General features: G+C 34.5%; 5 long non-coding RNA genes across 5 annotated transcripts; 4 read left to right on the top strand and 1 right to left on the bottom strand.

The window, feature by feature from the left end:
• Window positions 1-13934: 13934 nt before the first annotated feature.
• LOC146745506 (uncharacterized) lies at window positions 13935-17603 on the top strand. Its single transcript, XR_014929500.1, has 2 exons — window positions 13935-14066; window positions 17353-17603. It is a non-coding gene; the product is annotated as an uncharacterized LOC146745506 (long non-coding RNA).
• Window positions 17604-22963: 5360 nt separating this feature from the next.
• LOC144350772 (uncharacterized) lies at window positions 22964-26385 on the top strand. The gene is made up of 2 exons (XR_013420334.2): window positions 22964-23077; window positions 26135-26385. It is a non-coding gene; the product is annotated as an uncharacterized LOC144350772 (long non-coding RNA).
• A 3003-nt stretch (window positions 26386-29388) lies between these two features.
• LOC144350773 (uncharacterized) lies at window positions 29389-44007 on the top strand. Its single transcript, XR_014929499.1, has 2 exons — window positions 29389-29459; window positions 43760-44007. It is a non-coding gene; the product is annotated as an uncharacterized LOC144350773 (long non-coding RNA).
• A 12836-nt stretch (window positions 44008-56843) lies between these two features.
• On the bottom strand, window positions 56844-57921 carry LOC146745505 (uncharacterized). The gene is made up of 4 exons (XR_014929498.1): window positions 57855-57921; window positions 57647-57757; window positions 57222-57334; window positions 56844-56975 (listed from the first exon to the last, which is right to left on the bottom strand). It is a non-coding gene; the product is annotated as an uncharacterized LOC146745505 (long non-coding RNA).
• A 10019-nt stretch (window positions 57922-67940) lies between these two features.
• On the top strand, window positions 67941-69595 carry LOC144350774 (uncharacterized). The gene is made up of 2 exons (XR_013420336.1): window positions 67941-68024; window positions 69336-69595. It is a non-coding gene; the product is annotated as an uncharacterized LOC144350774 (long non-coding RNA).
• Window positions 69596-72089: the final 2494 nt, after the last annotated feature.

Genomic DNA, 72089 nt, shown 5'->3' with positions numbered 1-72089 from the left:
CTCACACTTTGATATTTTTAAAAAGCATTGTGATTTGACGGTTGAAGAAAAACACTGTCAATTTATCTATGAGATCGAAAGTATTCTAATTTAATTTTTTTGGTGCCATTAAACACATCACACCGGCAACCAAGTTTTGAGGTAATAATCGGAGGATCCCCATGGAAGTTCCAAGAATTACGTAATTTGGTGAGAGTGTTGATTCCAGATAAAATATGCAACAACCGAAATGTTACCGGTTTTGAATAGCCCAAAGTTGTTTGACTGAAAACATTCATTTATTGTCATCGATTGTCAACCCGTGGAAAGATACATACATGGTATGCACAGGACTGATTATGGATAGTGAGTTATCTGTAAATCAATATGCCATTCCAATGTGTGAGCATTTGATGTAAAGACACATTTATCGAAAAGAAGCATTTTAGTATTTAGTGATTTACTTAGTTGCAGTATTGGGAAACCATTTCGACAAAGTCACTTGGTTAGTAGTCATGTTAAAGAAAAATCAAGATGTACTTTATTGCTTTCCATCAGTTTTGAGATCTGTTATTTGTATATTATTTAAACAAACCAATACAAATTTTGATATTATTTGTTTGCCCATCTACCTACAGCAAATAACAATACGTTGTTTGAAATACCTTTTTAGTAATAATTGAACATCTGAACCTGGAATTACTGTTTTCGGAAGCGATATATTCATGGTTTTCATCATCCATCCAGGTGAATATTCCTCCGTTAACCAAAGAGTTATATAGGTCCATTATAGTGCATTTGCATTTCAGATCGTTGAAATGATACACTTAATGTGCAGCAATAATCTTACCAAATTATTTCCTCTCATACATTTCCAAAAACTCTTCACTAGTAATATCACGAAAGTCAAATGTAACGTTGTGCCACTGGTCTCCGTTATTTTTCACCAATTGCTTCAACTTTATCAGTTCGCCTACGGCAGGGTAAATAGATATGTACGTGATATTTGGGTAATTAATCAGCAAGTTGTCTATGAATTTTTCTTCACTTTGTCCTGTAACATCATATATAATTATATCCTAGTATGACAATAACAATAACAACAAATCCGATAGATCATAATTATCGTGGCTCATAATATATTCTGAAATATGTTTAAATTAATATTGTTCAACATATATTCTTTTATTGTATATAATGTTAGTAATGGACAATAATTGGATATACAAAGTAAAGCTTACATTTCCACACCCAACAGTCATAACAGAGGCTTAAGATATCAAACGAACATCATAATGCATACTTACAATCAAAATATACAAACCTAAATATTATAAGCATTGTAATAAGGTTTACTCTATTCACATGTATCGCATGTTTTGCTACAATCGACAAAACATAGATATGTCTGAAGATGTTTTTATCAGCCCTTAGTAATCTATCAATAATTGAGCGATTATTCTATTGAACTTGCCTTGCTCTGAATATGTCTGTGGTTTCTATGTTTTACCCTTCAGCAAACAAATAATTGTTTAATTAAATTATGAACTGTATTGGGTAAAAACTTACAGTTCTAATTAAATTATTTTGAAAGATATCTCTGTTACTTAATATAATAGCAATTATAGTTTATGGACACCGAGACTGCAGTTTGTTTTTGTAGCATAACTGTGTGTAAAATGATTTGCATGTAATAACTTAAATGCAAACTAATTAAATAAGGTATCCATCCGATTATTTCCACGTTATGTACGAGAGAACAGGACTCTCACATAAGTGTTATTGTCATGGATAGGTAATTTGTTATGTTATTATGCGATATTGTGATTTTTGATTCATGGGTAAGTAAAACGAAATCATATTAGCGAATTTGACTTAGCACATAAACTTTAGCACCCCGTTGGCAGGCCAGTCACACTTCTTCTAACTACAAGAGATTACGAAATCCCAACCAAATGCTAGGAAAAAGTGAAACATTGTTCATCTATGCGAATCTGTTGGTGCAGGAGTTTTACGAGCGGATGCCCATACACAGTGCTTACAAGTACTACATCTTGCCAAGGGTGACCTGGAGGTAGTTGTGGCAAGGGTAACTGGATGCAGTTTAACTTCTTTTGTTGTTATGCGATGTAGTAGTGAAGAAACCTACTGAATATGAATGAAAACAAACATTTGGATCGAAGGTTATCGTGGTTTTGAAAATCATTATTTATGACGATATAAGAATTTCTGAAAAATGCATGTAACCCATTATATTTTCCCTGTGTTGAATGTAACCTTGTGAAAGTTTCATGTTAGCCATTTATATATCGTCCATTACAAATTGCATATCCAAGTACAGACATGATTTTAATATAATATCACTGAAAATATGATAAGGTATTGTGAACTAAAGATTAACCATATATGGCGCGCTCGATGCAGTAATGACATTGTGTTAAAATGTTTACACGTATTTTATTCATCGATCATTTTCGTTATAATTGTGTGATCTTTTCAGAAAAACAAGGCCATTTCGAATTATGGCTCACCGTATATGTCAATCCAAGGAAATCAAAAAAATCCCTTGATTATGTTAAGTTCGTCGCGTCATTCATGCACATACTAAATAGGGCACTGAGCCTAGCCAATTACAGGCATGACTTTAACAGGTGCTTGTCATAAGCTGCTTGGTTTACCATACACGCTTTCAGCATGGCATGATGTTGTTCAGCTCCTGTGTGGATACATATCTTCGTTTATCTTGAAGAATAGTAGATATCATTATAGACGGATAATGCGAGAATACGTACACATGAATGTCGACCTGCTTGCATCTGAATTAACGTGGTAAAAGGTATCAGAAATAGCAAAGAGGGTAACCCAAACGATGGATATTGTCGGTAATCTAATTGTATAATATCTCAATACAACATAATCAAATAATGGATCACAAAATTATTATATGCAATATGAAAGTCTGACTGAAAGTAAATAAATGGCAGAAGCAATAACGATGGAAGTCGGTAGTCGGGGCGTAATGAATGACAGAATTATTATATGCAGTATTTCGAACACATATATATGGAATGAATAAATGAAGGCCTTTCGGTAGTAACAATGAAAAATTCATGCATTGTGTCCGAACCATTAATGGGATTGTTAAATTCCATCAAAAAAAATTCTTTAATTTTGAATATTAATTGTACATGTATTTTTCCAGCATTACTACCAGTTTTTGTCAAGTATTTATACTGAATGATCAAGTCTGTGTACTGTTATGTAAAATGATTGCCCGCCATTATAACTATGTTTATACATTCACGTCTTATGTACGTATATTTTGTTATAAGCACACTGTTATAATATATCAAATAGTTTACCGTAATTGTTTTTACTTGACTTTGTATACCCAGTAAGCTGATGCTCCTACTTCATTTACATATATATTTATAGTTTATTTACAGTTGATGCAGAAAGAATACAAAGGTTATCTCAACTATTAAATATTGATCTTAAATTAAAATGTGACAAACCGCATCCACTTTGAATAATAATCTCAAATTATATAAATTGTAATGTTTTTGCTTTTATTCACATATCCTACAGGTATATGATGAGGCGTGTTTACCCTAACATTCATCAACGTTTGATATCATTCTACGCTAATATAAAAACACGACAAAAATTAAAACAATGTTCAAGTCAATGGCTTTCATTCACCTATTATGAGCAAGCAAGTTGACACACTATTTTGTAGATACCCACATGTTTCATATAATATAACATAATATATAATTTTGTTGGGTTGCATATCACACTGATGATTCATATGTTGCCGTCACGTATTCATATCTGACATTGGATCACTTACGGCCAGACTAACATTGAAGAGGGAGTATTAAAATCGCTAATCATTACTGACCCATACGGGTATTTCAAGGCAGCATATTATGTATTGTGTACTTTTGTACAATATAGTTCACTCATATTTGTCATACATACGCACTTCATAGTTGAAACTAGGAAAAATGGTTTATCTCATCCCATGCTATTGACTCCTTGTTGACGTTCTACAGTTACCATTATTTTTTTGTTTCTTCTGATTACTTTCTGAAAGTTTAGGTTTCCATGTGACAGACACGTGACATTTAATCCTGCCTGTCTGCCTCCTATTTAATGACGTCACTGGCTAACATGATGTGAACCGACAAAAATGTGAAAGGCTGTACGTACAATACTTCCACTCTTCCATCCTAGATAATTTCAACAATCATTTGAAACTATTGTAAACAGGTTGTGCACACCTCCAGTTTTGGCGTATGCAGGATTTAAAACAACATGATTGAATTGAACACAGAAGCTCATCTTATTGAAATAGATAGCAGTTGCATATGCCAGACATAGTTTATATCCTGGCAACGTGTCTTGATACAGGCTCCAACCATTATTCTGTTAGACTTGTATGAACTGTTCTGAGATCTGCTGCTCTCAGCGGTGCCCTCCAGAATACCAGCATTCCTCTGCAAGCAAGACTCCTTCGTTGTTGGGTTGCAGAAGCCATTGAATGTTGTCCATTAATACATTCTGGAACTGTGCTTTATCACCAATGCACACTTCCCTAAGCAAATCCCTATTTTATTGACTTTATTCAATGTATTTTTCTGTGCTTGGTTTTTTGTAATTATTTTGGTGTATGTGTATTTCATTTCCAGTACTATTGTCTAGTCTACTACAATCTAGTAGTGAAAGAACCCCTTGTCCAGTGTTAGTTGTGTGGGTGGCCCTCTAAAATGCAATCAGGAGGCCTTACACTGTGACAGTGTCTGATTACGATAAACTTTTCCAGAATTCCTAAGAGCTGTCTTTAGCAGAGATCAAAATATTGTGCGCTGTCGAGCTGCCAAAACATGTCCGTTTTATCGGTTATCTTCTTCACGATGATGACGATTTTATTTACACCTATTTTTAAATATAATTTAGCAGAGAGACGTTTGATTTAGTCAATATTGCAAGATAAAACGATTTCGAATGTCTCATTACTACTTGGTGGTGCGAAGAAATAATTTTGCATAATTTGGCTGAGAATTTGTTTTCATTTTCTGGAGTGAAAAAGCTTTACAGCCTTAAGCTTATCGTCACAGCCAAATTGTCGTTATTGCTTTGAAGCGGCAATAATTCGAAGATGATTTCGATGTTACTGTTTCAAAAACGGATGGTGTGTTGTTAACCTGATCAAAGCGCTGTTGAAATACGTATTATATTTGAAGCTAACATAACAAATAGGAGGCTTCGACTGACACGGCAAATTGACGAATTTCGTCTGTATTTGTTGCAGACGACAACAGAAATTTAGCAGCGCCAACATGTTCATCTAGATTTATCTCATTTCATTAATATTTCAAGAGAAAATGACTGTTCATTATTTGTTCATGCTGTTTTCTAAATGAAATACGCAAGTTTAAGTTCGGATAAAGAACCAGGGGGGAGGGGCTGCCAAGTTTGTTATTAATATTGTGACAGTTTGTTTTTATTATTAGAGGACGCTTGGGCACGTAATCATTCCATATTTGGAATTTGAATTTCCTAATATGGTAGGACGAAAATACTGTAACATATGACGTTACGGTGACAGATGTATACTAATATATTTTACGTTGATGCATTTTTTGATAATGCCCTTGAATATAATTAATAATTCAACAATAACTTAAATTGCTGAAAAAAAAAACATGAACATCTTTTTGATGGCGACAGGATTCTTCATATGTTGAAAATAATTTGAAATGTATGGAAACCATTTCAGAAGATTATATACACTAAACCTAGCTTCGTACTGTAGTGCAGTGTATTTTAAGGACATTAAGGACATTATATTATTAGTAAATTTTACAGTAGTACGTCCGGTAAACGCCACATAGTCGCTAGAATATCAATCTTTTAACTTGTGTGTCGCAGTATCGAGAATTATACGGAGTCCTGCAATAGTTCTAAGGTAAATATTTGTTATACTATATATTGCATATTCAGCCAAATTCACATAACGCTCGGAAAAGTTAAACAAAAGACAACCATGGAATAAAACACAGCTAAATATAGCAGTTTTTACAGTAGTATGACTGTGCCACGTATTCAGTAAATGAGCAACGACTACTCGTCGACTCTTAGTGATAATACTCTTCCTTCAATCGTATTTTTCCCGAGCTGGACGAAGAGAACAGTATATAATTATCATATATGTAAGTGTGTTGCTGATTTGTATTGTTTTAAGGGTAAAGGTGCGAGAAAGTCACTATCTGCTAGCTCTTGGAAGCTCTATCAGGGGGAGATTCTTCTCCTCTAGGGTTCTCCACACGTGTCAGGGGAGAATCTCGTCTCGTCTCTATATCTCGTCCCCTCGAGGTACGGGATCGGGAAAGTCACTTAAGCTTTACAGTCAAATAAGACACACACAATGAAATACGTTTCAACTCTCGTCTTAGTCGGTCAGTCGAGCACTCTATAAGACACAGCGCCCTGGGGATAAGTCCCCAAGACTATCGCAAGGTTGACCCAAGACTCTAGACTGCGTCAAGACTCGCCCCAAGACTCTCCAGGACTCGACTGCGTCTGTCGTGGTGTACTCGCCAAGACCAACTCAAACAACTTTATTCTTTTTCAAAACCTTAACCAATTACAAAGCAGTATAAAGACTCTAGGGCACAACCTTCACACATTCAAATAATCACACTAAGTACTGGGCACGTCATATCTTTTGATTAATCATTCACTACATTAATAACTGTCAGAAATAGTAGTCCGAATAGCGACGGTTATCTCGTAATTATTTCGAAATCACTGAGCCAAGTTCCGTCCAGAACCTCGCCTAAACGATGACAGACATAACACAGCCATTCACTCGTAATAAACTAATTAAGTCGATCAACAGATCAAACAAATTCATCATAAATCCCTTCACTCAAACTGAGCCATGCCTCCCAGCATAACACGTTCATAAATCAAAGATACCGTCCTCTACTCATCGTCATACGGGTTAAATACAATACTAATATAAAGGTATAAATCAAAAGAGTAAAACACACTGATTAAGTACAATGATTATAAAGTCATAAATATCAACGGTTATGAATCTAACGAGGGAAAGGCTACCAATAGGCCCGCTTTTCTCAAAACAGTTCGCCGAGGTAATCCTTTGCTGCACTGTCTCTGTTACTAAGGTTACAAACTCTATATCAAAAGGTCAAAAAAAAACTAAGGCGTGGCGGTGTAAACAAACAATCAGCCAATCGCTGCAGTCGACAGCATGATCACGTGATTACCAGGGATGTTTCTCTCGGTTAAAGCATTGCAAAGCGGTAACTAATAAACAATGAATAAACAAGCTATTAATCAAACTCCTGTCATCTACGCTTATAAACTTCAACTGAACTCATAAGTCGTCGAATTTAAAAAAAGTCATACGGCGTGCAAACGTAATGCAAAGACAAATCCGCTATATAACACATTACTCCTCTGGCAAAAAGACGGGGAAAAGCTAAAACGATAGACACTACTAAGTTACATATAATCCTGTCAATCATGAACAAAAGCTTGCGATATCAAACAATACGTATATAAGCGCACCACACTCTCATCTCAAAAAGACATCAAAAAACGTTACAAAGGTGCTCTCAACTCAAAAAGCGTCAGAAGTATTCCGAAAACACGTAAACAACAACTCTTAAAACGTCGATATCTCTGTACATCGACAAATCTCAAAACTCTGTAAAACTCTTTGGGGCATTACTTTCCCCATCATATTCCGTACTCATAAACTCATTAAAACACCATAAAACTTCACAAAACTCATAACACTGTGTTGCAAATACTTGTCCACTGAGGCGCGCTTAAATCATCATAAAGGACCTCGCACGTCACTAAATATCAGTTCAAAAAGAAAGATCTGGGCGCTCACGTACATACAATTCGATATCACAAAAAAAAACGATAGAAAAAGCAAGCAAAAAATACGTTACATACTGAACAATAGTGTTGTGATTCTGGAAAAGAGTTCAACGTCTTAAGTTACACAGTGTCAGTTACAGTGTCCAACGAGCGGTTCTCTAAGCAATACACAGATAGCTAAAGTTCTAATCAAAGTCTAAGCGTCTCTTCTCTTGCCGTCGCGTTATTCCGTGTCGTTCTTTTATCATCAACTTGTCTTTAATGTCCCTCAATTCTTAATTATTCAGTCCTATTCGATACTCATCCTTCCAAAGGGGCACCAAAGTCTTAATATCTTCAGCGTTGTTCATCGGTGCCATACTATTAACGGCGTTAGTCGTCAAGCGCGGTTTTCGGGTCATCTCTGCCATCGAGCTGTTAGTTTGGTTCGCAAGAAAGACACACCTTCGCCATTTCACTTTTCTTCACAGGATTTCAATGTGCATAAGACGCAACGCCCAGGGTTCTCACACCACGTATCATGGGGTAATTCTTCTCCTCTAGGGTTCTCAACACGTGTCAGGGGGGAATCTCGTCTCGTCTCTATATCTCGTCCCCTCGAGGTACGGGATTGGGAAAGTCACTTAAGCTTTACAGTCAAATAAGACACACACAATGAAATACGTTTCATCTCTTCTTAGTCGGTCAGTCGAGCACTCTATAAGACACAGCGCCCTGGGGATAAGTCCCCAAGACTATCGCAAGGTTGACCCAAGATTCTGTCTCTAGACTGCGTCAAGACTCGCCCCAAGACTCTCCAGAACTCGACTGCGTCTGTCGTGGTGTACTCGCCAAGACCAACTCAAACAACTTTATTCTTTTTCAAAACCTTAACCAATTACAAAGCAGTATTAAGCCTCTAGGGCGTAACCTTCAATCATAAAGCCAATCACACTAAGTACTGGGCACGTCATATCTTTTGATTAATCGTTCACTACATTAATAACTGTCAGAAATAGTAGTGCGAATAGCGACGGTTATCTCGTAATTAGTTCGAAATCACTGAGCCAAGTTCCGTCCAGAACCTCGCCTAAACGATGACAGACATAACACAGCCATTCACTCGTAATAAACTAATTAAGTCGATCAACAGATACGTACAAACAAATTCATCACAGCTCTCCCACGCGGCTCCTACTGCAGGACGCTGTATTTTTATAACAAAAACATTAGACTATAGGTACAGACGATGGCGAACAAAGAGTTTGAGGTTTACCCAATTGATATGAACCAAACTCGGGCATTCTCTCGCACGTACGTGCATCAATGTACCTTGTTCGGTGAAAGTCCCGACTTCCATCTTCAAGTTCCACCATTATTTTCAGCAGAAAAGTACCATATGGTACCAAATCACTTTTTTCCTCGCCTCACGACCTGTAACCTTGTCTTTGTGTTTGTCAGAGGTCTTTTTTGTAATGTTTTTATTTCTCATATGTAAAACTTTTGTACCTTTTGTTGCATTAAATACTTAAAAAATGAATATTAAAATGTCTAGCACTTTTAGTTATGAATGCTATGTAGTTTAATGTAAAACAGTTTATGCAAATGAATCTCAGTATTACCATTTCACTTGAATGGTGGGAGTATTCACAAATATATAAAAAAATATAAATATATTTGTTTAGCAATATAACATTTGGAAGCTGTATATCATAATTATGTCACATAGCCTACTTGTTATTCTGGTTCATTAATATATTTATTGTTCTTAGTTTTACTTCTATTCAGGTATCCTCAATTCATTTTTGTTCTAAAGTTTATAACTGTGTGAAATGATGTGTCGCATACACGCATACAACGCATAGGAAGAGTAAAAACTAGACATCATGCTAACTTTCCTTTTGGGCAAAATAAATCGACTAGAAAAAAAGTAAATAAGATATTGCATTTCATTTTTTATATTTTTCTTCTAGATATGGCACCTGTTCTAATGCTTGTTTTGATATGCATGGTGTGTACAACCATGGGCTTTGAAGAGATGCGAGCTCTTCCCTCTGAGAGATCACCCTATATTGATCTTGAAGATAATGGTCAAGCAAATGATAATCATGATGACCGTTCAGAAGATCTACAAATAAGATGTCCTCCTGGATCCTGGTCTTGTCAATACTATCAAGTGTTATTTGTGTTGCAACTTATGAATTATATCAGTATAATGATCAAAAACATTATATGCACATACAAAAACATAAGAATAAAATGCATTGGTGGCAATTATAGGCGAAACTCATATTTTGGTATAACGTATTCAACAGTACCGGAATGCATCTTTCCTAAAATATCCAAGATTGGCTGCTTAACATGGTAGATATACAGTTATTCAACTACGTGAATATGCGAAGTAATACATATCCATTTGTAGTAAACACAACTTGTATCATGTGCGTGTTTACTGCAGTATGAAAGAATTAAGTCCTGTGAATTCGGAATATTACGTTTGTATTTAATCGATAAATGAGTATTACATTCATTTTATGTTTAGTAAAGTAATGATCTGAATGATAGAATACGTCGTGAGTTTGTAGTGAAAATGCAATGTTAAAACAAAACACGTGCCATAACATAATCTCACGGGGACTTAGCTTTATATTTCGCAAACCATATCTTATCTTATTTGAACACTGGTCATGTTTTACTGTTTAGTTTATACATCCTGCATATTATTCCAACAATAGATATGACTTTTATAGATATATTGAATAAAATTCAATTAGGGAATTGAAATGTTAACAATGTACTATTTCATTTTGTTGTTTGACAAAAGTGTAATGAGATGTCGAGCATTATGTCAAAATTTCAAAATAACTGTAGAGGATATTTATAATTTCGATATGGCTGCCTAATTTGTGGAAGTTGTGATAAGTACTAACTGCAGGTAATTGTGAAATAATAGATGTCAGTACAATATCGTATAAATTCTTCGTTTTAAGAAACTAATGTTTCATTACGGCTGGCTGACTGACAAATCGGCATAAGGTTGGAATATTGGTTACTAAATTAGTTAATAAAAAAACTCTTATTATAGAAGTGACTTTAGGATATCAGATGTTCCTTGTATGCAGCCATATGAAATAACAAACATTCCAACATTGCAATTATACCAGTTTACATGAAGTAATGGTGAATTCACATAATCTCTGATAGACAATTATTAATATTTTAATTTTATCAATTTTACCACATCTTGAAATTTTGCTTGTTATTCATGAGGTACTCTTCACATTTTGTTAACTCTTACTGCACCGATATATTCAAATTCAACGCACTGGCGAAACAGATTCAAAAGTAAGTGTGAGATATTTTCATCACATAAACGTTAGAAGTGAAGAAGTGATAACTTCTTTAGTAATTCGTTTTCGCCATCGGTTATTAGTTTCCAAGTTCAGCTGTGCTCAGCATCTAGTCATCGTTCTGATGCAGAAAGAGTATGCAAAACTATGCATTACACTTTAAACCTTTAAACTCCATAAATACTAAATGTAATATATCTGCCTTTATTGTCATACTATAATATACATCTCATTAACTTTGTAGTACCTTTTAGTTTACCAGTATTGTATAATCAACCTTGTGTGTCAACTATCACATCTTGAATAATTAAAATATATTTTAGTGGCTTGTGACTCGGGAATCGAATACAGTTGCTTAGTCATGTGGGGGGACTTCTTCTGCTGAGCTCGGCAGGTGGTTCGTTGGGTGTGAACGTGTCTGTGATCAATAAATATAGTGTATTGTGTTTTTTTCCGTTCAGCATTTCTTCATTTATCTATATTCGAAAATGTTACGTAACGTTTTTCAAAACTCGTATGTAATTACTTCTAACATAGGGTACTTGACCGCACTTTATGGTACATTCAAAAACATAAAGGTTGCTGCGACTATCTAGCACACATCATACAAGTTAATTTTGCTAAATAGGGCGCTGTACCAGAAAATATGACGTTCTAGCTGTATTTGCAATCTCAGTCCAGCTTACTATTACACAGCAACCAAATAGTTAAGCATGTGTAGAATATTTAAATATTTGTGTAAGAATACCACGCTTCATGTTACTGATTGAGATTTGAAAGTGAAAACCGACGTCTTGTTTATATCAGATGATTTTGAAAAGACGAGCGTTTCCATATATTGGCCCTTTGTATATCAATGATAAGGTATACAGCGATACTGTCATTAACAACTTACTGATTATACCATAAGTTTTAGTTCAGTTTAGATTTCGTCCGACAACATCGTTTCATCAGTTAAATATTAAGCGAGTTTTAAACTGCTGTTAATATATAAATGTCTACATTTTTACAGAGTTTTGAAACGACTTGTTAATATTGAAAATGTCGCTATTTCGGACTTGTCGAATTAGTACATTTTTTTCCTTAATTTTTGACTTACTATATCTCAAAATCTAATTCCGCCTATATCTTTTGAGTTATAAGTAATTACACATTTCAGAAAATGATGTTTCCCCAGCAAACGGAAACATAATCTAATCGATATGTACTTGCCTTCAAGAGAAATCCTCTCCGACGATACTTTAAAAAAGAGAAATTATGCAGAGAGCTTAGCTACTGAGTCATCTCCAATCGCAGGATATTTGTTATTTTAGCTCACCATACATCACAAAAATATGCAAAAATTCCGGCAGTATTCAGGGCGATGTAGTTTCGCAATCGTTGAATATGCGTGGACGTACTTTTAACATTCGAACAGAACAAACCCCTCTTTTATCGTTTTCAGTATAGGTCTGTAACAATGTGTATTAAAAAATAAAATATGCATAATGTCGATAGTTGTAAATCTATAATGTGAACATCAATTAAATTGCTGATAATAACTACGTTCAGACAGTCTCTCAGCATGTGCCGATAGAGGTGGTAATCCTCAAGCTGCTAAAATAATTACCATAGATGAGTTCAGAAAGTAGTGAGACAGTAACTTGGTTCTCTCGGTTCGAGCTAATATCACACCCTTAATAATTCGTTTCACAAGGAATTTGTTCTAATTGAAACATTTGGACTTTTGAATATTACATTCCGTTTAAATACAACTGTCGCGGAGATCAATGTAAATGTTTTACGTAATGCTTTGTTCAAGTAATTTACGTTCTCACAACTAAAAAAGAATCTCTCAGAAAAATCCCCCCTCATGACACGCACAAGTACGAACATGTACAACAAATCGATGCGTAAGCTGTTGACAAATTACGGGGAGAATTTTAGATACAATATAACTTCAACAAATACTTGAAAATTGTGAATAATTCGCCATAAAAAGGATCGATACAAATGAAAAAAATGTTCATCGAAAGCAAAATAAGTGTAGTAACATGGTTTGTTACCACATTCCGTAGATAGACACCCAGAATGCATTATTCCCATAAACAAGCACACTAAACTCAGGACACAACTAGGATTTCCAATTTGTGTCAAGTTGATGTGCAGCTGGTATAATATTTTTAAATCTTCGTTTTGTGTAGTTAGAATGCTATTCTACAAAACATTAATTCAAGGCACTGATGACGGCAATAAAAGCCCCGGTGATTATGCGTTATGTGCAACAATTTATTACCGTTTACAATATGTTACACATGTACTATGCGCCGAAAAAAAAAACTCAATAACTAATAGGCTCTCTCAAGAAATATCACGGCAACTACATCAAAGTATGTCATCTATATAAGTGGCATACGACGGAAGAAATCCAGTGGCGCCAACATGTACATTGTCTGGTTTGTACTGATTTTAATAACCATTTAGATCAGTATTTAATATTTGTCAAGACAAAATTGACTGTTCATTATTAGATTATTCGTGATAAAGTAACGCGTCATTCCTCATTGAAATGTACATTTCACAAGCTTAATTATAACTATATAGTCTGTATACATAATAACATATTTTGAATATACATTGAAATAAATGGAAACCTTTTCACAAGATTATGCACGTCTACACATTGCTTTGCACAGTAGCGTAGTTATTTCTATTTTTAGATTAAGGGCATTTTATTATAAATACTTTTATTACAGTGGTACTTCCAGTAAACGTAACATATTCAGTAGAATATCAACGTTTTAACTTGCGTGTCGCTGTATCGAGAAGTATACGGAGTCCTACAGTATTTCTACGGTAAATAGTTGTTATATTCCATATTGCATATTTAGCCAATGTCATAAAAGCGCTCAGGAATGATAAAGACCTGGCAACAATTGTCTAGGACATATTATTGTACATGCAAATATGGTATCTATTAATTTCAATTGGTATAGAAGTGAAAATATCACGCGTTACTGAAATGTGCAGATTAAAATATCTGTGAAATGGTTGGTGTTATTTTATTCACTCGGTAACCGGCGATATTTTTACGATTGCAATGAAAACAGAACAGCTGTTTAATATAAATAAACGTAATTCATTCAGGACGAAACAAATTAAAATATTGTTCAGCAATTATGTATTTCAGATTTTCCATGAAAACATTTTCCATCTATATCCATGTAATGTACTATAGTGTATCAATGTCTGTTAGCTTCGAAAAAGCTATTTCTTGTGACTTTCGCTGTAGCTGATAGCCGTGGTGGATGTCGCTGTGTTTAAAATACACTGGAAAAAAACCCAGCAGTAACAGATAATGACGAAGAAGGAGATTTGATATTTAGCCAATAGATATATCTCCAACTTTGTCATTCTCACTAACGTAAAGCAGCAATGTACCTACTGAAATTTCAAGTATGCTTGTCACCGACAGTACATGTAACTTCATCGCCCCTCTCGCCCGGCGTAGGTCTCTACTTTCCCTTCTTTAAATTCCATTGCGATATCCATCAAAACGGTAGTATATGACACCTATTCACTATTTTTTTGATGAATGTCCAAATTTCAACACGATGTAGAGAAATCGTATTACGTCCTTATTTTATTAATGGCGGTGATCCTGAAATAAGACCGACTATATGCGTCTCTGTGTGGTGGTATGATTTTGAAAAAAAATATTCGAAAGATCATACATGTCTACACATAGCTATGCACAGTTGTTTCTGTTTTCAGATAAAGAGCATTATACTATAAATATATTTTACAGTTATTTTACATCCATTATATGCCACGTATGCTGTAAAGGGGCAACGTTTTTACTTGCGATTCACTGCATCGAAAATTATACGAAAATTAGTTCTGAAATTATAGTTCTAAGACAAATAATTGATATATATATATATATATATATATATATATATATATATATATATATATATATATATATATATATATATATATATATATATTTAGCCAGTGTCGCATAGCGCACGGAAATTCAATTGTTTATATTCACACAATACTATATTCACACTAAATTATTCTAATTTAAACATATCAATGTAACGTCTAAGTGTAATTCCTTTCGCGTGTAACACTGACTTTAGGTCATGTCGCTTGTGACCTTAGAAACCTTAGTACCACAATATAATGAATATTTTAACAATTTAACAATCCAGTCTTGTATGCATAATATGACATTAATACCTTGAATGCGTCTGTTTTCAAAACACCTTATTGCAAAATTAGATGAAAAGAAATGCTATTAAATTCCAATACGAGTTTACAATGTCAACAACGGCCATGTCACAAGTGCGTTAAATAATAATCCGCGCATAAAATCTTTAATGCCAAGAGTCATTTGGGACGGTCTTCTGAAATCAAACCTATTTTTATCGCTGAGCTGAGGTTATTCACCACCATAACGCAATATTTTCTATTTTACGATGAATAGCAGCTAATTAAACATAACTCGCTCTTATAATTGTACAAAACTACTGTATTTTCCGTCTGAAAATTTAAACATAACAGGTAATTGCAAGACAAATAGTTGTAATTCTGACTGAATTCAATACGTACCAATGAATTGCCCAGTACCATGAACGTATAAAAAATAATATATATTATAAGGCACTTAACTGACAGTGTACTATTGAAAATATAATAACGTAGAACTGCATAACCCTTGCAGTCACACAGTGAAATAAAAATAAATGCCTAAATAAAAGTAATAAAAAAAAATGGATGACATTTTATACATATAATTTGCAAACTCTGTAAAATTGGAATTTATTGCACCAATGTCGTTCATAATATTGTGTGTATGTGCGTGTGTCAATCGATGTCAACATATAGTTGCATGGCTTAGGGTTAGTACACGTTTAAGGTATGCTACACTTATATTAAATTTAATATAACTTCGCCATGAAACCATGTAGACATATCTATGTTAAAATGTATGATGTTGATTCTACTGGTCTAATTTGTGTACTATTTAACGTATCTGCTTAAAAATATAGTCATATGTTCTTTCTATAATCCACATGACATGGTGAATTGCAGGAAAAAGTGGCGTTAATATTTGCAAAAAAGTCTTTGCTATATTTTTAGGAAAAAAAATCGACCGAATATTGTTGGCGGTTAGCTTAATATTACCCCCAACGGATCGTTTTGCTCTGAAAAATGGTGTATTTTTCCTCATTTGTAGCAACTTGTCTCTTTCTTCAGTTTCATGTCGTATTCAAGATGGCGGCCCCCATATAATAAATATCCGGCGCATTTATTTTATTATTACTTGAGCGCTAGCTGGCTGTGGAGAGGAGTATTTAGAAATAGGCTATATTATATATTTATTTAGCAATATAAATTTGGGGAGCAGTATATCATAATTATGCACATAACCTACTTGTTATTCTGGTTCAACTTATGGGAAGAGTGAAAACTAGACAAGTTGTGTACTCCAATGTAGGGCAGAAATATTAAAATACGGTGAATAAATCAATTTTTGAATACAACTAATTAATAGAGAATGTACAACCCATTTTACTTACGAAGCAGTGGGTAGTCAGTGTTTCAGGTCTTGAGTATATACCTCATGCTTTAATGCATACATAATACGCCGTGCTCAATTAACGCAGGGGTACATCTATATATACACAAATAAGTAATAGTAGCTGTAAATAAGAACGTATGAAGTAAAATTTACAGAAGTTACAACCCATTTTACTCACGAAGCAATGATTAGTCAGTGTTTCAGGTCGTGAGAGTCTACCACATTCTTTAATGCATACACATTACGCCGTGCTCAATTAACGCAGGAATACTTCTATATTTAAACAAACAAGTAATAGTAACTGTAAATAACGACGTATGAAAAAAATGACTGTAGTTTTCTTAGTATTTGGTTTTGTTCAAATTAAATAATTATCTATTTATTCTTTAATATAAATTGTTCACTTTCTATGTTCATGATACAGTGGCGACCATGATGTTGGTACACAATTAAAACAAAAGCATGGGGACTTATTTTTTGAATAAAATACAACGACTAAAAAGGGATAAATTCAGCAGGATATTTCACTTTATTTATGTTTTTTTCTAGAAATGGCTCGTGTTCCTATGCTTATTTTGATATGCATGGTCGCTACAACAATGAGCTTCGGGGGGAAGCGAGTTCCTCCATCCGAGCTATCATCCGATATCCAACTTGAAGATAATGAGCGAACAAGTGAAAACCATGATGACCGTTCAGAAGATCTACATGTCCTCTTGGACACTGGTGTCGTAGTACCCGGTACAACTTGAAGGAGTAAATCATTTGAATAAACGAGCAAAGTTTGTGATAATGCAGTATACATGTAGTCATTTGTACACTTTTCTACTTATTGTATCAAGTGTTACTTGTATTAGATATTAGGAAACCGATGTTAGTATACCAAAATGAGGATTGAAATACGAATACACTCAATTGATCGAAAATATAATATTCACCTTCAATCCTAAATTATATGCACACACAAAAATAAATAAAAAGTAATAACCATACGTCCTTCATGCATAGGACTAAGTGGAAATGAATAGAATGCATTGGAGGCAATTCGTCACGACTGGGGACAACTCATATTTTTGTAAAGTGTATTCAACAGTACCGGAATGCATCTTTCCCAAACGATCCGAGATTGGCTGCTCAACATGATAAATGAACATTCATTTAACTATATGGATATGGGAAGTAATATATATCCATTTGTAGTAGACACAACATGATTGTATTGCTCGTGTGCGTGTTTACTGCCATATGAATGAATTAAATCCTGTGAATTCAGAACAATATGTAGATCAGTAAATAATATTTGTTCAGTTTTTTTGACAAAAATGTAATGGCGTGACGAGAATTATATCAAACAAAATGTAAATAGATAGGTACAATATCGTATGAAAGCTTCCATTTAAGAAACACTACTTTCAATTTGGCTGACTGCCTGTTTTTGACAAGTCGATATAAGGTATAAATATTTATTACTATTTACAAAATTAAATTAGTCATAACAAAACTCTAAATACAGAAGACATTCCAGCAATACAATAAAACTTCACATAAATTATAGGCGCATTCACATAATAGACAATGATTAAAATTTTAATTTTAGCAATTTTACCACATGCTTACATTTTGCTGTTAGCCTTGAGGTAGTGTTTACATTGTGTTGACTCTTGTTGCATATTAGTGGTTGCGTAGACTCAAGTTAGTAAAATAATAATAAGCATTCAATAATTCTGTTAAATAAAATAAATGACCACAGATTCCATTGTACTGGGGCAAGTTGACAATAAATATGTATTTTCATGATTGTTTTATTGTTGTGTGCAACTCATGCCAGTTACCACAAGAATTCACATAAAATAAATGTTTTTTTATCTCAGCAGCTGATCTCACACTTTCATACACATATTTTCTGACATTCAATAACTATTTAGGCATAGTATTTAAATACAGGATACGCCAGGGTTATATTCAGACAAATTCGGAAATTCTGTGCTGTAATCCACTACAACGACAACTAAACAAATAGTTAAATAATATGAGGCCATTACGAGGGTACCGCTAATTATTCATGGAGACAGTTCAGCGGGAGTATGTGCGTCGGTTGATGCGACCACGTCCTGTCTGAGAACATCTCTTCCTCCCAAGGATATATCATAGGAATAGCGAACTACTTCGTGTGGGGTCTTGTCAAACCATGTGGGCTGCATGTTTGTTTTCATTAATAGAGGACTTTTACGCGCGTAATATTTGGAATTCCCCAAAATATAATTTGATATAATGCAATCCCGCAAAATTATGGCACGTTGCAACTTATGGCGTTACGGCGACAGATGTAAATTATAATCAGTCATACAAAGAGACTAAATTGCAGTTCTATGAATAACGAAATTTGCAAACAAATATTCATATACAGTAAAGAATCCTTCCAAAATATATGTTCATGACTTCTTATTTTTTCAAAAGTATTGCAAAATGTATTCGCTTGATTGTTGTCTGAATGGAAACTCTGTCTTTCATTCATGGCAATTATCTACTTTTGTCTATAATAAAATATCCGTATAAGGGAATCTCCAAATCACTTATAATTAATTAGTCATTGTCTCAATGACAATACCTTCGACAACAATTGTCAGAAAGAATGCTGTCAGGTTTCAAAAAAAATTTCCAGTGCCATGTGCATCTGTTTTGCTTGTTGGATTATTTTTTATTCTCTTAGTTATTTTTAGGTAAAGTTTCTGATTTTGTACTTTATTTGTAAGTAAATTTTGCGGTGAATTGCAGCAGTAACTTATTTCTACACTCACTGAAAACACGAAAGTATAATATAAACATGCAGTATAAAACAAAACAACACTATATACACAATCAATTGAAAATCAAACTTGTATCTACAAATATATACAATATCTCACGGCACACATCAAATGTAAATTTGGTACATTTTCTTTGTAATTTATTTCATTTTTTTAACGTTATGGAACAAAGTGATTCTCTGACTAATGTTTTCGGGACATAACAAATGCAATCACCCCCTCTAATGATATATGATATAAAATGAGATTTATTTTATTAAATTGTTTTTGTAGATAAGTTGAGCTACTGTCGTTGACAAACATCAAACACGTAATTTAGACGAAATTGTGTAACCATATTATTAACATTAAAAATATTTACTTTATACTGTTCCAATTGGCCCTCGTATGTTCAGGGGGGGGGGGTTATGTATAACAAATCTGACCATTTTATTCTTGCATATTTGTACCACATATATTTGACCACATGTGCAATAGGAATTGTTGTTTTTGTAAAAAAGCACCATTTTATATTTCACAATACTACTACTATAACTTTGTTATAGTAAATCGATATTCTGTAACAACCACAAAGTGACTAAACAGATTCTAAGGTAAGTTTGAGATATTTTCATCACATCAGCGATAGAAGTGAAGAAGTGATAACTTCATTTGTAATTCGTTTTCGCCATCAGTTATTAGTTTCAAGGTTCAGCAGTGCTCAGCACCTAATCATCGTTCTACCGATGCACAAACAATATGCTGACTAATGTATTACACTCCACTTTAAACGCCATAAATACTAAATGTAATATATCTGTCTTTATTGTCATAATATAATATACATCTCATTAACTTTCCAGGACTTTTTAATTAAGTATTGTAAAATCAATCTTGTGTGCCAAATATCACATTTTGAATAATTGTTGCTTATTACTCAAACAACACTTTTAATGCGGAATGCGAAATCATTCAATCAGAATTCGACGTAACCAACCAATTCTTTTTGGTTCACTCGAGATTAAAAAATATTTTAGTGGCTAGTGACTCGGGACTGGAATACAGTTGTTTAGTCATACAGGTGTGGGGAGCTCTTCTGCTGAGCTGCGCAGGTGGTTGGTGGGGTATGAACGTGTGTATCTGATCAATGAATATAGTATATTGTGTTTTTTCCGTTCATCATTTCCTCATTTATCTATATTCGAAAACATTACATAACGAAAATACTTCCAACATAAGGTACTTGACCGTACTTTACGGTACAGTCAATAACAGAGGTTGCTGCGATTATCTAGTAAATATCATACAAGTTAATTTTGGTAAATAGGGCGCTCTACCAGAAAATATGACGTTGTAGCTGTATTTGCAATCTCAGTCCAGCTTACTATCACACGACAACCAAATAGTTAAGCATGTGTAGAATATTTGAATATTTGTGTAAGAATACCACGCTTCATGTTACTGTAAACTGATTGACATTTGAAAGTAATAACCGACGTCTTGTTTATATAAGATGATTTTGAAAATACGAGCGTTTCCATATATTGACCATTTGTATATTAATGATAAGGTATACAGCGATAATATAATTAACAAATTACTGATTATACCATAAGTTTTAGTTCTATTTAGATTTCGCCAGACAACATTGTTTCATCAGTTAAATTTTAAGCGAGTTTTAAACTACTGTTAATATCGAAAGTGTCGCTATTTTGGTTCCCTAACTATCGAATCAGTACACTTTCCTTTTTTCATTCATTTTTGACTTACTATTTCTCAAAACCTAATTGCTTCTATAACTTTTGAGTTACAAGTGATTAAACATTTTAGAAAATGCTGTTTCCCTAGCAAACAGAAACATAATCTAATCGATATTTACTTGCTTTCAAGAGAGATCCTCTCCTGACGATACTTTAACAAAAATATATGCAGAGAGCTTAGCTACTGAGTCATCTTTAACCCCTCAAACCGAATTGACTCGCAGGAAATTTGTTTATTTTAGCTCACCATGCATCACACAAATGTACGAATAATTCCGGCACTATTCAGGGCGAAGTAGTTTCGCAATCGTCAAATATGCGTAGACGTATTTTAAACATCCGAACAGAACAAAACCCTCGTTTATCGTTTTCAGTATAGATCATTAACAATGTGTATACAAAAAATAACATTTGCATAATGTCGATAGTTGTAAATCTATATTGTGAACACCAATTAAACTGCAGATAATAATCACGTGCAGACGGTCTCTCAGCACGTGCCGATAAAGGTGGTAATCCTCAAGCTGCCAAAATAACAGTAACTTGGTCCACTCGGTTCGAGCCAATATCACACCCTTAATATTTCGTTTCACAAAGAATTTGTTCTAATTGAAACATTTGGACTTTTGAATATTACATTCCGTTTAAATGCAACTGTCGTGGAGATCAATGTAAATGTTTTACGTAATGCTTTTTTCAAGTAATTTACGTTCTCAAAACTAAAAAAGAATCTCTCAGAAAAACCCCCCTCATGAAACGCACAAGTACGGACATGCACAACAAATCGATGCGTAATCTGTTGAAAAAATACGGGGAGAATTTTAGATACAATATAACTTCAACAAATACTTGAAAATTGTGAATAAGTCGCCATAAAAAGGATCGATACAAATGAAAAAAATGTTCGTCGAAAGCAAAATAAGTGTAGTAACATAGTTTGTTACCACATTCCGTAAATATACACCCAGAATGCATTATTCCCATAAACAAGCACACTAAACTCAGGACACAACTAGGATTTCCAATTTGTGTCAAGTTGATGTGCAGCTGGTATAATATTTTTAAATCTTCGTTTTGTGTAGTTAGAATGCTATTCTACAAAACATTAATTCAAGGCACTGATGACGGCAATAATGGACCCGGTGATTATGCGTTATGTTCAACAATGTATTACCGTTTACAATATGTTACACATGTACTATGCGCCGAATAAAAAAAAATTAAAAACTAATAGGCTCTCTCAAGAAATATCACGGCAACTACATCAAAGTATCTCATCTATATAAGTGGCATACGACGGAAGAAATCTAGTGGCGCCAACATGTACATTGTCTGGTTTGTACTGATTTTAATAACCATTTAGACCAGTATTTAATATTTGTCAAGACAAAATTGACTGTTCATTATTAGATTATTCGTGATAAAGTAACGCGTCATTCCTCATTGAAATGCACATTTCACGAGCTTAATTATAACTATATAGTCTGTATACATAATAACATATTTTGAATATACATTGAAATAAATGGAAACCTTTTCACAAGATTATGCACGTCTACACATTGCTTTGCACAGTTGCGTAGTTATTTCTATTTTTAGATTAAATATTATAAATACATTTATTACAGTGGTACTTCCAGTAAACGTAACGTATTCAGTAGAATATCAACGTTTTAACTTGCGTGTCGCTGTATCGAGAAGTATACGGAGTCCTGCAGTAGTTCTAAGGTAAATAGTTGTTATATTCCATATTGCATATTTAGCCAATGTCATACAAGCGCTCGGGAATGATAAAGACCTGACAACAATTGTCTAGGACATATTATTGTACATGCAAATATGGTATCTATTAATTTCAATTGGTATAGGAGTGAAAATATCACGCGTTACTGAAATGTGCAGATTAAAATATCTGTGGAATGGTTGGTGTTATTTTATTCACTCGGTAACCGGCGATATTTTTACGATTGCAATGAAAACAGAACAGCTTTTTAATATAAATAAACGTAATTCATTCAGGACGGAACAAATTAAAATATTGTTCAGCAATTATGTATTTCAGATTTTCCATGAAAACATTTTCCAACTATATCCATGTACTATAGTGTATCAATGTCTGGTAGCTTCGAAAAAGCTATTTCTTGTGGCTTTCGCTGTAGCTGATAGCCATGGTGGATGTCGCTGTGTTTAAAATACACTGGAAAACAAAACAGGAGTAAGAGATAATGACGAACAAGGAGATTTTATATTTAGCCAATGGATATATCTTCAACTTTGTCATTCTCCCTAACGTAAAGCAGCAATGTACCTACTGAAATTTCAAGTATGCGTGTCACCGACAGGACATGTAGCTTCATCGCCCCTCTCGCCCGGCGTAGGTCTCTACTTTCCCTTCTTTAAATTCCATTGCGATATCCATCAAAACGGTAGTATATGACACCTATTCACTATTGTTTTGATCAATGTCCAAATTTCAACACGATGTAGAGAAAGTGTATTACGTCCTTATTTTATTAATGGCAATGATCATGAATTAAGACCGACTATTTGCGTCTCTGTGTGGTGGTATGATTTTGAAAAAAAAAATATTCGAAAGATCACGCATGTCTACACATAGCTTTGCACAGTTGTTTCTATTTTCAGATAAAGAGCATTATACTATAAATATATTTTACAGTTATTTTACATCCATTATATGCCACGTATGCTGTAAAGGGGCAACGTTTTTACTTGCGATTCACTGCATCGAAAATTATACGAAAATTAGTTCTGAAATTATAGTTCTAAGACAAATAATTGATATATATATATATATATATATATATATATATATATTAGCCAGTGTCGCATAGCGCACGGAAATTCAATTGTTTATATTCACACAATACTATATTCACACTAAATTATTCTAATTTAAACATATCAATGTAACGTTTAAGTGTAATTCCTTTCGCGTGTAACACTGACTTTAGGTCATGTCGCTTGTGACCTTAGAAACCTTAGTACCACAATATAATGAATATTTTGACAATTTAACAATCCAGTCATGTATGCATAATATGGCATTAATACCTTGAATGCGTCTGTTTTCAAAACACCTTATTGCAAAATTAGATGAAAAGAAATGCTATTAAATTTCAATACGAGTTTACAATGTCAACAACCGCCATGTCACAAGTGCGTTAAATAATAATCCGCGCATAAAATCTTTAATGCCAAGAGTCATTTGGGACAGTCTTCTGAAATCAGACCTATTTTTATCGCTGAGCTGAGGTTATTCACCACCATAACGCAATATTTTCTATTTTACGATGAATAGCAGCTAATTAAACATAACTCGCTCTTATAATTGTACAAAACTACTGTTTTTTCCGTCTGAAAATTATAATATAACAGGTAATTGTAAGAAAAATAGTTGTAATTCTGACTGAATTCAATACGTACCAATGAATTGCCCAGTTCCATGAACGTATAAAAAATAATATATATTATAAGGCACTTAACTGACAGTGTACTATTGAAAATATAATAACGTAGAACTGCATAACGCTTGCAGTCACACAGTGAAATAAAAATAAATGCCTAAATAAAAGTAATAAACAAAAATGGATGACATTTTATACATATAATTTGCAAACTCTGTAAAATTGGAATTTATTGCACCAATGTCGTTCATAATATTGTGTGTATGTGCGTGTGTCAATCGATGTCAACATATAGTTGCATGGCTTAGGGTTAGTACACGTTTAAGGTATGCTACACTTATATTAAATTTAATATAACTTCGCCATGAAACCATGTAGACATATCTATGTTAAAATGTATGATGTTGATTCTACTGGTCTAATTTGTGTACTATTTAACGTATCTGCTTAAAAATATAGTCATATGTTCTTTCTATAATCCACATGACATGGTGAATTGCAGGAAAAAGTGGCGTTAATATTTGCAAAAAAGTCTTTGCTATATTTTTAGGAAAAAAAATCGACCGAATATTGTTGGCGGTTAGCTTAATATTACCCCCAACGGATCGTTTTGCTCTGAAAAATGGTGTATTTTTCCTCATTTGTAGCAACTTGTCTCTTTCTTCAGTTTCATGTCGTATTCAAGATGGCGGCCCCATATAATAAATATCCGGCGCATTTATTTTATTATTACTTGAGCGCTAGCTGGCTGTGGAGAGGAGTATTTAGAAATAGGCTATATTATATATTTGTTTAGCAATATAAATTTGGGAAGCAATATATCATAATTATGCACATAACCTACTTGTTATTCTGGTTCAACTTATGGAAGAGTGAAAACTAGACAAGTTGTGTATTCCAAAGTAGGGCAGAAATATTAAAATACGGTGAATAAATCAATTTTTGAATACAACTGATTAATAGAGAATGTACAACCCATTTTACTTACGAAGCAGTGGGTAGTCAGTGTTTCAGGTCGTAAGTATCTACCTCATGCTTTAATGCAGACATAATACGCCGTGCTCAATTAACGCAGGAATACTTCTATATTTAAACAAACAAGTAATAGTAACTGTAAATAACGACGTATGAAAAAAAATGACAGTAGTTTTCTTAGTATTTGGTTTTGTTCAAATTAAATAATTATCTATTTATTCTTTAATATAAATTGTTCACTTTCTATGTTCATGATACAGTGGCGACCATGATGTTGGTACACAATTAAAACAAAAGCATGGGGACTTATTTTTTGAATAAAATACAACGACTAAAAAGGGATAAATTCAGCAGGATATTTCACTTTATTTATGTTTTTTTCTAGAAATGGCACGTGTTCCTATGCTTATTTTGATATGCATGGTCGCTACATCAATGAGCTTCGGGGGGAAGCGAGTTCCTCCATCCGAGCTATCATCCGATATCCAACTTGAAGATAATGAACGAACAAGTGAAAACCATGATTACCGTTCAGAAGATCTACATGTCCTCTTGGACACTGGTGTCGTAGTACCTGGTACAACTTGAACGAGTAAATCATTTGAATAAACGAGCAAAGTTTGCGATAATACAGTATACATGTAGTCATTTGTAAATTTTTCTACTTATTGTATTAAGTGTTACTTGTATTAGATATTAGGAAACCGATGTTAGTATACCACAATGAGGATTGAAATACGAATACACTCAAATGATCGAAAATATAATATTCACCTTCAATCCTACATTATATGCACACACACAAATAAATAAAAAGTAATAACCATACGTCCTTCATGCATAGGACTAAGTGGAAATGAATAGAATGCATTGGAGGCAATTCGTCATGACTGGGGACAACTCATATTTTTGTAAAGTGTATTCAACAGTACCGGAATGCATCTTTCCCAAACAATCCGAGATTGGCTGCTCAACATGATAAATGAACATTCATTTAACTATATGGATATGGGAAGTAATATATATCCATTTGTAGTAGACACAACATGATTGTATTGCTCGTGTGCGTGTTTACTGCCATATGAATGAATTAAATCCTGTGAATTGAGAACATTATTTAGATCGGTAAATAATATTTGTTCAGTTTTTTTGACAAAAATGTAATGGCGTGACGAGAATTATATCAAAAAATGTAAATGAATAGGTACAATATCGTATGAAAGCTTCCATTTAAGAAACACTACTTTCAATTTGGCTGAGCGCCTGTTTTTGACAAGTCGATATAAGGTATCAATATTTATTAATATTTACAAAATTAAATTAGTCATAACAAAACTCTAAATACAGAAGACATTCCAGCAATACAATAAAACTTCACATAAATTATAGGCGCATTCACATAAAAGAAAATCATTAAAATTTTAATTTTAGAAATTTTACCACATGCTTACATTTTGCTGTTAGTCTTGAGATAGTGTTTGCATTGTGTTGACTCTTGTTGTATATTAGTGGTTGCGTAGACCCAAGTTAGTAAAATAATAATAAGCATTCAAGAATTCTGTTAAATAAAATAAATGACCACAGATTCCATTGTACTGGGGTAAATTGACAATAAATATGTATTTTCATGATTGTTTTATTGTTGTGTGCAACTCATGCTAGTTACCACAGAGTTCACATAAAATAAATGTTTTTTTTTATCTCAACAGCTGATCTCAAACTTTCATACACATATTTTCTGACATTCAATAACTATTTAGGCATAGTCTTTAAATACAGGATACGCCAGGGTTATATTCAGACAAATTCGGAAATTCTGTGCTGTGATCCACTACAACGACAACTAAACAAATAGTTAAATAATATGAGGCCATTACGAGGGTACCGCTAATTATTCATGGAGACAGTACAACGGGAGTATGTGCGTCGGTTGATGCGACCACGTCCTGACTGAGAACATCTCTTCCTCCCAAGGATATATCATAGGAATAGCGAACTACTTCGTGTGGGGTCTTGTCAAACCATGTGGGCTGCCATGTTTGTTTTCATTAATAGAGGACTTTTACGCGCGTAATATTTGGAATTCCCAAAAATATAATTTGATATAATGCAATCCCGCAACATTATGGCACGTTGCAACTTATGGCGTTACGGCGACAGATATAAATTATAATCAGTCATATAAAGAGACTAAATTGCAGTTCTATGAATAACGAAATTTGCAAACAAATTTTTCATATACAGTAAAGTATCCTTCCAAAATAAATGTTTATGACTTCTTATTTTTTCAAAAGTATTGCAAAATATATTCGCTTGATTGATGTCTGAATGGAAACTCTGTCTTTCATTCATGGCAATTATCTACTTTTGTCTATAGTAAAATATCCGTATAAGGGAATCTCCAAATCACTTATAATGAATTAGTCATTGTCTTATACCTTCGACAACAATTGTCAGAAAGAATGCTTTCAGGTTTCAAAAACAATTTTCCAGTGCCATGTGCATCTGTTTTGCTTGTTGGATAATTTTTTATTCTCTAAGTTATTTTAGGTAAAGTTTCTGATTTTGTACTTTATTTGTAAGTAAATTTTGCGGTGAATTGCAGCAGTAACTTATTTCTACACTCACTGAAAACACGAAAGTATAATATAAACATGCAGTATAAAACAAAACAACACTATATACACAATCAATTGAAAATCTACCTTGTATCTACAAAAATATACAAAATCTCACGGCACACATCAAATGTAAATTTGGAACATTTTCATTGTAATTTATTTCATTTTTTTAACGTTATGGAACAAAGTGATTTTCTGACTAATGTTTTAGGGACATAACAAATGCAATCGCCCCCTCTAATGATATATGATATAAAATGAGATTTATTTTATTAAATTGTTTTTGTAGATAAGTTGAGCTACTGTCGTTGACAAACATCAAAATCATAATTTAGGCGAAGTTGTGTAACCCTGTTATTCACATTAAAACTATTTACTTTATCTTGTTCCAATTGACCCTCGTATGTTCGGGGGGGGTATATTAAACAAATCTGACCATTTTATTCTTGCAGATTTGTACATATATCACATGTACAATGGACATTGTTGTTTTTGTAACAAAACACCATTTTATATTTTACAATACTAGTACTAGTTCAGCTGTGCTCAGCATCTAGTCATCGTTCTAATGATACAGAAATAATATGCAAAACTATGCATTACACTTTAAACCTTTAAACTCCACAAATACCAAATGTAATGTATCTGTCTTTATTGTCATAATATAATATAAATCTCTTCAACTTTTCAGTACTTTTAATTAAGTATTGTAAAATCAATCTTGTGTGCCAAATATCACATTTTGAATAATTGTTGCCTATTACTCAAACAACACTAATAATGCGGAATGCAAAATTATTCAATCAGAATTCGACGTAACCAACCAATTCTTTTTGGTTCACTCGAGTTTAAAAAATATTTTTGTGGCTAGTGACTCGGGACTGGAATACAGTTGTTTAGTCATACGTGTGTGGGGAGTTCTTCTGCTGAGCTGCACAGGTGGTTGGTGAGGTTTGAATATTTATCTATAATCGAAAACGTTACGTAACGAAAATACTTCCAACATAGGGTACTTGGCTGTATTTTACGGTACAGTCAATAACAGAGGTTGCTGCGATAATCTAGTAAATAGCATACATTTTGATATTGGTAAGTAGGGCGCTAAACCAGGTAATATGACGTTGTGGCTGTATTTGCGATCTCAGTCCAGCTTACTATCACACGACAACCAATAGTTAAGCATGCGTAGAATATTTGATATTTGTGTCAGAATACCACGCTTCATGTTTCTGTAAACTGGTGAAAGTGAAAACCGACGTCTTGTTTATATCAGGTGATTTTGAAAGAATGACCATATATTGATTTTTTTGTATATCACTTGTCACGAGGTGTTTGAATCATATCAGAAACTGTATTATTAAAAGAACACGCTTGTTTTTATGTAATTTTGTATTTATTAATTCATTGTTATAGTATATATTGATAAAAGCACAGAGGTAGGTTTTATAGCCCAGTAGGTAGCCGCATTTGTCACTACACGTACAGAAAGTACCTATTATTTGACCTCAAGGTCGCACTTGGACACTGCTGGACAAGTATCTATTTGATGAATGAACAGGTGTCGCGGACCAATTAGCGATTGACACCATTAGCCATGTGATGGCAGGGTATTTAAAAAACGGAGACAGCGTGGTGCTCGGTTGTTGCTGCTTGAGATCTTGACCGACATGTACGCTTTGTACGACCCTGGAAGCGGCGAGCAGTACTACCGCATACTACGGTAACCATAGTCGAACCCGCCATTGAACATCAGTCTGAAGTCTAACTGGGAAGGAAGCCTTGGCGATGTGGACGAGAAAGGAGAGTTCAAATCGCTAATTACCGTCGCTGGCTTCTTATAATTCACCTGGCGACGCTGCCGACTGACACTGTTCGACGCACGTCTGGAAACGTCAGGTACCGAACATTCCTTACACACACACTAGTTAGTCTTGGGCTTTAAGTTATATTATCTTGTTAATTTTTAGAATTGTTATTTTCCTGGCCAGTTTATTTATGTAACATTTTAGGAGCACTGATATACGTGACCTCCCCTGGTCACAGGGTCGTTACCGACTTTGCTGTGGTGTCTACAGTGCGAAATATCGTAACCCCACCTTTTGCCAATAACATAGTTGCGTTGGTGCGTGGTGAATGCCGCGTGTATTGCTGAACCTCTGCAAGGACGGGCGATACCGACGGAGAGAACTGTAGCAATTATATGTTTTGTGTACCTAATAAACCATGGTTTCACGTAATTCATGTGTAGTGTCGTATGTGTAAGATTAGGCCGGTGTGCATTATTGCTGCTTATATGTGCATATAGTCATATTGAACTCTACTGGAGCCCATCAGTTTAAATTTTACCTGTGTTACACGAATTGTGTATCGTTATATTGGTTAAGAACCCGCACACGAGGTAGTAAAAGTATTACTTACTATTTGGCATTTTTGGTTAATGTTTGACCCTGTGACCTTGTGACATTTGGTGTCAGAAGTGGGATATTGTACGACTGAATATACAGTACGCTATACTGTTAATTACTGTGGGCTACGGTATTACTATATGCATTTTAAACCGGTTACGCTTACATATATCTTGGTTACTTTAATTAATTACTCAACAGTGTATAATATCTATCACGTTCAGATTTTCCCTGTGCTAGTATTCGTTCTAAGTAAAGTCTAAACATGGCTAAAGTATATGTTAATGGCAAACATAAAAATCCGGCAGTTGCCGATTTACAAATTCAAGGGGGTCAAATTGGGTTAACTGGGGAGAAGTTAGAGGATTGGATGGCGGCCCTATATACATCGATACTTGAAAAAGAAAGAGCTGAACGAGCGGCAAAGAGAGAATATGAGAGAGCAAGACTTGAAAAAAAGGATAGAACAAGCTGCTAAAATTGAGCAATAAAAAGGTATAGCAGAAAGGGAAAAGATAGAACAAGCTGCTAAAATTGAGCAAGAAAAAGCTAAAGCTGAGAAAGAAAGGTTAGAACAGGTGGTCAAAATCGAGAGGGAAAAGGCTGCCCAGTCAGTTAAACTTGAGCAAGAAAAGGGTAAACTCGAGAGGGAAAAAGCTGCACAAGCTATAAAACTTGAGCAAGAAAGGCTAGAGCAAGTAGCTGAAATTGAACTTGCAAAATTAAAAGCTGAAAGAGAGGCTGCCACTGAATTAGCTCAGCTCGATTTTAAGACTAAACTTGAATTGCAAAATAATACAAATTCGTCTCCCTTTGCTACAAAAATTCAGTCCCCTCCCAATTTTAAAGACAGTGATGACATGGATATGTATATAAATCGGTTTGAAAATGTTTGCTCAGAATTGTGGGTGGAAGCAAGACATTTGGGGTGTGGCATTTAGTGGTCAATTACCAGGGAAGACATTGGCTGTTTGTGATGCACTGTCCGTAGATGAGACTCGTGACTGGGATGTAGTCAAGCGTGTTATGCTGAAGGCGTATGGGTTGACAGAGGAGGGATATCGTATCAAGTTTCGTCAGGCACGTCCGACAAAATTTGAGACTGCAAGGCAATTTATAGTTCGACTTGAGCACTACTTGACACAGTGGGTTAATATGGCAGGTGTTTTGAATACTGTGGAGGCACTGAAAGACTTTTTCTCGCGTGAACAGTATTATAGCACATGTAGCCCTGAAATGTTAGTGTTCTTGAGGGAACACCAGTGTCAAGACTCAAGTGAAGTTGCAAAATTTGCTGACCTCAGGAATGAGGCACGTCACAGATGTTCACGTGTCGGGCATAAGCGGAAAGACTCATGCCAAAATTGGGCAAGATGGCAAATTATTAACAGCCACTTGTGGAGTTGCGGTAGAAAATGACTCATTCTCTCGATTCTCCGACCACTGCCACATCAACGTGCATCATTATACCACATGCAACTACCACCAACACACATTCAACATGTCAACCTGTTGACACATTTGAAACATGTTCAGAGGTAATAGAACACAAACTCGATAAACAGGTTGCGGGACTAAAATTGCCCACTACTGAAGGCATGGTCAATGGACAGAAAGTGACAGTACTAAGGGATACAGGGTGTTCTGGGATAGTTATTCAAAAGAACCTGGTACGTCCCTCACAGTTCACTGGTAGACATCGTACTTGTGTACTAGCAGATGGTACATGGAAACGAGTCCCTGAAGCCGAGCTGGAGGTCCGCACTCCGTACTACACTGGAATTGTCAAAGTTGCATGCATGACCAACCCCCTCTTTGATGTGCTGATAGGTAGTTTTCTGGGAGCAATGGATGTTCACACTTCATGTGAGCGGCATTGTGGTACTTATAGTGGAGGTGAAATTCCTTGTGACGTGAATGTCACTAAATCAAAACATTCAGGTGAAATTCCCAATGACACAGATATGAGTGTCCAAACACAAAGACCCGAGGGGTCAGTCAGGTGGACAGGTGGACTGAGGATTGAGGGAGATTCCCTAACCCCTGCCCAATATGGCACCAATTATGTAGGTGCAAGTCTTGTTTTTTGACATGGTGAACACGGGTGGCAATCCTGAGGGACAGGTGGCAGAGGGTAAGCTAGCAGACTGTCACGAATGTCAAACATTAAATCATGTTTATGTTGTATGTCGTGATGGTGGCGTTTTGTGTTTGTCTTACGGCGATAGATAGGCAATGTTGTTTTTGGCGATAGATAATTGTTAAATATAGAGTGGCAAGATGTTTCTTTTAGTCAGCACTAGGGAAGCGGACTTTGATAGAACCCGATCTGAACGTTCATGTTATCAAATGTGGATGTCCGATCTTGTAGGTACCACAGTAAGCCATTGAATAATATTGCATCATGGGAGTTTGTGATCTATTCTGGAGGACGTCCGTTCGCCGTTGCTGGCAGTATACCATTTTTTACGTGTCTACTAATCACGCGTTTGCAAGTAACGTTAGAACAATACACTGTGTATTGTCATACAAATTAATGTATTGTGATCTACGGAATGTGCATCATAAAGATAATTCTATTGGCCAATTCCGGCCTACTGCAGTTAACGAGTGGGGAAACTCGCCAGTGAATGACATTCCCGATTTTGGTTCTGAACTGGATGTGCCTTCTAATTTATGTTACTGGCTACGGAGGTGTACTGCGGTGCAAGGGAATCCACCCGGACCACTCTCCTTCTACAAGTTACGAATATTGGACAGATAAACTCTGTAATTGATTGGTATCGTGCTCGACTGAGTGTGCAGCGTGTATTCTACGACTACAGTGCTTCTGACTGCGTTTTGTAATTACCGTCGTCGCCACCGTTAGCAGAGACTCGCTGGAAAATACACCGTTATCATGCAAAGACCCGTTTTCATCTAGTTTGAAGAAACTGTATGTAGGTAGGGCTGTAGGGCTGTATCCGATCGCCAGTATATTATTTGCGTCCGTTGTTTGTTATGTACGTTTGTCTCTTAGTTTTATGCATGCATGCAAGATTCTATGTTAGACAATTATTTACATTATCGATTTAGGCATTTCCCCGTAATAGTATAACGTAATCCACTACCCCTTTATAGAGGGTTTGGCATTTCTTGCCTACCCTTTTCCCGTGTGGAAATATTACAATATTATTACTGAATTATATTTCTAGTGTTATATTTTTGTGTAACAACACAACGTGTACCCCACTACCCCTTGTAACGGGTCAGGCATTTCCTGCCCATCTTTTAGGTGTGTGGAATAAAGTACGTTGTTTAAGCCTTACTCGTGTAGCGTGTACTTGTTGTTTATGTCGCATATAAATTATACAACTGTCTTAAGTTTCGAATTATTAAAGGACCCAGTTCACAGGGGTGTTATGGGTGTCATTTGTTTGGGACAATTTGAAACCTTAGCTCAACCCAACTAGCACCCTGTGACACAGACCCTCTCGACCACTATGCAAGATGGTGCCAATGACCAGTCTAGTGGGCTGGAAATACTTGAGGTTACACAAGGTGTTGAGACAAGAACACAGTCTCGGACCAAAAAGCATACGCAGAAGTTAGTGGTACCTGAATTCAAGACTCATGATCTTGACCCCTGACAATTTGCGTGAATTACAACAAAATGACTCGAGTTTAAAGCGATTATTCAGGCATGCATCTGAGAAAACACCGGTAGCGACAGGAAAATCAAATATAACTAGTTTTCATGTTAAAAAGGGTCTATTGTACCGAAAATTTCGATCACTTAATTTTGATTTTAGGCGCATTATCAGTCAGTTGGTAGTTCCTTCTACATTTCGATCTGATGTCATGAGATTAGGCCTTGACTCCATCGTGGGGGAATATTTGGGTGTACAGAAAACACAAGATAAAATATTTTCCCAATTCTACTGGCCAGCGATGCATGATGACATTAAACGGTATTGTCGGTCATGTGACTCCTGCCACTTAGTGCCATGTCCTTAATTGATATTCCATTCAAACGGGTAGGCAGGACTTGGTGGGGCCAATCCAACCAATTACTACTAGTGGGTGCCAATATATACCTACAGTGGTTGATTATGCAACCAGTTATCCTGAAGCTACACCTCTAAAAATGTTCTCTACTGAAGTAGTAGCAGAAGCACTGGTTACTATTTATAGTCGTGTTGGTAAACCTGAAAAGGCTCTCACTGACACAGGTCGTAAGTTTGTTGGTGATGTTATGCAAGAGATTAGTAGACTCCTGTCAATTAAACGGCTCATCACGACTCCATATCACCCACAAACAAATGGCCTATGTGAACGTTTTAACGGCGTTCTTAAGTCCATGCTCAAACGCATGTGTAGAGAGCGACCGAAGGACTGGGTCCGTTACATAGCACCATTATTGTTTGCATACAGCGAAGCTCCGCAAGCCAGTTTGGGGTTCTCCCCATTTGAACTGTTGTATAGGAGAACAGTAAGGGGTCCAATGACCATCATGCGGGAGCTGTGGACAAAAAAGATCACAAACACAGAAGTTAAGAGTACATATGAATACGTCATTGACCTACGAAATCGATTGGAGGAAACTTGTAAAATGGCGCAGACAGAACTGAGCAAGTCCAGTGATCGGTATTGGGTCCATTTTGATAAACGTACAAATCCCCGATCTTTCAACACAGGCGAGATGGTACTGTAGTTGCTTCCTACACCCATGATATGCTGCGGATGGAATGGCAAGGACCCTATCGTGTTAGAGAACGAATCGAGCGGAATGATTATCGTATAGAAAAGGATGGTATTGGTAAACTGTACCATGTCAATCTGTTGAAGAGTACGAGGTAAGATACTCTACTGATGATAATGCAAACACGAACATACACACTAATTCTTCAACTGTACCAAAGGACACTTCTATGTGCGTGTCTACTGGCTTGATTGAAGTCATAACTAACGACCATGGCGTAGAAGGTCCAGAGCACATTAATGGGGACTTGATATAATTAGTAAAGAAAATGCGGTAAAGAAAACGTTCAAGATGTGCATTTGGGTTCTGAACTTAGCGATTCCCAGATTAAAGAGGTACAAGGGATATTGAGAGAATATACTGCTACACTTGCAGACATACCAGGAAAGTCGAACATCGGGTGCCATGACATACAACTGACCTCAAATGACCCTATACGTTCTAAACCATACAGTACCCCTTTTGCAACACGTAACGCTGTGATTAAAGAAGTACGTGATATGATAGAACTAGGAATCATTAAACGGTCTTATTCACCTTATTGCTCACCCATTGTGCTTATTAAGAAGCCTGATGGAAGTCTTCGGTTTTGTACTGACTTCCGAAAGCTCAATAAGATCACAATATTCGATGCTGAGACAATGTCTAACCCAGAGGAATTATTTGCACAATTGGCTGATGGTAATTACCTGACCAAACTTGATCTTACTAAAGAGTTCTGGCAAATACCTTTAGCTCCTGAGGCGAAAGTCAAAACTGCATTTTTTACCCCACTTGGTTTTTTTCAATATCGTTACCTGCCATTTGGACTTGTAAATAGTCCCAGTACGTTCAATCGCACTATGCGAACGGTTCTGATGGGTACTGAAGGAGAGGTTGTTAGTTTAGTGGATGACATTTTGATATATAGCAAGACTTGGCAATCCCATCTGAAGCGATTCAAAGATGTATTGAATCGCCTCCAGAAGGCAGGCTTAACGGCTAAACCATCAAAATGCTATATTGGTTTCACTCAGCTTGAATTTCTTGGCCATGTAGTAAGGGAGGCCAATTGATTCTAGTCCCAGGAAAGGTTCGTGCATTGCAGAATGCTCCGCGACCCCTGACAGTAACTAACGCTAGGTTATTTGTGGGGCTAGTGGGTTATTATTGCAAATTTGTTCCAAACATTGCTGCCATTGCTGCACCTCTACACGAACTTACAAAGAAGGGTAAACCTAGGAAAGTCGATTGGGAGCCTTGCCATAAGCTGGTATTTGAACAGCTCAAAAATATTTTGAGTATTGCCCCTGTATTGCGACTTCCCGATTTTGAGCGAACTTTCGTTCTACAGACGGACGCCTCGGCAACGGGCCTTGGAATGGTCTTGTTTCAATATTATGATGATGTTGCATTTCCAGTGGCGTATGCTAGCCAGAAGGTGAGCCACGCAGAGTCGCATTATGCGGTGATTGAAAAGGAATGCCTGGCCATAGTTTGGGGAATAAAAAACTTTCATCCATATCTATACCTCCGTGAATTTTCGATTGAAACCGACCACAAGCCTCTAGTCTATATGAAAACCGCTGAATGTTCTAATAGTCGAATTATGCGATGGGCTATATATCTTCAATCATTCTTCTATCGAATAATTAGTATAAAGGGTAATCATAACCTAGGGGGAGATTATTTAAGCAGAAATCCTGAGGTTTTAGTACAATAGCCAATATGGTGTTGCATTTAATATAGTAAATTGTTGTTATATGTAATTTACCTGATCCGTGACTTCAATGAATTGTATTGTTGACATAACCATAATACCATATTTAATGGCATGGTTACATCATGGGGGTATGTCACGAGGTGTTTGAATCATATCAGAAACTATATTATTAAAAGAACACGCTTGTTATTATGTAATGTTATATTTATTAATTCATTGTTATAGTATAAATTGACAAAAGCCCAGAGGTAGGTTTTATAGCCCAGTAGGTAGCAGCATTTGTCACTACACGTACAGAAAGTACCTATTATTTGACATCGAAGTCGCACTTGAACACTGCTGGACGAGTATCTATGTGATGAATGAACAGGTGTCGCGGACCAATTAGCGATTGACACAATTAGCCATGTGATAGCAGGGTATTTAAAAACGGAGACAGCGTGGTGCTCGGTTGTTGCTGCTTGAGATCATGACCGACATGTACACTTTGTACGACCCTGGAAACAGCGAGCAGTACTACCGCATACTACGGTAACCATAGTCGAACCCGCCATTGAACATCAGTCTGAATTCTAACTGGGAAGGAAGCCTTGGCGCTGTGGACGAGAAGGGAGAGTTCAAGTCGCTAATTACAGTCGCTGGCTTCTTATAATTCACCTGGCGACGCTGCCGACTGACACTGTTCGACGCACGTCTGGAAACGTCAGGTACCGAACATTCCTACACACACACTAATTAGTCTTGGGTTTAAGTTATATTATCTTGTTAATTTTTAGAATTGTTATTTTCCTGGCCAGTTTATTTATGCAACATTTTAGGATATACGTGATTAGTAGGGTACGCCGTTCCTACCATGGTCACAGGATCGTTACCGACTTTGCTGTGGTGTCTACAGTGTGAAATATCGTAACCCCCGCCTCTTACCAATAACATACTAGTAGTTGCGTTGGTGCGTGGTGAGGGCCGCGTGTAGTGATGAACCTCTGTAAGGACGGGCGATACCGACGGAGAGAACTGTAGCAAGTATATGTTTTGTGTACCTAATAAACCATGGTTTCACGTAATTTATGTGTAGTGTCGTAAGGGTAAGATTGGCCGGTGTGCATTATTGCTGCTTATATGTGCATATACTCATATTGAACACTACTGGAGCCCATCAGTCTAAATTATACCTGTGTTCCACGAATTGTGTAATTTTATATTGGTTAAGAACCCGCACACGAGGTAGTAAACGTATTGCTTACTATTTAGCATTTTTGGTTAATATTTTACCCTGTGACCTCGTGACATCAATGATAACAAGTTACTAATTATACCATAAGTTTTAGTTCAGTTAGATTTCGTCTGACAACATCGTTTCATGAGTTAAATATTAAGCGAGTTTTAAACTGAAACGAATTTTGAAACGACTTGTTAATATCGAAAATGTCCCCATTTTGGACTTGTCGAATCAATACATTTGTTTCCTTAATTTTTGACTTGCTATATCTCAAATCCTAATTTCGCCTATATCTTTTGAGTTGTAAGTGATTAAATATTTTAGAAAATTCTGTTTCCCCAGCAAACAGAGCCATAATCTAATCGATATTTACTTGCTTTCAAGAGAGGTCCTCTCTTGACGATACTTTTAAAAAAAGAGAAATTATGCAGAGAGCTTAGCTACTGAGTCATCTTCAATCGAATTGACTCGCATGGAATTTGTTTATTTTAGATCACCATACATCACAAAAATGTGCGAAAAATTCCGGACGTAGTTTCGCAATCGTTGAATATGCGTGGACGTACTTTTAACATTCGAACAGAACAAAACCCTCTTTTGTCGTTTTCAGTATAGGTCTGTAACAATGTGGTCCAAAAATAAAATATGCATAATGTCGATAGTTGTAAATCTATAATGTGAACATCAATTAAATTGCTGATAATAACTACGCTCAGACGGTCTCTCAGCATGTGCCGATAGAGGTGGTAATCCTTAAGCTGCCAAAATAATTACTATAGATGAGTTCAGAAAGTAGTGAGACAGTAACTTGGTTCACTCGGTTCGAGCTAATATTACATCTTTAATATTTGGTTTCACAAAGAATTTGTTCTAATTGAAACATTTGGACTTTTGAATATTACATTCCGTTTAAATACAAGGAATATGCTGCCTCGGATATCAATGTAAACGTTTTAAGTAATGCTCTGTTCAAGTATTTTACGTTCTGAAAAGTAAATAAAAATCTGTCGTACGAACATGTACAACAAATCCTTGCGTAAGCTGCTGAAAAATTACGGGGAGATTTGTGATGCAATATAACCATAAAAGATACTTGAAGATTGTGGATAATTCGCCATGAAAAGGATCGATACAAATAAAAAATGTTCGTCGAGAGCAATATAAGTGTTGTACGATAGTACGAGGAAAACATGTATTTAAATAGACGGCCTTTGCGTTTGTTACCACATTCCGTAGATTGACAACCATAATGCATTATTCCTATAAACAAGCACAATGAAACTCAGAACACAACTAGGATTTCCAAGTTGTGTCAAGTTGATGTGCAGCTGGTATAATATTTGTAAATCTTCGTTTTGTGTAGTTGGAATGCTATTTTACAAAACATTAATTCAAGGCACTGATGACGGCAATAATAGACCCGGTGATTATGCGTTATGTGCAAAAATGTATTACAGTTTACAATATGTTACACATGTACTATGCGCCGAATAAAAAACAACTCAAAAACTAATAGGCTCTCTCAAGAAATATCACGGCAACTACATCAAAGTATGTCATCTATATAATTGCTATACGACGGAAGAAATCTAGTGGCGCCAACTTGTACATTGTCTGGTTTGTACTGATTTTAATAACCATTTAGATCAGTATTTAATATTTGTCAAGACAAAATTGACTGTTAATCATTAGATTATTCGTGATAAAGTAACGCGTCATTCCGCATTGGAATGTACATTTCACAAAATTAATCATAACAATCCCGTCTGCATACATAATAAAATATTTTGAATATACTTTGAAATAAATGGAAACCTTTTCACAAGATTATGCACGTCTACACATTACTTTGCACAGTAGCGTATTTATTTCTATTTTTAGATTAAGGGCATTATATTATAGTTCTATTACAGTGGTACTTCCAGTAAACGTAACGTATTCAGTAGAATATCAACGTTTTAACTGTATCGAGAATTATACGGGGTCCTGCAGTAGTTCTAATTTAAATAATTGTTATATTCCATATTGCATATTTAGCCAATATCACAAAGCGCTCGTACATTATAAACACCTGGCAACAAGTGTATATGAAATATGGTATCTATTAATTTCTATTGGTATAGGAGTGAAAATATCACGAGTTACTAAAGTGTTCAGATTAAAATATCGGTGAAATTGTTGGTGTTATTTTATTCACTCGGTAACAGGCGATATTTTTACGATTGCAATGAAAACAGAACAGTTGTTCAATATAAATAAACGTAATTCATTCAGGTCGGAACAAATTAAAATATTGTTCAGCAATTATGTATTTCAGATTTTACATGAAAACATTTTCCAACTATATCCATGTAATGTACTATAGTGTATCAATGTCTGATAGCTTCGAAAAAGCTATTTCTTGTGGCTTTCGCTGTAGCTGATAGCCATGGTGGATGTCGCTGTGTTTAAAATACAATGGAAAACAAAACAGGAGTAACAGATAATGGCGAACAAAGAGATTTGAATTTTAGCCAATGGATATATCTCCAACTTTGTCATTCTCCCTAACGTAAAGCAGCAATGTACCTACTGAAATTTCAAGTAAGCGGCGTAGGTCTCTACTTTCCCTTCTTTAAATTCTATATCGATTTCCTTTAAAACGGTAGCATACAACACCAATTCACTGTTCTTTTGATCAATGTCTATATTTGGATCAATTTCAACACGATGTAGAAATAGCGTATTACGTCCCTTATGTTATTAATGGCCGTGATTCTGAACGAACACAGACAATTTTCGTATGATTTTGAAAAAAAAAAATATTCTAAAGATAATACATGTCTACACATAGCTTTGCACAGTATCGCAGTTATTTCTATTTTCAGATTAAGAGCATTATACTATAAATATATTTTAGAGTTGTATGGCCATTATATGCCGCGTATGTTGTAAAAGGGCAACGTTTTTATTGTGTTTCACTGCATCGAATACAATACGAAAATTGGTTCTGAAATTATAGTTCAAAGGCAAATAATTGATATATATATATTTAGCCAGTGTCGCATAGCACACGGAAATTCAATTTTTTATATTCACATAATACCATATTAACACTAAATTGTTCTAATTTAAACATATCAATGTAAAAATGCTAATTTATTTTTGAATGTTAATAACGTCTAAGTGTAATTCCTTTCGCGTGTAACACTGACTTCAGGTCATGTCGCTTGTGACCTTAGAAACTTTAGTACCGTAATATAATGAATATTTTGACAATTTAACTATCCATTCATGTATACATAAACAATATTTAATACCTTGAATGCATCGGTTTTCAAAACACCTTACTGCCAAATTAGATGAAAAAGAAATGCTATTAAATACCAAAACGTGTTTACAATGTCAACAACGGCCATGTCACAAGTGCGTTAAATAATAATCCGCGCATAAAATCTTTAATGCCTAGAGTCATTTGGGACGGTCTTCTGAAATCAAACGTATTTTTATCGCTGAGCTGAGGTTATTAACCACCATAACGCAATATTTTCTATTTTACGATGAATAGCCGATAATTAAACGTAACTCGCTCTTATAATTGTACAAAACTACTGTTTTTTTTCATCTGAAAATTAAAATATAACAGGTAATTGTAAGACAAATAGTTGTAATTCTGACTGAATTCAATACGTACCAATGAATCGCCCAGTATCATGAACGTATGAAAAAAAATAATATATATTATAAGGCAATTAACTGACAGTGTACTATTGACAATATAATAACGTAGAACAGCATAACGTTTGCAGTCGCACAATAATTTAACAGTGAAATACAGATAAATGCCTAAATAAAAGCAATAAACAAAAATGGATGACATTTTATACATATAATTTGCGAACTCTGTGAAATTGGAATTTATTGCTCCAATGTAGTTCATAATATTATGTGTATGTGCGTGTGTCAATCGATGTCAACATACAGTTGCATGGCTTAGGGTTAGTAAAGGTGTAAGGTATGCTACACTTATATTAAATTTAACATGTGTCATAGAACCATGTAGACATATCTATGTTAAGTTACAACGTGTATGATGTTGATTCTACTGTTTTATTTTGTGTACTATATAACGTAACTACTTAAAAATATAGTCACATGTTCCTTCTATAATCCACCTGACATGGTGAATTGCAGGAAGAAGTAGCATTAATATTTGCAAACTACTCCTTGCTATATTTTGAGGTAAAATCGACCGAATATTGTTGGCGGTTAGCTTATATTATCACAACGGTTCGTTTTGCTCTGAAAATGGTATATTTTTCATCATTTGTCACAACTTGTCTCTTTCTTTAGTTTCATGTCGTATTCAAGATGGCGGCCCCATATAGTAAATATCCGGCGCATTTATTTTATTATCACTTGAGCGCCAGCTGGCTGTGGAGAAGAGTATTTAGAAATAGGCTTATATATATTTGTTTAGCAATATAAATTTGGGGAGCAGTATATCACAATTATGCACATAACCCAACTTGTTATTCTGGTTCAACATGTATATATATATATATATTCTTGTTTGTACTTCTATTTAGGTATTCTCAAAGCACCTTTTGTTTTAAAGCTTATAACTGTATGACATAATGTGTCGTATGCACACATACAACTTATGTGAAGAGTAAAAAAAGACATGTTGTGTATTCCAAAGAAGGGCAGAAATATTACAATACGTTGACTAAATCAATTTTTGAATACAACTGATTAATAGAGAATGTACAACCCATTTTACTTACGAAGCAGTGGGATAGTCAGTGTTTCAGGTCGTGAGAGTCTACCTCATGCTTTAATTCATACATAATACACCATGTTCAATTAACGCAGATGTACTTCTCTATATGAACAAAAAAGTAATAGTAACTGTAAATAAAGACGTATGAAGTATAGTTTACAGAAGTTACAACCCATTTTACTTACGAAGCAATGAGTAGTCAGCGTTTCAGGTCCTGAGAGTCTACCACATTCTTTAATGCAAACACAATACGCCGTGCTCAATTAACGCATGAGTACTTCTATATTTAAACAAACAAGTAATAGTAACTGTAAATAACGACGTATGAAAACAAAACGACTGTAGTTTTCTTAGTATTTGGTTTTGTTCAAATTAAATAATTATCTATTTTTTTAATATAAATTTGTTTACTTTCTATGTTCATGATACAGTGACGACCATGATGTTGATACACAATTACCACAAAAGTATGAAAACTTTCTTTTTGAATAAAATACAACGAATAAAAAAGAGTAAATTCACCAGAAAGTTTCATTTTATTTTTATGTGTTTTCTTCTAGAAATGGCACGTGTTCCTATGCTTATTTTAATATGCATGGTCGCTACGACAATGAGCTTTGGGGGTAAGCGAGTTTCTCTATCCGAGCTATCATCCGATATCCAACTTGAAGATAATGGGCCAACAAGTGAAAACCATGATGACCGTTCAGAAGATCTACATGTCTTCTTGGACACTGGTTTCGTAGTACCTGGTACAACTTGAAGGAGTAAATCATTTGAATAAACGAGCAAAGTTTGCGATAATACAGTATAGTCTATTGTACATTTTTCTACTTATTGACGATATTTCATGGAAACCTGGCAATAGTATCAAGTGTTAATAGTGTTAGATATTAGGAATTGTGTTAGTAAACCGATGTTAGTATTGCACGTTGGGGTTTTGAATACGAATACACTCAAATGATCTAAAATATAATATTCACCTTCAATCCTACATTATACACACACAAAGAGACACATAAAAAGTAATAACCATATTTCCTTCATGTATGGGACTAAGTGGAACAGAATAAAATGCATTGGAATCAATTCCTCACGACTGGGCACAACTCATATTTTAGTATAGCGTATTCAACAGTATCGGAATGCATTTTCCTCAAACGATCCGAGATTGGCTGCTCAACATGATACATAACATTTATTTAACTACGACGATATGGGAAGTAATATATATATATATTTCCATTTGTAGTGAACACAACATGTTTTTCTTGTGTGTGTGTTTACTGCCATATGAAAGAATTAAATCCTGTGAATTTAGAACATTACGTTTAAATTTAGATCGGTAAATGAGTATTAAATTTATTTTACGTTTTGTAAAATAATGATCTGACTAGTAGAATGAGTTTGCAGTGAAACTGTAATGTTAAAACCAAACGTGTTATATAACAATTACATACATATAATTACACTGGAAAATTAGCTTTATATTTTGCAAATCTTATCTTATTTGAACCCTGGTCACGTTTATTCTGGTAATGTTGTACATTCTGATAGCTATATATTATTTTAATAGTAAATATGACGTTTATACATATATTGAATAACATTTAATTGGGGGAATTGAAATGTTAACAATTTGCTATTTCAGTCTTTTTTTTACACAAATGGGATGGCGAGCATTATATCAAAACCTCAAAATAACTGTGAAGGGTATGTACACCTGTATATCTTACTTTAAACCAAAACATAATAAGTTATAGTTTCAATATGGCTGGCCGATTTGTTGAAGTGCTACCTTCAGGGAATTGCGAGTGGATAGATGAAGATAAAATATCGTATGAATGCTTTCATTTAAGAAACACTAATTTCAATATGGCTGACTGTCTGTTCTTGACAAGTCGATATAAGGGATAAATATTTATTACTAAATTAGTCTTAACAAACTCTAAATATAGAAATTCGATGTTTTTTTGTATACAAACACGTAACATAACACACATTCTTACAATCGATAAAACTTTACAGAATATATTGGTGGATTCACATTATAGACAATGATTCCAGTTTTAATTTTAGCAATTTTACCACATGCTGACATTTTGCTTGTTATTCTCGAGGTAGTGTTTACATTGTGTTAACTCTTGTTGCACCAATATAATGAAATTCAACGCACTGGTGATTTAATGGAAATCACACGTGAAAAAAAAGCTTGTGTCAACACATTACATTGGTATATTTTAAATAGATTGCCTGAAAACATACAATTTACCATACTGTTATGTGATTCATATTTGTTTTGTTGTCCAGTGAGTTCCATGATGAGTAATTTTGTTATTATAAAGTCTGGTTGTCATTAGTATAGTTCAAGTAAATTTATCAGGGCCGATACACATTCCTTTGAAATCACACTTCTGAACTAGGAAAGACGATTTTACACCTAACTCTGTGATTTGTTCAACGTCAATCATACAATTTTTTTTCTATCTGCAACTAAGTATGACTTTCTGTCTGCATTAATTTTAACATGCACAATTGCCATGTTTTTAAAAATGAAACTGACTTGATTGAAAGCTGATATAGTAGATGCTATTTTGACGAACACAAAAAGTGTTGATCCGTTATTCACTGTCCTATAATCAGTTGTACACTTTTGTTAAATTTCTGAAATTAGTTAAACTGTTTTTTCAAATTCTGATAAATGAAGTCGTTTTACAATATATTGCTTCATATTCATAGTGGAGTGATTAGAATGCCATTGTTAGTTTGCGCAAATAGATAGCAAGTTAACAAACGCGTTCGGTGAAAAATGATCGCAACACAGTGTGTTGTATGGTTGACTTAAAGGCCTCAGTGCATGACGCAGTTTTAGATAAGATCTAAATGAATATAAACACATTATGGTATGTTAGTATTATTATGTCGAATGCAAAAAAATCAACAAACATCCTTGTGTAAGTAATTGTAATAGCCTATAAATACATACTTAGTCAGTGACCAATTCTCACACCCACAATACAACAAAAAAACAAATTCATTCAATTTGATATGGTGGACGCTATGGTATAATCGTAAAAATATTAGAGTAAGCACATCCGGCTCAATATATTTAAAGTCTTATATTTTATTCTGAGACATAATCAAGTGGCTTCCAGACATCTACTGACACGAGATCATTGATGTAACATTGCCTTCATATTTGAGAGTAGTAATACAGAACATCTGGAAGGCAGTTGTTTTCCCAAAGTGGTCGTCGTACATCTTCTTCATGTTAGCATGATAGTTTTTAATGATATTGATATGAGTTGTGGGATCCTCGAGTACATCATCAAGTAGCTCTCAATTGAAAACATTACAAGATTGAAAGTGCAACAGAATCAGTAACGAGCTGGTACCTTTTATTAGCAACAGTGCCAACACATCTGCTGCTAGCCGTACAAGAATATATATAAGTATATATGATAGTCAGAAACGGATATAACATAATAACCATACAACTGCTTTAACATTTATTTATGTATATTGGTAGTTGCGTACACTCAAGTTAGTAAAATAATATTATGCCATCAATGATTCTGTTAAATAAAATAAATGAGACACATAGTTAATTAGTTATCTCATTTTTATGACCACAGATTCGAAGTTGACAATAAATATGTACTTTCATGATTGTTTTATTGTTGTGTGCAACTCATGCCAGTTATCACCAGAGTTCATATACAATAAATGTTTTTTTTATCTCAGCAGCTAATCTCAAACTTTCATACACATATTTTCTGTCATTTAATAATTATTTAGACATATTCTTCAAATACCGGGTACGTCAGGATGATATTCAGAACAATTCGGAAATTTTGTTCTGTAATCACCCACAACAACAACTAAACAAATAGTTAAATAATATGAGGTTATTGCGAGGGTCAGCAAAGTATGCATGGAGGCAGTACAACGGGAGTATGTGCTTCGGTTGGTGCGATCACGTCCTGTCTGAGTACATCTACTCTGTGTGGGGTCCTGTCAAACCATGTGAGCTGCCATGTATGTTTTCATTAATAGAGGACACTTACGCGCGTAATGTTTGAAATTCCCCAAAAAAAATATAATTTGGTATAATGCAATCCCGCAAATTATGGCAGGTTATGGCGTTACGGCGACAGATGTAAAATAATAATCAGTCATACAAAGAGACTAAATCGTCTTTACATATTCATGGCAAATACCTACTTTTGTCTATAATAAAATATCTGTATAAGGGAATCCCCAAATCACTCATAATGAATTAGTCATTGTCTCAATGACAATACCTTCGACAACAATTGTCAAAAAGAATACTGTCAGGTTTCAGAAACAATTTTCCAGTTATTTTGAGGTAAAGTTAAATCTTAAGTTTCTGATTTTGTACTTTATTAGTAAGTAAATTTTGCCGCGAATTGCAACAGTAACTTATTTCTACACTCACTGAAAACACGAAAATATAATATAAACATGCAATATAAAATAAAACATGTATAACACTATATACACGATCAATTGAAAATCTAACTTGTATCTACAAATATATATAAAATCTCACGGCACACATCAAATGCAAATTTGGAAATAACCCATGTTTGAACAGTCATTTTCATTGTAATTTATTTCATTTTTTAACGTTATTGAACAAAGTGATTCTCTGACTAATGTTTTAGGGACATAAAAAATGCAGTCGCACCCTCTAATGATATATGATATAAACTGAGATTTATTTTAGATAAGTTGAGTTATGGTAGATAAGTTGAGCTAATGTCGTTGACAAACATCAAAAACATAATTTAGACGAAGTTGTGTAACCCTGTTATTCACATTAAAAATAGTGATAACTTCTTTTGTAATTTGTTTCCGCCATCATGTATTAGTTTCCTAGTTCATCATATATTTATATTGCAATTAAGACCCTTACAGACTTTATGATTAATGGGAACCAAAAGTACCATTACACGAAATGTCAGGCGAGGTCACTATATAAATGAACTGAACCTCACAATAAAGAATACGTAAAATGTAGAAAATAAATCCCCCAAATAAGTCATGGAAAATTTCAGATAATTCCCGACTTTCTGGTGATTCACAGCTCAAACTTGTCAGTTTCACCATCACATCACGTGGTCAGTCCAACAGACATTCCGAACGATTTCTCAGTCATAAATATATTACAACGAAGTGCGCACGATAACTTGAGCATAAGATACAAGTGAATATGGAAAACAATTAATTGAAAAATACTTAATTTCTATGGCCTTATTAGCTGAACAAGAAAATCAAAATCTAATATTGTATTATTCTGTATCGTAGTGGTAACACTTACCCTTACATTTCCCATCAATCAATATGTGACTGTCTGTCATCCTCATTTTCATCCATTAAAGTTACATTATTGTTAACAACATAGTGCGATACTTAACCTCATAGTATTTTATAAATATTGCACTTGCATTCAGATTGAGAATAGGTATGGTAATTTATTAATAGTTGATTTTAAATTCTACGGATGGCCAGTCTTATATAAGAGAAAATGTCATAGTGCAGACACGATCTTGATATCTGAAGATAAGCAGAAATAACGGCAAAGACAACGAATGTGAGTACACTTAAATACCTATATATACAATTAAATGGTAAATTTATTTCTTAATGTTTTTTTTTTATTTTACTGTTTCACACTTTTCATATTCTTCTTTACATGACATGATTTTGTGCAAAAACAAACGCATTATATTTCTGTAAATATAATATCCAATATTGATGGTAAACCACATATATAAAGCGGCGGGTGAGCTACTCCAGCAGACTTGAAATGTGAGTATATTTTTAGCATATAACAGTTATTGTATTGTAAATACCTCTAATAAATACATGGGTGTGTTGCCATTTTCTGATAACTGTAAATTTCATAATAGTTTTTGTAGACAAACATGAACACAAATTTTGCAGTTTAACATTGTAAAATTTGAAGTGTATAATACTTCTAGATGTCAATAATTACATTTTAATTTTGTATCACTTGTCCATTATGTCATAATGTAATATTATTATATAGTAAGACATGTAAACAATGTAAAAATACCAAAATACGACTGTTATAATATATGGTTACTCTATATAATCAATTATTTGATGTCTACTCCCTTACTAATACCAAATGACTCATAGAAATTACCAATGTTAATTTTGAATAACGTCTGTCTTCTACATTACAACTCAATTCTATAAGAGCGTTTGATTAGTTAATTACGGAAGCATTTGCTAATTATAAAGTCTGATAAAACTTATAGCATTGTTTGATCCGAATCAACTACGTTGGGATTTGTTAGAAAATCTTTTCATATTTTTGTCGAGTTTGTTTACAATAAATCTTGTGTGAATTATACAACCGTGTATAAAAATGAACTATATGTACACATTCGTTATAGATTTAACGCAAGGATACTCGTGGCAAATTATTGTAGTTCATAAGATACAAACATTGTATTTGAACAGCAGTGAGAAAAACTACCACAATATATTAGAAACTAATCTGTCTGAATGACATTAATACTAACTGGGCAGGATCGTTGCCAAATAAATAGGCACTCACGTTGATCAAAATATTGCATGAATATATTTAATTAACATTTGGCTTCGCCTCTATGTAATTGGAAGTGGTCATTCGTTATATTCCGATGTGCGAACAGGTAACAGTTATTGCCTCATGGGAATTGACTATAGAAGAGCTTTAGCAGCCAATAAGTTGCTTCTAATATTGAATATTGCGTTCCAGCATTTATCACCAACATAACAATTCCCCAAATGCAATACATTCCAATTCGGTTATGTATTGAGACCCAATGTCTCCCAGTTTTCGGCAGGGAACAGGAACCCACCATCTCGAGATTTAGATTTCAACCTATAAAAAATAGTACACCCTACAGCATTGATTGATGGATACTCATTTGCATCTATGTACAACAAGCTTAGTCAATATATGCACCTGACTCATCAAACTTTTGACCAACCACTCATTCTAAATATTGTTGAGTGAGGGCACTATTTACTAATGAGAGTAATCCTTTAAAAAAATAAACAGATCTAATATTACAAGCAGTGAATAACAAGTGATGCTTTAATTAATGAAGGTATACAGTTCACTCACCAGTAAACATACTATGGCATGACTTATAACTTGTTCCTATGGATCTTGTAGCCTAGGCGCAGTGAAATACTTGTGCGATATATGATTTCTCAGGCAGTGATTCAGCTCTAATTCTGAAATCAAATTAAATTATTAAAAGTAATTCATTTTAATATTACAAGCAATGAATATCTAGTTATGCTTTAATTAATGAAGGTGTACAATTCACTCACCTGTAAACATACTATGGCATGACTTATAACTTGTAGCCATAGGGGGAGGGGGTCAGTCTAGCCACAGTTGAAATCATTTAAAATATGATTTCTCAGGTAGTGATTCACCTCTAATTCTGATATTAAATTAATATAATAAAATTAATTCATTAATATTACAATCAGTGAATACCTAGTTATGCTTTAATTAATGAAGGTATACAATTCACTCACATGTAAACATACTATGGCATGACTTATAACTTGTAGCCATAGGGGGGTCAGTCTAGCCACAGTTGAAATCTTTTAAAATATGATTTCTCAGGTAGTGTTTCAGCTCTAGCTCTGAAATTAAATTAAATTATTAAAATTAATTCATAAATATTACAAGCAGTGAATATCAAGTGATGCTTTAATTAATGATGGTATACAGTTCACTCACCTGAAAACATACTGGGGCATGCCTCATAACTTGTTCCTATAGATCTTGTAGCCTAGGCGCAGTGAAATACTTGTGCGATATATGATTTCTTAGGTAGTGATTCAGCTCTAATTCTGAAATTAAATTAAATTATTAAAATTAATTCATTTTAACATTACAAGCTGTGAATATCTAGTTATGCTTTAATTTATGAAGGTATACAATTCACTCACCTGTAAACATACTATGGCATGACTTATAAATTGTAGCCATAGGGGGGGGGGGTCAGTCTAGCCACAGTTGAAATCTTTTAAAACATGATTTCTCAGGTAGTGATTCACCTCTAATTCTGATATTAAATTAATATATTAAAATTAATTCATTAATATTACAATCAGTGAGTACCTATTTATGCTTTACTTAATGAAGGTATACAATTCACTCACCTGTAAACATACTATGGCATGACTTATAACTTGTAGCCATAGCGGGGTCAGTCTAGCCACAGTTGAAATCTTTTAAAATATGATTTTTCAGGTAGTGTTTCAGCTCTAGTTCTGAAATTAAATTAAATTATTAAAATTAATTCATAAATATTACAAGCAGTGAATATCACGTGATGCTTTAATTAATGATGGTATACAGTTCACTCACCTGAAAACATACTGGGGCATGCCACATAACTTGTTGCTATAGATCTTGTAGCCTTGGCGCAGTGAAATACTATATATGATTTCTCAGGTAGTGATTCAGCTCTAATTCTGAAATTAAATTAAATTATTGAAGGGTATGTACACCTGTATATCTTACTTTAAACCAAAACATAATAAGTTATAGTTTCAATATGGCTGGCCGATTTGTTGAAGTGCTACCTTCAGGGAATTGCGAGTGGATAGATGAAGATAAAATATCGTATGAATGCTTTCATTTAAGAAACACTAATTTCAATATGGCTGACTGTCTGTTCTTGACAAGTCGATATAAGGGATAAATATTTATTACTAAATTAGTCTTAACAAACTCTAAATATAGAAATTCGATGTTTTTTTGTATACAAACACGTAACATAACACACATTCTTACAATCGATAAAACTTTACAGAATATATTGGTGGATTCACATTATAGACAATGATTCCAGTTTTAATTTTAGCAATTTTACCACATGCTGACATTTTGCTTGTTATTCTCGAGGTAGTGTTTACATTGTGTTAACTCTTGTTGCACCAATATAATGAAATTCAACGCACTGGTGATTTAATGGAAATCACACGTGAAAAAAAAGCTTGTGTCAACACATTACATTGGTATATTTTAAATAGATTGCCTGAAAACATACAATTTACCATACTGTTATGTGATTCATATTTGTTTTGTTGTCCAGTGAGTTCCATGATGAGTAATTTTGTTATTATAAAGTCTGGTTGTCATTAGTATAGTTCAAGTAAATTTATCAGGGCCGATACACATTCCTTTGAAATCACACTTCTGAACTAGGAAAGACGATTTTACACCTAACTCTGTGATTTGTTCAACGTCAATCATACAATTTTTTTTCTATCTGCAACTAAGTATGACTTTCTGTCTGCATTAATTTTAACATGCACAATTGCCATGTTTTTAAAAATGAAACTGACTTGATTGAAAGCTGATATAGTAGATGCTATTTTGACGAACACAAAAAGTGTTGATCCGTTATTCACTGTCCTATAATCAGTTGTACACTTTTGTTAAATTTCTGAAATTAGTTAAACTGTTTTTTCAAATTCTGATAAATGAAGTCGTTTTACAATATATTGCTTCATATTCATAGTGGAGTGATTAGAATGCCATTGTTAGTTTGCGCAAATAGATAGCAAGTTAACAAACGCGTTCGGTGAAAAATGATCGCAACACAGTGTGTTGTATGGTTGACTTAAAGGCCTCAGTGCATGACGCAGTTTTAGATAAGATCTAAATGAATATAAACACATTATGGTATGTTAGTATTATTATGTCGAATGCAAAAAAATCAACAAACATCCTTGTGTAAGTAATTGTAATAGCCTATAAATACATACTTAGTCAGTGACCAATTCTCACACCCACAATACAACAAAAAAACAAATTCATTCAATTTGATATGGTGGACGCTATGGTATAATCGTAAAAATATTAGAGTAAGCACATCCGGCTCAATATATTTAAAGTCTTATATTTTATTCTGAGACATAATCAAGTGGCTTCCAGACATCTACTGACACGAGATCATTGATGTAACATTGCCTTCATATTTGAGAGTAGTAATACAGAACATCTGGAAGGCAGTTGTTTTCCCAAAGTGGTCGTCGTACATCTTCTTCATGTTAGCATGATAGTTTTTAATGATATTGATATGAGTTGTGGGATCCTCGAGTACATCATCAAGTAGCTCTCAATTGAAAACATTACAAGATTGAAAGTGCAACAGAATCAGTAACGAGCTGGTACCTTTTATTAGCAACAGTGCCAACACATCTGCTGCTAGCCGTACAAGAATATATATAAGTATATATGATAGTCAGAAACGGATATAACATAATAACCATACAACTGCTTTAACATTTATTTATGTATATTGGTAGTTGCGTACACTCAAGTTAGTAAAATAATATTATGCCATCAATGATTCTGTTAAATAAAATAAATGAGACACATAGTTAATTAGTTATCTCATTTTTATGACCACAGATTCGAAGTTGACAATAAATATGTACTTTCATGATTGTTTTATTGTTGTGTGCAACTCATGCCAGTTATCACCAGAGTTCATATACAATAAATGTTTTTTTTATCTCAGCAGCTAATCTCAAACTTTCATACACATATTTTCTGTCATTTAATAATTATTTAGACATATTCTTCAAATACCGGGTACGTCAGGATGATATTCAGAACAATTCGGAAATTTTGTTCTGTAATCACCCACAACAACAACTAAACAAATAGTTAAATAATATGAGGTTATTGCGAGGGTCAGCAAAGTATGCATGGAGGCAGTACAACGGGAGTATGTGCTTCGGTTGGTGCGATCACGTCCTGTCTGAGTACATCTACTCTGTGTGGGGTCCTGTCAAACCATGTGAGCTGCCATGTATGTTTTCATTAATAGAGGACACTTACGCGCGTAATGTTTGAAATTCCCCAAAAAAAATATAATTTGGTATAATGCAATCCCGCAAATTATGGCAGGTTATGGCGTTACGGCGACAGATGTAAAATAATAATCAGTCATACAAAGAGACTAAATCGTCTTTACATATTCATGGCAAATACCTACTTTTGTCTATAATAAAATATCTGTATAAGGGAATCCCCAAATCACTCATAATGAATTAGTCATTGTCTCAATGACAATACCTTCGACAACAATTGTCAAAAAGAATACTGTCAGGTTTCAGAAACAATTTTCCAGTTATTTTGAGGTAAAGTTAAATCTTAAGTTTCTGATTTTGTACTTTATTAGTAAGTAAATTTTGCCGCGAATTGCAACAGTAACTTATTTCTACACTCACTGAAAACACGAAAATATAATATAAACATGCAATATAAAATAAAACATGTATAACACTATATACACGATCAATTGAAAATCTAACTTGTATCTACAAATATATATAAAATCTCACGGCACACATCAAATGCAAATTTGGAAATAACCCATGTTTGAACAGTCATTTTCATTGTAATTTATTTCATTTTTTAACGTTATTGAACAAAGTGATTCTCTGACTAATGTTTTAGGGACATAAAAAATGCAGTCGCACCCTCTAATGATATATGATATAAACTGAGATTTATTTTAGATAAGTTGAGTTATGGTAGATAAGTTGAGCTAATGTCGTTGACAAACATCAAAAACATAATTTAGACGAAGTTGTGTAACCCTGTTATTCACATTAAAAATAGTGATAACTTCTTTTGTAATTTGTTTCCGCCATCATGTATTAGTTTCCTAGTTCATCATATATTTATATTGCAATTAAGACCCTTACAGACTTTATGATTAATGGGAACCAAAAGTACCATTACACGAAATGTCAGGCGAGGTCACTATATAAATGAACTGAACCTCACAATAAAGAATACGTAAAATGTAGAAAATAAATCCCCCAAATAAGTCATGGAAAATTTCAGATAATTCCCGACTTTCTGGTGATTCACAGCTCAAACTTGTCAGTTTCACCATCACATCACGTGGTCAGTCCAACAGACATTCCGAACGATTTCTCAGTCATAAATATATTACAACGAAGTGCGCACGATAACTTGAGCATAAGATACAAGTGAATATGGAAAACAATTAATTGAAAAATACTTAATTTCTATGGCCTTATTAGCTGAACAAGAAAATCAAAATCTAATATTGTATTATTCTGTATCGTAGTGGTAACACTTACCCTTACATTTCCCATCAATCAATATGTGACTGTCTGTCATCCTCATTTTCATCCATTAAAGTTACATTATTGTTAACAACATAGTGCGATACTTAACCTCATAGTATTTTATAAATATTGCACTTGCATTCAGATTGAGAATAGGTATGGTAATTTATTAATAGTTGATTTTAAATTCTACGGATGGCCAGTCTTATATAAGAGAAAATGTCATAGTGCAGACACGATCTTGATATCTGAAGATAAGCAGAAATAACGGCAAAGACAACGAATGTGAGTACACTTAAATACCTATATATACAATTAAATGGTAAATTTATTTCTTAATGTTTTTTTTTTATTTTACTGTTTCACACTTTTCATATTCTTCTTTACATGACATGATTTTGTGCAAAAACAAACGCATTATATTTCTGTAAATATAATATCCAATATTGATGGTAAACCACATATATAAAGCGGCGGGTGAGCTACTCCAGCAGACTTGAAATGTGAGTATATTTTTAGCATATAACAGTTATTGTATTGTAAATACCTCTAATAAATACATGGGTGTGTTGCCATTTTCTGATAACTGTAAATTTCATAATAGTTTTTGTAGACAAACATGAACACAAATTTTGCAGTTTAACATTGTAAAATTTGAAGTGTATAATACTTCTAGATGTCAATAATTACATTTTAATTTTGTATCACTTGTCCATTATGTCATAATGTAATATTATTATATAGTAAGACATGTAAACAATGTAAAAATACCAAAATACGACTGTTATAATATATGGTTACTCTATATAATCAATTATTTGATGTCTACTCCCTTACTAATACCAAATGACTCATAGAAATTACCAATGTTAATTTTGAATAACGTCTGTCTTCTACATTACAACTCAATTCTATAAGAGCGTTTGATTAGTTAATTACGGAAGCATTTGCTAATTATAAAGTCTGATAAAAATTATAGCATTGTTTGATCCGAATCAACTACGTTGGGATTTGTTAGAAAATCTTTTCATATTTTTGTCGAGTTTGTTTACAATAAATCTTGTGTGAATTATACAACCGTGTATAAAAATGAACTATATGTACACATTCGTTATAGATTTAACGCAAGGATACTCGTGGCAAATTATTGTAGTTCATAAGATACAAACATTGTATTTGAACAGCAGTGAGAAAAACTACCACAATATATTAGAAACTAATCTGTCTGAATGACATTAATACTAACTGGGCAGGATCGTTGCCAAATAAATAGGCACTCACGTTGATCAAAATATTGCATGAATATATTTAATTAACATTTGGCTTCGCCTCTATGTAATTGGAAGTGGTCATTCGTTATATTCCGATGTGCGAACAGGTAACAGTTATTGCCTCATGGGAATTGACTATAGAAGAGCTTTAGCAGCCAATAAGTTGCTTCTAATATTGAATATTGCGTTCCAGCATTTATCACCAACATAACAATTCCCCAAATGCAATACATTCCAATTCGGTTATGTATTGAGACCCAATGTCTCCCAGTTTTCGGCAGGGAACAGGAACCCACCATCTCGAGATTTAGATTTCAACCTATAAAAAATAGTACACCCTACAGCATTGATTGATGGATACTCATTTGCATCTATGTACAACAAGCTTAGTCAATATATGCACCTGACTCATCAAACTTTTGACCAACCACTCATTCTAAATATTGTTGAGTGAGGGCACTATTTACTAATGAGAGTAATCCTTTAAAAAAATAAACAGATCTAATATTACAAGCAGTGAATAACAAGTGATGCTTTAATTAATGAAGGTATACAGTTCACTCACCAGTAAACATACTATGGCATGACTTATAACTTGTTCCTATGGATCTTGTAGCCTAGGCGCAGTGAAATACTTGTGCGATATATGATTTCTCAGGCAGTGATTCAGCTCTAATTCTGAAATCAAATTAAATTATTAAAAGTAATTCATTTTAATATTACAAGCAATGAATATCTAGTTATGCTTTAATTAATGAAGGTGTACAATTCACTCACCTGTAAACATACTATGGCATGACTTATAACTTGTAGCCATAGGGGGAGGGGGTCAGTCTAGCCACAGTTGAAATCATTTAAAATATGATTTCTCAGGTAGTGATTCACCTCTAATTCTGATATTAAATTAATATAATAAAATTAATTCATTAATATTACAATCAGTGAATACCTAGTTATGCTTTAATTAATGAAGGTATACAATTCACTCACATGTAAACATACTATGGCATGACTTATAACTTGTAGCCATAGGGGGGTCAGTCTAGCCACAGTTGAAATCTTTTAAAATATGATTTCTCAGGTAGTGTTTCAGCTCTAGCTCTGAAATTAAATTAAATTATTAAAATTAATTCATAAATATTACAAGCAGTGAATATCAAGTGATGCTTTAATTAATGATGGTATACAGTTCACTCACCTGAAAACATACTGGGGCATGCCTCATAACTTGTTCCTATAGATCTTGTAGCCTAGGCGCAGTGAAATACTTGTGCGATATATGATTTCTTAGGTAGTGATTCAGCTCTAATTCTGAAATTAAATTAAATTATTAAAATTAATTCATTTTAACATTACAAGCTGTGAATATCTAGTTATGCTTTAATTTATGAAGGTATACAATTCACTCACCTGTAAACATACTATGGCATGACTTATAAATTGTAGCCATAGGGGGGGGGGGGGTCAGTCTAGCCACAGTTGAAATCTTTTAAAACATGATTTCTCAGGTAGTGATTCACCTCTAATTCTGATATTAAATTAATATATTAAAATTAATTCATTAATATTACAATCAGTGAGTACCTATTTATGCTTTACTTAATGAAGGTATACAATTCACTCACCTGTAAACATACTATGGCATGACTTATAACTTGTAGCCATAGCGGGGTCAGTCTAGCCACAGTTGAAATCTTTTAAAATATGATTTTTCAGGTAGTGTTTCAGCTCTAGTTCTGAAATTAAATTAAATTATTAAAATTAATTCATAAATATTACAAGCAGTGAATATCACGTGATGCTTTAATTAATGATGGTATACAGTTCACTCACCTGAAAACATACTGGGGCATGCCACATAACTTGTTGCTATAGATCTTGTAGCCTTGGCGCAGTGAAATACTATATATGATTTCTCAGGTAGTGATTCAGCTCTAATTCTGAAATTAAATTAAATTATTAAAATTAATTCATTAAATCTGTTCTATTTTTATAGAAGAACCTTCCAAATAAAAGAAATTCTAAAATTTAAAAACATAGGAGGTAGTCACTAAACCATGTACTTTCACACTCAAGCAAGAGAATAGACATGCTGGTGAACTAGCCTTGCACTGTGAGTGTTTTATTGTTTACACTCTCTAAAATACCAGTTTTTTTCACAAATAAAAAAAGAGCTGCAGACCTCACTTCTTTATAATTTTGAGTGGGCCAGCCAAGTTTCTATATACAAAAATACACATAATATTTCTATTTAATTTATTTTATTTTATAATATAATATTGTCACTGAATTCTTTAAATAAATTTAACATTTACAAATTAATGTGTTGGATATTATATAATCTTAATATTTTACAATAAATATCCTTATATTTGAATCTGTTTCAAGACAATTGAAAAAAAATATTTTAGAAGCATAACAATACAACGACTAGATTTGATGTCACAGTTTGCTCCCAATTCATACTGGAATATTACTTCTACTGTCCAGTCGTTATTGATTTATTATTTACCCGCTGATCAAAAAGGATCTATCTATCTATCTATCTGTGCATGTCTGCCACGCGTTGCGAGTGCTCCTCAAAAAACATGGTTTTTTGCCTCAAATTGTTAGTAAGTTACTACTATTTTTGTACTATCTTTTTTGTTAATACTTACTACATACGTACGCTTATTTATTTTGATTTTACGGTATAAGTCTACCGTGTTTTAGTTTGATTTTGTTTTTCACTTTCAGTTCGCTCGTCGTGGGGCCTTTCCAAGATGGCGGCCTCCACGGCGAGTACACGTGTTAACCATTTTGCAGGGCTAACACGTAAACATGGTCTGAAATGCGAATCAATTGATGGGATACCAATTGAAGCATACGTTAAAAATATTTCTGCTATTCTCAAACCTGTAAATATTATTGCCGCTTCCCGAGTGAGCGGAAGTGTTATTGTTTTTCTCGACTCTGTGAACGCTGTGGAAACTGTTTGTACAACTGGTCTGTCAGTGGGAGACTGCTTTACCCATGTGCAACCCCTTGTAAACCTGCCACTAAAGTAATTCTCTCAGGTGTACCCCCATATATACCAAATCATATTATTCAAACTGAACTGTCAAAGTATGGCCGCGTTGTTAGCAATTTGCGCTTAATTCCACTCGGGTGCAAACAACCCGAGCTGAAACACGTCAAATCCTTTCGCCATCGGTGTCATTAATGTCACTCATGAGGAGCGGCAACATCGTATCTATTTATCAACTGATGATATTGTTTGTCACAGGTGTCTAAAAAAGGGACATATTATGAGAAACTGCCCAGTAAGTCAACAGCAAACTTCAAACGACCCAGTTCGCGATCATTCTCTTCCAAATAGTAAAACCCGCCCCGACCCTGAACCAAGACCTATTGATCAGTCTACTATTGCTACTCTTGATAAAACTGATGAAGCAAACGACATTAATGAAAATGGTGATAATGATAACAATAGTCAAACGATGGAAGTTGACGACACGCCCGAAAATGTAGAGTATAACAAAAGTCACGGAAACAATACAATAAATGATAAAAGTGACGATAACGTAATAGGTGTCAATGTGTTAAATAGCAATGATGATGATAGTAAAGCGCGTGACAAAAACAATGTGACTAACAATGACTTGAATGATAAAGGTGACGATAACGTAATAGGTGTCAATGTGTTAAATAACAATGATGATGATAGCAAAGCGCGTGACAAAAACGATGTGACTGACTATGATTTAAATGATAATAACGAAATAAATGAAAATGAAAACACACACGACACTAGAGTGAGTAAATCTGTTGTAAATAGCTCAATGTTAACTGGTGCGAAACACTAAATGCAAATGATGAGGAGGTAGTAGAAACCCCCCCCCCCCTTTACCCCCCCCCCTTACCCCCCCCCTTTTTACCAAGTGAGTCGAATGACCCGCTTGACCCAACAAAGACTCCTATCCCTGTGGGTTTGTCTGAGGACAGGGATGATACTGAGTCGATTGTGTCAGATTGTTCTGAAATCTCAACGCTATCTGCCGAGGCCATGGAGCTTACTGTTTCGAGTGAGAAAGCAAAACTACTCTCTCGTGATGCCCTCAGTCCTTTTTTAGTTGAGTCATTCAACTCAAGAAAAATAATTGAAGTAGCTACACGATTTTGCCCCGATCTCAGGTTGTTGGCACGCTCACTGGATGAGGTACGAAAATCCCCAGACATATCAAGTAACGAAAAAATGCGAATACAACGGGTCACCATGAAATTAATTAAACACATTAGAAAAATCAATGATCCTCTTTTTGTGGTTGAAAATCTCGAAACATTAAAAGAGGAAATTTTGATGAAAAAGCGTGGTATACAACCACAAGCAGATACCGATGTCACTAATACAAAATAGATCTGTGATCTTTTCACTGCATTACAGTTTTAATTTATTGTTTATCATGCTTACTATAATTTTCTCTCAACGTATCATTTGTTTATTACTTTTCACATCAATAATGAGTTTTTCTGCTGTTACATGAAATGTGCGCGGTTGTCGCGATTCAATGAAGCGATACCAACTTTTTGAGTTCCTTAAACTTAACCATTCCAGTGATTTCTACTTTCTCCAGGAAACTCACACTGTTTGAGCCGATGAAGCTCAATGGCAAATTGTATGGCCCTCATCTATTTTATTTTCCCATGGCAACTCACAGTCTGCTGGTGTGGCTATTTTGGTAAATACAAATACAAATAAAAACATCAAGGTTTTGAAGGTGGCTGATGTTGTACCGGGTCGTCTGCTACACATACATCTGGAGGTACACGGTTTGCCAGTTCATCTGGTTAATGTCTATGCGCCCACCGTTGGGGTGGACCGGCTTAATTTATATAAAACTCTCAAGAAAACGCTCAATGACCTTAATCAAGATACAATTATCATTGGCGGTGATTTTAATTGCACCCTTAACCCCGACTTAGACAGAGCTGAAAACCCTGAACCACATGTACAGTCAACTATGTTATTATCTAACATAATTGCGCGTTTTAAACTTATTGACTCTTGGCGCCATTTTAATTCTAACTTGCGAAACTATACATGGGTCAGAAATGACAGCAAGTCTCGCATCGACACCTTTTACATCTCTAAAGGTTTCTCATCTAAAATCAAACGTATCTCTATCGAAACTCAATGTAACCTCTCTGATCATGCACCTGTTAAATTATGCATACAATTGAAAGTTGTCACAAACAGAAACCCAATATGGCACTTCAATACCAGTTTACTCCATGACGAAGAGTACTGCCATATTTTTAATGACTTCTGGTTGCTATGGTGTAGAGAAAGTGATCGCTTTGACTCCGTCCAAATGTGGTGGGATATGGGCAAACTTAAAATAAAGGAACTAACGAAACAATATAGCGCGAAACTCAGCAACAACTACAAGCGCATTAAACAAAGTATTTGTGAGGACATACACACCCTTGAACAAATCGTTCAACCCACTGATGCACTCACAACGCAATTAAACGAAAAAAGGCATTATTGCAAACTGTAATGCACAACGAATCAAAAGGAGCTGCTATAAGATCGCGGGCATGAAATGCTTAATGAAACTAATGCGCCTACCTCTTTTTTCTCAGCTATCGAAAAACAGAGGGGGAGTAAAAAGGTCATGACCCAGTTACAACGCCCAAATGCCACTACGACTCAGTCACTGGCTGAAATGCGAACTCTCACAAAAAACTTTTACTCTAACTTGTTCTCACCTGACCCCGTATCAACTGAATGTCAAGTCCGTCTACACAAGGGACTTCCCCAACTTGACGAAACGCTTAAAAACATGTGTGACGCCCCTCTGTCTTTTGATGAATTGACTTGCGCTGTTAAACTATTATCTAAAGGTACGTCTCCTGGCATTGACGGTCTGCCTGGTGAATTTTTCCGTCATTTTTGGTCCTTGTTGGGCCCCGATCTTTACGTCTCAGTTGAGGACGGCCAACTCCCATTGTCGTGTCGACGCGCCGTCATCACTTTACTCCCCAAAAAGGATGACAACAGTTTGTTGAAAAATTACTGTGATATCAACCAATTGCCACTTGGGATCGTTGCCCTAGACCAGTAAAAGGCATTGATCGCATCAACCATGACTACCTTTTCAAAACCCTAGAAGCGTTCGGCTATGGGGATCAATTGTGTAAGTACATTCAACTAATCTACTCTAGTACGCAAAGTCTTGTTCGTGTTAATAACACTATAACCAGTCCAGTCTTGTTCCAACGTGGTATTCGTCAGGGTTGTTCCTTGTCTGGTCAGCTATATACACTGGCTATTGAACCACTTCTACACAAAGTAAGAACTGAAAGTCAAATACATGGGGTGTATACTCACAAACCTGTTAATCTGTCTGCTTATGCAGACGACATTAGTTTCTTTTTAACCCAAAACAATGACTTTATCAAGCTTGAACATTGGTTGCGTGTGTACGAGTCTGCGAGTAACTCTAGAATAAACTATGGCAAATCAAAGGGACTGTGGGTAGGCAAGTGGAAAGATAGGACTGACAATCCTTTAAATATAGCGTGGAACAATAAAGGTTTAAAAATTCTTGGTACCTACCTCGGCAATAGCGCCACTTTTGTCAGTCAAAACTGGGACGGTGTTGTTGGAAACGTTGAGGCCAAGCTGGATTGGTGGTCACGCTATGCGCCGGCAATGACCTATAGAGGGCGCACTATTGTAATTAATCAACTCATTGCGTCCAAACTTCTCCACTCTTGCATGTGCACTAGTCCACCCAAACATATTGTTAATAGTTTACAGAAACTACTTTTTGAACTTTTTCTGGCAGGGACGGCACTGGATCCCGGCTGAAACAGTTTATCTACCAGCTACTGATGGCGGCCATGGCCTGATACATTTGCCTAGTCGTATTGCGTCTTTTCGCATTCATTATATTCAACATTACCTTTACTCCAATGTCAGTCATCCTTGTTTTGCTTTTACTGATCACTTTTTAAAAGAATTCAACCATTTAAACTATGATAAACAGCTATTTGTTGTCGACGTTCCGGCACCCAGTGTTCACTTACCACAGTTTTATTCTGAGTTGCTGACGGTCTGGTCTTCCCTTTTAACAATCAGGAAAGACGACCGACTGCACTGCACGAGATAGCTCAAGAGCCGTTATTTTTTAATCCTTTAATTATTCACCCAATTCAAAACACACCTTTGAATCTTTTACACTTTTGTGAGGCTGGCCTCACAAAGGTCGGTGACCTTTTTAATAATGGTACATGGTTAGGCGTTGACGCCATTCATAATAAAATAAATGTGTATTCGAGGCGGCTAGCGGGGATGGCACTCGATGTGATACACCGGGCCATACCTGTGGAGTGGCAACGAATTATACTCAATCAAAAAGTGACCGATGAGTCAACTGAAATTAAATATCACATCGAACTTTCCTATAGAGACGACGATAATGATATCCTTCTGAATACTCCGCTCTACAAATTCGAGAGGGGAGAAATTTACAAATTCCTGATTAAGTCGCAGTATTTTTCCAACCGTAACTCACAGTTTAAAACTATATGGCACGACTTACTTTCTCTCTCTCCCAACTAAACCCGTCTTTAGAGATTGTTATATGACCCCACCCACAGAGAAAGACGGTGACCTTAATTGGCGCATGCTCCACGGCGCCTACGCAACTGGCGGGTTTCTTTTAAAAACCAAAGCCCAGACCACTGATACTTGTCCCTTCTGTGACGAAAGGGACGACCTTGCCCACATTTTTATTGAATGCTCGAGACTCGCCCCACTTTTCAACTTGCTGAAATTAATTACCAATAAACTTATAAATATTGACACTATACCACATTCTTGGTACGTACTAGGCCCACCAAGCAAAAGAACCGCTACACATCGTTTGCTCTGTCATATAATTGCAACTATGAAAGTGTCAACTCACGTAACACGATATAAAAGGTTAAACGATCGGGTACAAATAAATGTGTTACAGTGTTTTAAATCCAAAATTAGGTATCGGGTAACTAACGAATACAACTATCACCTGCTCACAAAGTCTCTAGATGTATTTGAAACACAGTGGTGCATTAATGACGCCATTGCAATCCTGGATGACAACTCACTAATAATCCCCGATATCTTAGACAATGGCTGAACAATATCCTTTTTAGTTGTACAAACCCGCCTTTTCGATTGCTTTTTATTAGATTTATTGTACTTTTAAGTATTTTTAGAATTGTAATTATTTGAGTGTAAAACCATTTGTTATTGTTATCGTTCAATGTCGTACATGTCTCTAACTCACGTCTCGTCACTTGTTTATCTGTTTGTAACCTCCGCTAATCATTTGTGATCGTTTAATCGTTTTTATTTTGAACCGAGAAATGTGTCAAACGAATGACTGTTATCCCGATGGCACAGGGCAGGGGGGTTCGATTCCCCCATTGTCCGTGCCACTTGGTGTTGGCCTGCCCACGGGGTTTCTCGGTTTTATTTCTCACTGTCCAGTCGTTATTGATTTATTATTTACCCGTAGAATCAAAAAGGATCTATCTATCTATCTATCCCGCCTATTTAGCTATCTATCCCGCCTATGTGAATGATGTAAACCACCTCACATGTATTTGTATTTAAACTACACGTGTATTTTGTAACCCTCTTCCCTTGTATGCAGATGTGGTTTGTAAACTAATATTGATATAGATATTTGAAACCATTAGAAGATCGTACACAACAATATTTATATAATATAGACTTTGAATAGTTGTAGATTTATCCAAACAAACACCAATATACTTAAATGTATATGGAGATTGTAAACTGTTTCACTTGTATTACTATGGACATTATAAATTGCGGACAACAGGACAACAAATTTATATGACGAAATCCGCGTCAGAATTACCAATTACTACAGATGCAGTATAATAACATAATAACATAATAACAGTTATCGACATTTGAAGTTAACTCCCCAATATATGTACTTTTATGCTATTATTTCCGTGCATGCTATTAAAGATATGATCATGAAATATGCTAGTGTACAAGTAATTCTAAAATAATTACAGTAAATTTGATTCAGAACAATAAATAGCAAATGATTTTGGATTTGATTTCAGGTAACTTTGTCTGTTTATGTATATAATACACTGAAAAACCACTGTCATACTGACCAAATGTTAATTTGAATTACATGGATTTCATTCTCAATGGACAGAGCAACTGCTGTTTTGAAATCTAATGAGTCTTTTATACATATATTATAACACACACTTGGATTATAAAATATGTACAATAATAAGCCAGTATCATTACCACATATGTAGGTGTTGTATACATTACACGTAAATGTTAAAGAACCGTCTGAATAGCATGACATTACAAAACTAGCATTTTTTCAATTAAGACACAGAACAACAAATTTATCGAATAATTTACATCGAGAAGCCAAATGTTACTAGTCCTAAATCTGAATGTAAATAATGAATACAAGTACTTGCATACAGGCAGGCATGAAAACAACAATGGTACGGGAATATTGTGCAGACAAGTACTCTCACAGTGAAAAAATAATTAATTAAGACCAACAGAATTCAAAATAAAGTACCCATTACCAGAACATCCATTAACAATAGACAATTGAATTTCAGCCTTAAGTCACAATGACTGTCATCATTCATTGTGAACATATATTTTTCCCCGGAATAACATGCAAAGACATTTTTTAAATAAATAAGTCAAAACATCATGAGATTAGAAAAATCAATACAAATGCTAACAAACAATTGGTTCTGGAGAGTTCGATTTCTATAAATTTATGTGCATGCAACATCAACGTTGAATAATTGAACTGCAACATATTGTAATACTAACAATACTAACCAAACTAGTTATTACCTTTTAGTCTTTTTAGCGGTGTGCCATAAGTGGGACTCGTGACTGTTCACATTATACATATTGTTTCTTCGGCTAAAAAATACAAAAAAAGTAATCAGTGATTGTTATTTGTTGTGAGTTCAGTATTGACAGTCAATGCTTTGCATGTCTAGTATAGTAGAATAAGAGTAACCTCATTAGGTTTGAATTTATATTTTAGTCATTTTCTAAAACCAACATTTACTGTAGTAAGTGGGACAATAATGTTTTACCTCGTGACACCTCTACTGAGCGATACAAGCGAAAAAATAATAAAAAAATATTAATATGTTTTTTCGCTTATGCTCAATGAAAATATATTTATGCTTCTACTCTTACTGTGACGTTGTACAATATAATACAATTGTCGATATTCGTGTCCATCCATGTTATGAAATGGGTTGTGTTCTTAGCAACAAGTTACAACTAAAACAGCTAAATTTCTTTGAGGTTGACGACTCATGATTTTATATATAACGATCTTGGTATTACAAATGGTTCATATTAAGTCTACACAGATCAAAAACTAATATTCCATTATCTATTTTAAAATACCGTATTGTTATACACAGCCAATGTATTATTCTTCTGGAAAATAGTATCTTTCATTGCAATGACGACAATGTAAATATGTCATTCATATTTGATGAAATTGAATTTATTCACAAAAATGCCCAACCGATGTCAGTCCTGGGCGCCTAAACCTAGTTTACGTATGTCAGAAGTCCAATTGTCGCGCATCTCCATGCATCTCCATTGAATATTTGACACTAATTCAAGCTTCTGCAAAATCATTTTACCAATGGAATCATACGCTCATAGCACCTATGAATACGTCATTATTCCATCCATATATTAATAGAAAATTAAAACAATAACCCAAAGGCATATTAGTGAAGTTTACTAGCTGGTAAATGATTTTGTTTTGAATTATATTATTATAAGTGAATCCTCTAAATTCTTAAAAATATAGAATTTCAAATGATTTTTTTCTTATATTTCCCGAGGAATGTCCACGGACACCCCTGTGGCGAAAATGGTTTGGTTCATATCAGCGCAATTCAAAATAACAACAGTGCATTAATATGCTGGAAATAAATGCGGGTACTATTTAAATATCACCGAATTATGATAAACAGTTTTTCAACGTTTAATTTTACATATATTTAATAAATGTTTTCATCAAAAACAGAAAACGAAAAAAAAACCAAAAAAACATCAACCTTGCTTGTTATCTCGACGTTTTATATGAACATGATTTAACCATATCTTGCTCGAAAGGGAGATACAAAGATTAGAAGATTAATCGATGACAAAAATGCTAAAAATATTTAAATTATGACGCATATTAGTCATATTTCGAACACATAGGTCGCACTGTGAAATAGACATTAACTGAGCTTGCAAGGTTTGACAGTATTCACGACAGTATTACAGGTTTGATTGTTTTATGTAATCTAAGGCTTTGTTATTTATGTATGAGGTTTCACTATTGGTTGCATGTATTATATTAATTTCATAGACAAATCAATCAGCACCGAATCAGTGAGCTTTATGTTTTATAGTGAGTTGCTATGAGTGGGACCCGTAACTGTTCACACCTTACATACTCGTATATCGGCTCAAAATTACCACGAAATTAAATAGTGATTGTTATTTGCTGTGTGTTCAGCATTGGTAGTACATGCTTCGCATGTCTAGTATGGTAGAATAGGTAACCTCAACGTTTACATGGGTTGGAATTGATGTTTTAGTCATTTTGTAAAATTTACATTTACAACAGTAAGTAAGACAATTATGTTTTACCTCGTGACACCTCGCGACATTTATGATTCTTCTCTCACTGTTACGTTGTACAATATAATACTTTTGTCGATATTCGTGTTCATCCATGTTATCAAATGGGTTGTGTTCTTAGCACCAAGTCTCAACTAAAACAGCTAAATTTCTTTGTTGTTGACGGCCAATGATTTTATATATAACGACCTTAGTATTACAGATGGTTCAGATTACACCGATCAAAAAGTAATATTCCAATATCTTCTTAAACTTACAGTATTTTTATACATAGCCAATGTCTTATTCTTCTGGAAAATAGTATCCTTCATTGCGACGACCACAATTTCACCAATTCCATTTGTCCACCATTTCCAGTTATTTCTTGAGTATTTGACAAGTCCAAACCCAGGCTGTTTAGAAATAATCACAAATTCGGTGATCAATATAAAAAAAAAACGTCACTAAGAACTAAAAATTCTATGATATAATATAAAGGTATATGCACGTCATCTCGCATAATATAAATGTTTAGTTCACGAAGACTATCTCTCGCAATTATAATATAAATCACCCCATCAAATATCCCTTATTTTCGTGGAAAGGCATTTGTGACCGTAATTTTTGAAGACAAAGCTTGTAGAGGAAATGTAATTGTTATTATGCTTCTAGTTCTCTTTTCATTGCAAAATGTCTTCGTATGGCTTCCTTATAAAAGCAACTTAATTTGTGGCATGCTATGTCTTGTTATGCATGTTCTGTGCCATTGTGTACAACTAATTGTGTTTTTTTAAATTTGGTTTCAACAAGAAAATTGTTTCTGATCTCTGTTCGCTGTTGTATGACCAAACTGATTCCACACCATGCCTTAGGAGAAGCACTAATAGTACTCCCATATGTGAAATTATTACTATTATTCAAATTTATTCAGTGATTTGTATATGCTAATATATTTTGTGATTGTTTGTTCAGCTCCAGGCATGGCAGAAATTCGAATATTGCTGTTGATTTGTCTGGTTGCCACAACCATGGTTTACTCCGGTGAAATCCGCACTACTCTCTCTGATGACAAGACAAATGACATTCAAATTAATGATAATCATCAAATTGAGGAGAGCAACCATGACAGTGAAATTAACAAGAGATATTGTCCTCCATGTTGTCCACCATTTTGTTAAGAAGAATTGCGACAGATTTGCATACATTTAATTAAAAAAATATTATCTGCAAAATCAATGTGCATATTTTCTCTAATAGATACAAGACTTATTCTAATTATAAACCGTGTAGCTGTGCCGTCACATGTTCGACACAAGCAAACTAAGGTGAGAACCATTAGAAACATGGCGATGGTAGAAAAAACACTACAGTGTCGCACCAACCCCACATTTAAAAGTTCGAGCAAAAGCTCCATATGTGTTTCCAGACTGTATTAAGAGCTCAACATAAACGTTAGAAAATAGACAGTATTACGAGCACAATGTAAAAGGTTAGAAAATAGCAAACACAGTTGTGAAAAGCGAGTGTAAATTGTTGATTGTGGTGGATTTCGTTGTAAATGTTGACCTAAGTGGATGTGCATTCAAAACTAGTAGTGGAAACTTTGAAAAAGAAACGAAACTTCTAGTCAATGAGTCTCAAATAGTGGAATTGTCGCCTGAAGCAAGTAGAGGCCACAGGGCAAATTTGAAACATTACAATCGACTTCAATGTAAACATTGAAACATTTGAAAACATTAAAAGACCGAAAATTATGAAGTAGTTCGTCACATACATATAGCTATGTGGTCATATAATCAGCGTATGTGGATTGTTAAGCTTTGTCGGGAGTGGCAAGTAATTGCATGGGGACCAACTGACAAAATCACCTAGCTATTCTATTTTTTTAAGTGACAGACATTTCATACATATATTTCAATTTAATATATCCAATTTGTGACTGTGGAGGTGAACCGTTTTGTAGAATAATATAAAAAAACAAGTTTTAATGTCCAAAGGAATTTGTAGATTTGCACGTATTTACAATAAAATCTTGCTGCATTTAGACAATAACAATGGATACTATAATTTCAATTTAGTTTACTAATCGCCGACCATAGCAAGTATCTCTAGGAACTGGTATAATAATGAAAGTTTTGCATCCACATTATGGCATTGATGAAAACGAACTACCAGAACACAGGACTGGGAAAATATGGAGATAAACGTTTACCCAACACGAAAATAACAACATTGGTGAAAAGTGGGTACTGTAATGATGAAGTTGATAATGGTTGTGGGAAATTTAACAGCGTTGAATCAATGCGGGCATCTTGCATCTACGGCAAATATGTTGTCGGTGTCCAGAGAGGGGACGGCCAACACGCCTTTAACAAGAGAACGTAAACAATTTTTATATGAATTAACAATAACTTGTAAGCAAAAATTGTGATATGTATAACATTTATTAATAACGAAAACAACTATTCATTATCTTCAATTCAAAATGACCAATTCGCAAAACCTTTTTTTCCATTATTGCCAGTCGGATTAACAACATTTATTGATGTCGAACTTAACGCAGGCAAGTTATTTTTACGAGCTGTTACGAGCCAAGGAAGTGGGAACTGAACATGGTGATTGTTTATATAAACACTGATACAGTTAATTGCATTTATCGTTTACAGACCTAAGTCTTGACTTATAATTATATAATTTCTCTGAACACATTTCAAGAAGCTTGCTTTCCTAGAATCATGGGTAAATTCAATCTAATCAATTATGATATTTTGCTTTATGACCACGTTATGGCACGTTATTATGGCCTAATATGTTCATGAAGATAGCATAAATGGTTTGCAGGTACCAGCAAATTTAAGCCCTTGAAAATGTGCCTGCAAGATCGAATAGTAATAAACCTAATAAATAATTTCCTTTCCACAATTTGAGAGGTCTTTTTGGAAGGAAAACCGCATGTGAAATACATTTTCATTGCGAAGGCGAGTGATGAATGAGTAAAATTTAGATTTGGAGTAACCAAAGTGTTTTTTTTGGAAAGGGTGGCTTACAAAATGTCATTGAAATTGGAGACAGGGTAATATCATACATCATAAATATCTTTTAGGAATATAAGCAGTTAAAAGCAAACATAGCTGCCACCAGGGTTTGGCCAGACTCCACACAAAGAAGTTCGCTGATTCAGTTCTAAACTTTGTGGATTCAGAAGAAAGATTCATAATAACAAGTTTGTTATGCACTCATACAGATACTTTTCGGTATCCACATATTAACGTCATATTCTGTTTCAGTATAAATCTCTCACCTGTAAAGCTGTTCTGGTAAGGTACTCAGCTTTTATTAAATGTTTTCTGAAATGTTTCTGCTGGGAAGAGTCTCTGGTAGTGGTCACTTATTCTGATTCCCGTCTAGAAAGTAATGCCCATGGTTTGTGAAATGACCACACGCAATCTGTGACGTCATCTCTATCACGCCATAATTGGAATGGGTCCATAATGAAATTAAAACGTAGCATTATTATTATTAAGGCTATTCCTTTAATTGTGTCGCATCCCCCTGGAAGCAAAACTGAATAGGAATTCAACCTCTAAGAATCAATACTTTCTTATTCTCGTATACTTTCTTTTCCAGGCTTTTGTCTTTGTAAATGTCTTATTGTTCTACTCCTTTAATATTTGGATTGTAAGACAGCGCGGGTCCAGTCATCGTTAGGAATACTTTACACTTCAG

This window comes from Saccoglossus kowalevskii, chromosome 5 (assembly GCF_978046115.1).
Source record: "Saccoglossus kowalevskii chromosome 5, keSacKowa6.1, whole genome shotgun sequence".
In the NCBI taxonomy this organism is placed as follows: Eukaryota; Metazoa; Hemichordata; class Enteropneusta; family Harrimaniidae; genus Saccoglossus; species Saccoglossus kowalevskii.
The sequence above is the reverse complement of the archived record's forward strand: the minus strand, read 5'-3'. Positions and strand labels throughout refer to the sequence as shown.